Here is a 72,089-nt window from a genome sequence, read left to right as displayed (position 1 = left end):
TTGCACCATTAGCTCGTTGGAGCTTCTGTTCTAAGCCGTCTTCCTGCAGTCAATGTCCATGTTTGTGAATGGTGCCAGGTTGATAGCTGTGTAGCCTGACACCCTCAATCCGCAGAGGAGGTAGAGCAGGGGCAGAGGTCGTGCAAGTTGACCCTACTCTTGCCTGCTAATAGACCTCGCCCTTGAACTGTAGTGATCTCGTCTAGGGGGTGAGAGAGTAATTCAGTCTTATGCCTAGTCAGCCCTTGGCTTTTCTGCTGAGCCTCCCAGTAAGAACGTCAACCAGGGATGGTGGTGTTTGAGCGACGGACATCTGCCCACTGGGGACAAGCCCAGGCCCAAAACTCATTTCACATAGGAGAACAAGCTGCCATCAGATGGCAGCAGCTTTCAAGCACTGCCGTGCCGGGTCACATTCAAACCAGTGACCTACGGAGGAAAGATTCCGTATCTCATTCTAAAGCCCATAAGTCAGCCAGTGCCTCATGACACCCTATTTTCAGAAGCTGTCTCAACCATAAAAATGTGGCCTGGATGGTGTTTTGTTTTCAGACTGCTCAGGGGATATTTGTGCTTTTCACGCGAGCCGATGGAAATGCAGGAATTTCAGCTATTTGCTGCATGCCATTACTTTAAAAAAAATTATTTCAGACCCAGTTTTGAGCTCACACCACTAGAAATACAGACTAACTTCACTGAAGTCAGTGAGATTTCTCTGCATTTACACTGGCATACATGGAAGACAGCATGTCTGGAGGGTATTATCTACACTGAGGGTTTCTGACGCACAGATCCCCACCCCACCCAGGCATCTCTGGAAACATTCCCTTGCTACCACAGACCGCACAGCGTTCCAGCTGTGGAACTAGAGTGCCAAAGCTGAGGAGAAGGCAGCCAGGAGCAGGAAGGGAGAGGCTAGAGGTGCGGGGGTGGGGAGCGTGCATTGACCCCCTCCAAGCCACTTGGAAAATCTGGCAGGGAATAACACAGACTGGAACTGCATTAACTCTTCTGCCGGCCCTCCGCACTTAGGAAAGCCCTGCTTTAAAGGAGGTTACGGGGGTAGTGACCACTGCGAGAAGCCCTAGCAGCATGGCCCCAACAGAACTAAAATATCAGGGAGCAGTAGGGGAGATGTCAGAGCAACTCTGAGGGACAGGGCCCTCGCCTCTTGCAGGGTCTGAAAGATCTATGCTGCTTGGAGGCAGAACTTAGGGAGCAATGCTACCCCCTCTTCTCCCCCCCGCAAGGACCAAGCCTAAGGAAGCCCTTGCTGAGGTTTCTATGCCCCCACCCCCCAGCAGGGTGCACTCTGGGGCTGAGGACAGAATTTGAGCAACAGTTTTCAAACTTCAGAGTAACAGCCGTGTTAGTCTGTATTCGAAAAAAGAAAAGGAGTACTTGTGGCACCTTAGAGACTAACCAATTTATTTGAGCATGAGCTTTCGTGAGCTACAGCTCACTTAGTCTCTAAGGTGCCACAAGTACTCCTTTTCAGTTTTCAAACTGACTTCTGTAGGTCCTTATTCCATGGTGTGCCTTCATCTGATACAGTATCTGGGCTAGGGTGGGGACAGCAACAAAATATAGACAGCGTGACTTCATATGGAAGAAGAAATCCTCCAGACAGGGCTGGATTAACGCTCCTGTGGGCCCGGGGCTTTTAGATTTTATGGGGCCCCTGTATATAAGTCTTTTTCCTGGGAGGGAGTTTGGGTGCAGGAGGGGATTCTGACCTGGGGCAGGGGGTTGGGGTCTGGGAGGGAGTTTGGGTGCAGGAGGGGATTCTGATCTGGAGCAGGGGTGAGGTGCAGGCTCTGGCCAGGCGGTGCTTACCACAGGCAGCTCCCAACCAGCAGCGCAGCAGGGCTCTGGCTGCCTGCCTGCAATAGCCCCATGCCGCTCCCAGAAGCAGCTGGCTGCTAGCACATCTCTTGGCCCCTGGGGGAAGGGAGCCAGCGGGTCTCTGTGCACTGCCTGCACCTGCGAGCACCGCCCCTGTAGCTCCTATTGGCCAGGAGCTGCAGGGATGCTGCTGGGGGTGGGTGCAGTGCATGAAGCCACCGAGTGCCCCCCAGGGGCCGCAGAGACGTGCCAGCAGCAAGCTGCTTCCGGGAGCAACGTGGGGGTATGGCAGGCAGACAGCCTGCCTGAGCGCCCCTTTCAGCAGCCCAGAGATTGCTGCCTGTGATTTACTTTTGTGGGGGCCCCCATGAGCCAGAGCCCTGGGCTGCAGCCCCTAAAGCCGCTCCCTTAATCTGGCCCTGCCTCAAGTTCTGTGGTAACATTTGTAGAACAAGGTGGTTTTCGCATACAGGCTTCATGGATATGGGCAGCAGCCACAGCACTGACAGTTACATGGTAAGAGCTCCAAGGGACCTGTTACTGGCTGCCAGATCAATAATTGAGGGTTTTAAAGAAAGGTCTTAAGTATGTATTTAGGCTAGAGACTGTAATGGCTCCAAAAGAGCTGTTAGTGTCTATTGGCTCAATAATCGAGTCACAACTGGGCGGTTTAAGGGCTGCTCATCAGCCTAAACTTTGAATTTCCTGCAGTTTGTTCTTGGGTTTCATGTCAATGAAGTGCGGGGCCTTCGGTTTTGCAGCTGTGTCAATGTGATTGGGTTTGACAAAGAAAAGCAACAGCTTTTTGGTTTGTCTTTTTGAATTCAAGGTTCTAGTAGCTCTGAAGTTGACTGAAAAGGTTCTCTGCATTAGCCCTTCGTGCACCCTAGTTAGACCTTACGACAAAAGGGAAACAGAATATAGACTAAAAAAATCCCCGTTACAATAGCAACCTATTTTGGCCAGCTGAGTGGTGCTTTCTCTTGTCCCATGAGTGAATCCCCCCACCCCACCCCACCCCTCAAGAGGAAGAGATAAGGGATGAGTGTCCTTGATGGACAGCATCCATTTATACAACAAGCAGAATCAGGGGACGCACAGGAGAAAGACACATGATGCTGATGATTAGAAAAAAGAGCCACCTTGCTTTACCGTGCAATATTTAAATGTGTAGGCCAGTGGTGGATCCAGAAATATTATATCTTCTTTAATTCTCTATGACAGATTACACACAGATTTGGCAAGCTGGAAATAACTGTGCAGGCAATTCCCTCTATAAGAAAGGTGTTTTGTTTTTTCTTAGAGATTTGTTTGTTTCATCAAGACCCCACCGTGTGATATGAGTAATATCTCACATCCAGACTTGCTACTTCACCTTCAAAACTGAGAAGGCCTGGACTTGATTATCTATATTCCCCACTATGTGCTGCAGGAAAACGTTGGTTGCCCACAATAGAAAAATAGATATATGAATATTATACTCTAATCAGCTCAGTGACTCACAGTAAGAGAAATCCAGGATTAGAGAGAATATTTGGCTTTCTACTACAGGGCCCTGTTCTCACCCACACATGAGGTGATTTAAGTCAATGGCAGTTAATCCTATCCTGCAGGATGCGAGTTGGGCCCCTACTTTGGCTTTTGTACATGAAGGAATAACACAACCAGCTTCCCAATTCATTTGTGACTGCATTTGTTATAGTCCTGGGCCAAATTCTCCTAGCTGTTCCACAATGAATCTAAGGTCACTCCACTGAGGCCTTCTTTCTTCTCAGGGAGCACGGTACCTGACGATTGTTACCAGCTAATTGAAGGAAATGGTGTGGGGGCCTTTTTTTAGAATTCTGGCAGCTTATCTCTGATTTGTGCCACTGAGGAGGAGCTAGATTGTCCACTGCCTGGGAAATGTTGCGATTTCAAAAATATTCCCATTTAAAACAGAACAAAACCAAAACATTTCACATTGTCCCACCAAATGAAATTCGGGGGTGGGGGGGTGAATTGTTTTGGGTAAACTGAAATGTTTCCTTTCAATTTTGACTTTTTAAAATGTTTATATTATAAAAAATTTTAAATGGAAACAAACAGTTGTTTTGCAACAGAAAAATCTTAGTTGAATGCTTTGTTCTGGGGTCTGTTTTCTTTCTGAAACGTTTCACTGAAATAGAAATGCTTCTACTAAATGGTTTGTGTCTGATGAAGCTAAATTTTCCAATGGATAAACATTCTGTTAGCAAACTTCCAGCTAGCTCTCCTGTCTTGTCCTGAAGGAAGAGAATGAAACCATTGCTATACTGCAGTGCAGCTGCTTTGAGCTCACTAATGGTGCAAAGTGGCCTCCATGTCACAACGTAGCTAACCCCAGGAGGCTCACTCTAGTACAGGGGGATCCTCTAGTGTCCCTGAGCCAGCATTGTGGCTTCTATACTGCTGTCCCTTCTGTAAGGTCAGAGCTAAGGACAAGGGTCATGGCTGGTGCATCCTTATGCCCTACTAATGCCCATTTGTCATACTGGCCCATGGTGGACTATTGGCAGCCATTGCATATTAAAGCAGTCTTCAGGCAACTGTGCGTTATGCGTGATGCCCAGTTGCCCAGGTTCAAGGGAGTGTGCTGCTGTAAAGTGGCTGAAGCGCTGTAGTTTATGCATTTGTATAGCACCCACCTGGCATAAAGGGGGCCCCCAAACCTGACTGGGGCCAATGGGTGCTACTGTAATACCATAAATAAATAATAGCCATCCATGAAGCAAACCTGCTTTTTCAATGACTCATTATGATAACCAAAATCCAGCTAGACCATTTAGACAACTAAGAGCAGGCAGCAAATTAACAAATTCACCAGCTCATTATTTTTATGCCCAGAGCTGGATATAAAGGACTCTTGCCACCTGCAGAAGCGGTAAACAAGTGTTCCTCTTTCATCCAAAGCCGCTTGAGGAAGCTAACTGTGCTGTTTTGTGTGAGCTCTGAGTCCCTGCTTTATGCCCAGAACTCAGCCAGCCTCACACAAACAAGAATTTACTGGGTTTTAATTCCTTCCTCCCAAATTCTTCCCATTGAGGGATGAGATCAGAAATAAGTGCATGGCACATGGATGGCCCATGTAACATTTGGGCTCTAGCAATAGGCTCTAAACGGAGCTGAGAGGCACCAAGGTGCCGTTCCCAGTCCTCCCAACTGTATAATTAAAGAGAACAGTGATTTTGCTGCAGGATTCACTCACCGCTTATCTAAGCAGTGCCATTCCCTTCTGCACTGGAGCAGTGATTTGCTTTTATTGCTCCCCAAACCCTGAACTATCCCTGAAGCCCTGGCCTGAGTCATGCACCTCATCACCACAAGATTAATTCATTACCGTGCAATTAACTTGCCGTGCAGTAAAGTCACTGGGCAGTCACTGCACAAGACCAGCCTGACTTTACGGGCTGTTCACTGACCGATGGCTCCCACTCCTGTGGAGAGCTTTGCCATTGACTTCAGTGGGAGCAGAAACACAGCCTAAATGATACGTGTGGATCACATTATATTATTTGCACCAAAACAATCACTTTGGCCATTCCTGCTGAAATGATGTCTCTGTGCTGCAATGCTGGGCAACTTCTCTGAGATGCTTTGCTTCAGTTTCGAGCACTTCAGAGATTAAAAAAATATATATATTTTTTTAAAAGATCCCAAGACCAAATGCAAACCTCAGTGCAAAATTGGCAGCACTAGATAAGCTTTGTTGGGATTCTGGAGGTAGGGGTAAATCAGAAATGAAATCTTATTTTTTAAAAATTAATAACATTTTATTAAATATTAAAGAGCAAGGCTGGAGTCCATTTCCTCCAGTATGAACACTAAGCAAAATCAAATATACGATTCTTCTCCCTTCAAGCCAGTTGTGACGAAAATCCCAATTTTTAAACGTCTTGTCATTTGAAATTAGTATTTTAAACTAGTTAGATAGAATAATCACAGCTGGCATCTCACCTTGGAAACAAACTAATCAAATACACTAGCCATAGAATGAGTTCTTTTCCTTCTGATGGGGAGGGAATTATGAACATAATTAGGAAAGAAAGTGCTGCCTATTGGTTATAAGGCGCTTGGAGTTAGGACTCCAGTGTTGTATTTGCAGCTCTGATGTACTGGGTAATCTTAAGCAAATCACTTAATCCTCTATGCATCAGTGTGCCCATCTGTAAAATGGGCCTAATAATACACACCTCACAGGGTGACTCTTCCTCACAAATATGTATGACACATTGGGTGTATGTGGGGGTGCATGGCACATGAGATGTGTCATAAGTTGCCAAAGACAACGATTCATGGATCCAGACTAGGAAGCTTGGGGTGCTAGATGGCAAAAGTGGTGACACTGAGGGCAGGGGCCAGTGAGGCCATACCTCATCTCCCCATCCCACTTCATGGAGGTGCCGCAGAAACAATAAAGCCTGAGGCTATATTATTTTTCCCATGGACCCCCGACTCTGGGAGTGGAGAGCACTGGGGTGACCAAGCAAGGGCAAAAGCACAGGGCCTCAGCAAGGCTGGATTGCCAAGTTTGGTGGGGGAAGGCCCCAGAGCCTAGCTGTCGAGGGGGCAACCTCACCCTGACAGAACCATCAGAGAAGGGCTAGCTTGAACAGATTTCTTCCCCCGGAGGCCCCTCGCACAGTTCGTTCCATTGGAGGGGATGCTCTGGCCTAGGGTACAACCAGGTTCCAGTTGTAAAGCCTGTTGGGCTTCTTGACTAGAAGGCATTGTGGATAGACAATGCATTATTTAATTTTAAAATGGTTTAGAAAGTCAGTGTGTGTACACCACTAATATTGTAATTACTGGTTTGCCTTTATCAGCCTTGGTTCTTTTTGTAGCCCTGCCATTTAAAGTTATTGTTCACTTACTGTAGCCAGGGATGGATTACCCAATAGGGAGACTAAACACATGCTTAGGGCACCAGCAAAGCAGGGGGGCACCAAAAAATGAGGGGTGTTTTTTGAAAAAATTTGGTATTTGATATTTTTTAAAAAAGCATCGAAGTAGTCATCATGGGAAAAATCAGAACTTTGTTAGACTTCCTTACACTCCACGACACATTCTTCCCCCATTTTTCTGTTCTCTTTTTATTACTTATACCCACCTAAACCAGGGGGGCTTCCTACTAAGATAGATCGGAATAATGCGAGGAAATCAGATCCTGTCATTTATAACATTCCTCAATCTGAAAAGCCACACTGGTGAAGAAATGGCAAATCAAGTACTGCATTATCTGTGCCAAGTTTGCAAAGTAGATTTCTCAAAGTGCAGGGGTCAATCTGATGACAACGCTGCCAGCATGTCAGGGTGTTATCAAGGAACGCAGAAGAAGCTTTTCGAACAGAACAAATAAGCCATATTCATACCATGTGCTGCGCACTCTCCCAGTCATCTTGGCTGCAGGGCTGTTGATTGTTGTCCGGTGGCAGTAAGTTTTTTCTCAACAGTCCAGTTACTTCATACATTTTTCTCTGCCTCAACACACCGTTGGGCAGTTCTTAAAACATATTTGAGCAATGATCGTGTGTTGAAATCTCTTTCTAATACTCACTGGGAGGCACATGCAGTGGCTACAAGTGCAATTCTGGAGTCCTACTCAAAGATTGTGGATGCATTAGAAAGTACAGCCGAAGACCAATCAGAAAAGGGAGAAACTATACGAGAGGCAGAAAACATTGCAAACAAGATGCAAGAACTAGGGTTTGTGTTCATGTTGACCATGTGGATTGAAATTTTACAACACTTCTACCACACAAGTCAAGCTCTCCAAGAAAAAGAACTGGATTTGAAAACATGTGCAGACCTCTGTCAATCATTAGCAGACCACTTACACACTTTGAGGAATGATTTTGAAAGATTTGAAGACGTATCAAAAGATATCTTGCCTGATACTAACTACAAAGAAGCCCAGTCCCACAAGCGAATCAGGAAAAAACCAGCAAATGATAGCAGTGCAACAGAAACAGCATTGAATCCTGGAGACAAATTTTGCGTATCGACTTACTACGCTATAATTGATACACTTCAAGCTCATATGAAGAGGAGAGGTGAAGTGTACAAAGAAGTATCAAGTAGATTTTCTTTTCTAAACAATATGGACTTATCTGACGAACAATATTCACAAGGTTCCCAAAAGCAAGTTGACTCATACCCTGTTGACTTGAACATGAATCTCTGTGGAGAAGTACGGCAGTTCCACTGTTATATGCATGCAAAATTTAATGAAACAGGAAAAATGAAATTCAGTCACATTGATCTTCATGACACAATATTGAAAGATGGAGTACAATGTGTATTTCCAAATGTAGAGATTGCACTACGTATTTTTCTAACATTGATGATTACTAACTACTCTGCAGGACGCTGTTTTTCTCAGCTGAAAAGCATAAAAAACCCTCAGAGAACAACAATGTGTCAGGACAGACTAGATTCACTTTCCCTACTGTGTATGGAAGCGGACATGCTTCGTCAAGTCAGCTTCGATGAACTTATCCGGAATTTTGCAATCAGAAAATCTAGAAAGAAGCTATTTTAATTTCACCATACATGTAAGATTTTTGTCATTTCGAAAAATAAAATTTTGTTTTATGGTATAGTATTGTTTTTATTTTGAATTACATATGGTGGGGCACCATAATCTTTTCAGTGCTTAGGGCCTCTAAAGGTCTTAATCTGGCCCTGACTGTAGCTAATTCCCTTTGATAAGTTTCATAGCAAATACTGCGTCCTGAATACTTGTTATTCCAACCCTATGGATGTTGGCTTCTTGCACAAAGGACAAGCTGGGCACATCCATCTACAGGTCAGTGAAACAGGAGAGTAATCCAATGGCTGCCACGGATACTGATGGGCATGGATACTGATGGGCATTCTTGAGCTGTGTTCATTTGGCTGGCAAAATGGAAAAACACTGGCAGCCGAAAGGTTAAAAAAAAACCCAAAACATATGGATGGTGCATGACAGCGACAGCTTTGGCTTGACCTGATCCTGCAATTAAGCAAAAATGAAATATAATTTGGAGAACAAGAAAAGAATCATTAAAATATTCAGGGCCTGGGAGGGAGAAATCTGTTTGTATTTTCCCTGGCATTTTGCCTGTCAAATTATGATCTTATTTGTGGCTCTAAATGAGTTGCTTATCTCTCAGAAAATGTAGAAAGTGCTGGCTTCTTCTCCATTAAATAGACCATAGGAGGGAGAAGTTGTTAACAAACCTGAAGGTTAAGGGATTGACAGCTCAGAGAAATTAAACACCTTTATTTATTCACAGAGCAAAAGCTGGGTAAGCCAGAGAAATTCCAGTGTCCTTACATTACTGCTTACCGTCTCCAAGGGTGCTAGGTCAGGAGGAAATGTGGAGGGGGACTCAGATTGTGGATTGTATTTCAGTTAAGGTCTGAGATCAATCCAGACCAAAACTTCAGATTTTACCACTCATGAACTGTGGGGCAGATTGGCTCCAAAACCAAACTTCGTAGATGTGCCCTATTTTTTTAATAGGCCAGAACAAACCCCCAAATCTGAACATGCAATGCTAAGCTTTGAGGAAACTCAGATCTTGCACCTCAGGTCAGGGTCCAGTGAAGCATATGGGTGGGGTATCCCAAGTCGCTGAGTGTCTCTAATCTAGATGCTAGATTGTGGTGGGCGGGGCGGTGGGGGTGGGATGCAGCTGCACTGCTCTAGGAGCAGCGAAGAGACTGTGTCTCAGCCAAGCACAGACTCTCCTGGAACTGCTCAGTGCACACAGTGGGTGTACAATCTGCTCCAGCCATTGGGCTCGGAATTGGGAACAGCTTGCTCTGCCTGGTGCATCTGAGCTCTGTTGTGAGCAGGTGCAGAGGGTGGGTGGGGTCAGGGCCCTGCCCACTCCATTTCCAGCATTTTGCTCCCTGTGGGGCTCAGGGCTTGTTTATAGGAAGCCGATGCACACACCGAGTGGTTCATTCAAGCACATGGCAATGAGAACTGCTGAGCAGAAGAACGGGTGTCGCTGTTGCTGTTTTAGCTCTGTGGTGGGGCTCACAGGAGCCAGTGTCCCATGGCAATAGCTGCTGAGAAAAAATGGCTTGGTTAATGAGACCAATGAAGAGATGCACTGTAATCAAGTCACCATCAGTGTCTCCCCCTAGCTGAGGGCCAGGTTGCTCCCTCCGGTACGGGAAAGAGGGGAAGAAAATGGCACAAAATGAACCTCGCAGAATTTTCACCCAGTCTTTTCATCGACAGGGGAGGTGAAAGCATTTGCCTCTCCATGGAACAAACACTGGATTCCATAGCCCTTCCTCCCTGGCTTTGGCGGTCCATTGTAGCACCTTGAAGAACCATCCCCCAGCATGGAGAAGCTCCTCTTAAACACCTGCAGAGGTCCTTCTGAGGAGCGGAGTACATGGGAATGATATTGTGGAGGTGACAGACCTTGCCCCTTCCACATGGAAAGAGGAAAATCCACGCCTTGGCCCAGAATGGCTCAGTTCCCTTATCCCTACAGTTCTTCAGGGTGAGAGGTGTGTGCATTAGAGTAGAAAAGCCCATCCCCTGATAGCAGCAAGTGTTGTCTGTGCTGGATTGCATGTGGTGTATTTTCCTCTGGAGCAGCGGCTACAAGGAACCAAAGCGACACTAAACTGTAGGACACACGGAACATGACCTGAGATTGCACCTGAAAGCACCTTATGCAGCAAGCCAGCTAGCCCGCCCAATCTGAAATTGCTCTGTCTCGCACACACACACACACACTACCCATCTCTACATTTCCTCTTTTGCCTTGAGTTTACTTCCTCTCAAGCTCACCTCCAAGAAAGCAGCTGATGCTGCAAAAAATATTAAGAAAAACAAGAATAAAAATGGGATTAAGCATATAAAACCTCCATCTGATCCCTGAAACCATACCTGACCTTTTAGCAGTTTAGTCTAAAATACTCATCCTCAAATGAAAGAAAAGCACAGCTTATTTCTTTAAAAAGAAAGAGCAAACATTAAAGAGAAAAGAATAAAACTGAGTGAAAGTTCACTCTTTGTCCCTATGTTTATTTAGGACCCAATCAGTGAAATTGATGGGAGAGGTGACAGAGTAACGAATGCATGTATTTCTTTAATCACGAATATTGTGGCAGCACAGAGAGGCCCCAAACAAGATCAGGCCCCATTGTGCTAAGCACTGTCCAAATACATGATAAGAGTTGGTTCCTGCCCTTAGACCTTAGATCTAAACAGAAGAGCCAGGCAAGGGAAACACTGTGATCCCCATTTTATTGGTGCTGAAGCTACAGCACAGCGAGATTAAGACTGGGATGCTCAAACGCTCTGCCGTTTTGCAAGCCCATCTGGCGGGATTTTCCCCAAGTCACACGGATAGTTTGTGGCAGAGATGAGTGTTGAACGCTGATCTCCTGCATCACAAGCCAGTGCCTTACTTAGAAGACCACCCTCTCTCTCAAATATATCACTGGGGAGATTGAACTTTTGACTCTAATGCCACTGGGGCAGAGACCTTGTCTTCAGGTATAGCTGCACAGCACTTAGCATGCTGCTGGTCCTGCATAAATAATAATAATAATAGGAATTGGGCTGAAAAAATCAACATAAACCACCGCATTGCAAAAACAATTTCTGTCTCACTCAAGTTAATGGCCTCTCCGTTACATGAAGGGAGAATGTTTGAAAAGGAGCAAGGGCAGAGCTGTAAAAGAGGTATATGCATACTATTAAGCTGCAGCATCTTTGCCAGTTTGGCAATTCTTCTGACAAAAATCTGTTAATAAAAATCATAAAAAGCAGTGGCAAAGACAGTACCAGCATAAGCGAGGCGGGGGGCATGAAACTAATGAGAACCCTTCACTCTGTAAAACCTCTATCCTATCTCAGCATTTATCAGCTCCTGCGCCTTATTGTCTAGTTAAAACGGAAATAGCTAGGCTTTTACTCGTAATCATCTGGCCATGTGGATGACAATGTCAACTGACACTGGTTTTCATAAGCCAAACAAGCTGCCCTGGGGTAAGCAACAGTAAAACCAATCAGATGTAGTGACTAATATTTCCTACTTCCTAAAGGATGAAGACGGAGATGTGGTTAAAATTAGATCCCATTGCAAAAGACAACTCGAGAGAATGGCTGGGAAGGAACATGATCAACATCAGGTTTTTGAATGCGGAACCAGTGCCTTGATTCTAAGTGACATCTCCCAACACAGAGGTGAAGTTTTCAGGCTGTTTACACAGATAGATGAGCATTTAAAACAAAAAACAAAAAACAGGAGCTGCCTGCTGCCCTGCAGCAAAATCTATTCCCTGGCCTGAACCATTCAAAGACAGGCCTGTTCTTGGCACTTTCACTGTAATTGTTCTGCACTCACTACAGCCACAATTTTTCCTCCCTACCTTTCATTTTGGCTGTGTTCCTTCAACTTCCTGCAGTGTCCGCAGTCTGGTTCTGAGAAATATCACACTCTCTTATTCTGGTTTTCATTCCTTTCACCCACCAGCAGCTTTCACGTCACTTTGCGAGCCTGTCCATCTGAAAGAAACGTTTGCAGTCCCCAGAACTGGCTTTGCATAGTTTGAGTGCAAAGGAGTTACGCTAGTGTAAAACTGGTGCATGATCAGAATCAGGCCAAGGGAATGAACAGGAAAACTTTACAAGCAGGGTTTATGCTACTGACTTCAGTGGAATTATCTGGAAGTAACTGAGGCTTGCATCAGACCCATTACCCGTTGGGGTTTTATTAAGGCCATATTTGCTCCTAGAAGATGAGTCTGATTTAAAAAGACAAAACACTCCCCTCCCCTTCTGTCTCCCCAAATATCATCTTTCATCAGGGCGACTTCTAACATTTTCAAAACTGGAGTGGGGTCAAAATTCCATGTCTCACACATTTCACACCATGTGCCATTCCTCAGCTCTGAGCTCTCACACAGTCAGTCCTGTTTGCTCAGTGTGCCCTGTTGTTTCTGACTGAGCAGAGATTACTCTCAGACCTGAAAGCAAAGCATTGTTCTGCAGTGGGATCCCGCAGGGATCAGTTCTGGGTCCAGTTCTGTTCAATCTCTTCATAAATGATTTAGATAATAGCATAGAGAGTACACTTATAAAGTATGTAGACAGTGCCAAGCTGGGAGGGGTTGTAAGTGTTTTGGGGGATAGGATTAAAATTAAAAATTATATGGATTCTGGACAAACTGGAGAAACGGTCCGAAGTAAATAGGATAAAATTTAATAAGGATAAATGGAAAGTACTCTGCTTAGGAAGGAACAGTCAGTTGCACACATACAAAATAGGGCAGAAAGGGATCTGGGGTGATAGTGGATCACAAGCTAAATATGAGTGAACAGTGTAACTCTGTTGCAAAAAAAGCAAACATCATTCTGGGATGTATTTGCAGGAGTGTTCTAAGCAAGACACAAGAAGTAATTCTTCCGCTCCACTCTGTGGTGATTAGACATCAACTGGAGTAGTGTGTCTAGTTCAGGAAAGATGTGGACAAACTGGAGAAAGTCCAGAGAAAATCATGAGGGAAGATTGAAAAGATCAGGTTTGTGTAGTCTGGAGAAGAGTGAGGGGGTGACATGATAACAATTTTCAATTACATAAAGGTTGTTACAAGAAGGATGGAGAAAAATTGTTCTCCTTAAACTCTGAGGATAGGATAAGAAGCAATGGGCTTAAATTGCAGATATGGCAATTTAGGATAGACATTAGGAAAAAATTCCTAAATGTCAGGGTGCTTAAGCACTGGAATAAATTGCTCAGGGAGGGTGTGCGATCTCCATCATGGAAGATTTTTAAGAGTAGGTTACACAAACACCTGCCAGGGATGGTCTAGATAATACTTAATCCTGCCTTGTGTGAAGGGGCCTGGACTAGATGAGATCCCTCTTGAGATCCCTTCCAGTCTTACAATCCTACTTAGACCCATGAACTTAGAAGCCGCTATCGTGGGTTGCATTCTGGTACCTTTTCACCACTCCTGAGACATAAAAATGATGGAAAGCAGCCAGATCTTCCCACATAAGAATTCCATGGTGTAAAGGGACTCCCCGGTTGGTGTAGGGCCAGCACAGTGACCCTACAGCGTCCCTCACCTTGCAGTCTCCAATATAGGGGCTTGCCAGGAGTCTGTTGGGAAAGGCAGAGGCTATGGCTTGAATGAATTGTGCTTTACCTATTTCAGGCTTCCAGATCATCCCTTGAGGATGGCAAAAGCCTGGTAGTAAGTTAGAATCGCTGCTGAGGCAGATATAGTGTATGCCAGGAGCCAAACTGGCCCCTGACAATCTGAGAATCCTGAGAGGCATGGCTCAGACTTGGGGCAGGAATCTTTTAATAGAGCTAGAGGATTGGATCCAATAGGAAAGGCAGGAAACAGAAAAATGGAGCCTTTGAAGAAAAATGAATGAGAGCAAGAGGCAGAACCCAGGTGGCAGAGCAAGAGGAAAAACAACTAAATAATGGAAACTCAGAGTGAGAGACCAGGCCTGGAAACAGAAAGAAAGATCACTAAAAGCAGAGGGCAAAGCATTAGAAGCAGAGAGCGAAGAGCAGAGCAGAGCACTGAGATCAAAAGGAGTGCTTTGTAGAAGTACTAAGAAAAAGAAAAAGTAAAAAATATGCCATGGAGAGAGCCAGTCTCAAGGTAGTTGCTGAGACTTTTATTTCTCACAAAACAAGATATAATATCTGATCTTAAAAAAAATCTTGATTTCCTCAAAAATTTTCCAGAAAAATCCCAATGTTTTCAAGTGTAGGGTGATTTTTGTTCCACAAAATATTTGTTATTTTCTATGAAAGAGTCACCCTGTTTAAAGGTACATAATTGCTTGAAATGTGTACCATAGTTTGGGAGATAGGAGTTGATTAAAAGGGTATCATGGACACATTTGATATGTAGTAAAAATATACATTAACTGCCACATTTTCAAAAGAGGTCAGGGTCAGATTTTCGTGTTCAGCACCTATAACTGGATCACAGTTTTCAGAAGAGCTCAGCTCCCATTTAGTCACCTAAATAAACAGCCACATTTTCAAAGAATTCAAAATGCTGAGCACTTTTGAAAATCTGGCCTGAAAGATTTTATCCTGGGGTGTACAGCAGCCAGTGAGGCAAATCAGGGGTATTCAGTGTTTCACAGGATCAGGCCCTCACAGAGAAACGCATGGGCTACTGAGTCCGAAACTCTTGAGTTTTAATCCATGCTTGGACACTATCTCTCTCTCTCTGTAGGTTCAGTCAGGTCACTTTAACCTCTCGCCCTCCATTTTCCTTTCTGGAAATAAAGTCTAATGCTCGGTTCCTTCTTCACAGGGGAAGTCATAAGGAACACTTCATTTTTTGCAATGTGCTTTGTAAAATGTGCTATGTACTGGCTAAGTAAAATTATATATGAATATACATTTCCAACAATGATATACTAAACCTGATCTCAAGAGTTAAGTGAAATGATCATTTGAGGACAGTAAAGCCCTGTCATGATTTCTGAAGTCTTTTGCAGTGTAGAGGAATGGATGACTTTTCATTCATCATATGTACATTAGCCATTCTGTTTTTACCACTGAGAATTATTAGCTAGTTAATTCCTTTCATTCAGATGGGACTTAATACAGTCAGCTTCAGTTCACCTGTTTCAGGTCATGTGGAGTGACAGAGCTCTGAGAGCTCCAGGAGCTGCCCTGCTAGAAGATCAGTGTTTTCAATTGCAAGCATTGGAGTAGATTCAAGGCCTTTAAAGTTATTTCATGATTAACATCTTGCATAAAATGACTCTCCCCCAAACCTTCTGTCTGTCTTCTGTGGTTTATATGATTGTGGTGCCTGATGCTTCTCTCACAGGATTTGTCTTGACTAAGATAAAAAGATGGGTTTGGGGTTTTTTTTAAACGTCAGCAAGCACAGTCCAAAAACCAGCTTTTCATCCTAGTCAAGGCAAACTCACAGTGAAGATCAGAAATCACAGCTCTTAGGGAGGAAAAAGATCAGCATAAGTGTTCAGTCCATCCTCCTAGAAAGGCAGGGTATTCTCCCCTGATAGAGGTCACATTGATATTATATTGATATTAATATCCAATGTGATAGAGGTCACATTGGATATTAAAGTTAAGGTTTAAAATCAAATTTACACAAGTTAAGAGGGAAGGTACTGTACATCTGGGATCAGGCTTGGGTTATGGGGGATTGCAAGTATCGGTTACAAGGTTCACCAGGTACATACATATTATAACCACCATAGATCCAGATTGGGGTGTGGGAGTTTTTAAACTGTCAGTGGATAAGTGGGCTCAGGTGCACCACCCATGGAATGTATTAAGAGTCCAAGTCAGTATTGGTGTAGAGAATAAGTACATGGGTTGGGTGCATCCTACTGCACTTAATCTTATCCAAAAGGCCAAGTAACTTATTTACAATGCATTTGCTTATAGTGACCTGATCCACAACACAAACAGCTGCCTCTGGCATCAGCTGGAGTCCTTTGTACAGCTCAAGGACACAGTGTTACCTTAAATAGGAGATGTACTGAGCATGTGTTGTTTTATTTCACAAATATTGCATATGTCCTTCAATCAATTTTTAAAATTAATAATGTATTAAGTGGAGGTTAAAGAATTGTGTTTTTATTTTCATCCAAGCATTCTTATAGCTAGTTCTCAAGGCACAGTGGGGAAGAAGCATTAGCCAAAGGCACAAAAGAGCTGTTTGAATACTGCTGTCTTTTATACGCAACAAGAAAATGTAAAGAGGGGCACTGAAACAAAGTGCAGTCTTGTTGACTATTACTTGAAAGTGGGAAATAAGCAAATAATTTTAAATCACCAAATATTAGAAGCCTAGATAGTTATCTGAGGTTGTTTCCACATTGAATTTGGTTTTATTAATTCTCACGGAGGCAACTATTTTGGAATGTAAAGAAGAAAATTGCTGTTCTCGATCTCCTTTCAAAAACATACCCTGATTATTGGCTTTGCAGGTCTGCTGCATGAATCACAGTTGTGTGTCATCACAGGCATTCAGCTGTGCTGTCATGGTGCAGGATGAAATCCAAATCTGGATGAAAAGGGAAACCCAAACAAATTCATCTCCATTCCTCATGACTCACTCTGCTCCTTATCACCAATCATCCCTCCTGTGCAGGAACAGAGAAAAAAAACAACCACCCCAAATTCTAAAAACTGATACTATTTTAAAAATCTGAAGCAACCGGAAGGTCTTTGACTCAGAAATGTATAATGTAATTGGTTAAAGTTAAGTTCTCCTGCTTCTCCCAAATCAGTTTAGAATTCTAGAATTAAACAGCAAGTCTGTCTGGCTTACATAAAAGCTATTTTCCTGCTTTCCTTTTTTATTTTTTTCCATCAATCGACAGGAGTTGCCTCCGGTGCCTCAACAGTAGCTATGACTGTGTCTTAATGAAAAAAGATGTGTAAAATATTACCATAACCTCAGAGGCATGAGTGAAGCCCTTATTAGAATTCGGGACCTACAGCTGGAACTTTCAGCTTGGGGTGGGAGATAAAGTTAACTATTGTTAGCTCACAAGTGGCTCAGACTTCCTGGCAACTGAAGTGAATTACTCAGCCCTTTATGCAGGGCTTCAGAAACAGTCCACTGTTTCACAACAAAAAAGGCATTCAGGCAGGGAAAGATGGTCTCCCCAGGCTCTAGAAAGCTAGCTTTAAGACAGTGAATCAACACTAGGGCCTCACAAGTGAACGGCCACTGTGGGAAAGGGTGATGATGTCAGGCTGAATGCATTTCCAGTGTTTTTGTCCCACTTTTCATTGCTTTTGCTCGCTCACTCTCTCTCTCTCTCTGTCCCCTTCCTGTTTTTTCGAGGCCATTATTTTAAAAGTTTAGAACGCCCATCAACTCCAATAGCCCACTGCGACACTGTTGCCATGGCAATGCTTTCCTACACTTTTCTTTGCATAAAAAAACCCGGGGGAGGGGGGGAGCTAAAAAAAAGAAGAGACAGTGAGAGTCCCAGAGAGAGGCATAGGAGAGACAGCACCAGTTGGGGGCAGCTTGGAGTTAGAGCTGGGAGTGGGGAGAGGGGCGCTGCCACTGGAGGGAGGGGGGAGAAGAGGTGAGGGGGCTGGTGAACCCAGCAGGTATTTGGGGGTCTTTTGAAAAACAAATTTGTAATCCTTCACACTCTACACTTTTGAAAGGATCCACACTTCTGAAGGCCTACAGAAGAATCAGAGTAATGTTCTTCGCGAAGCCTTCACAAAGAACACAGCCATGCTTTGGCAAATGCACCCAATTACATAGTTTATACAAACTTTTCAAAGGCTTTTCTGTGCTTGCCTGCCTCCCCCCTCCCACCCAAAGAATGTGTGTAAGGGAGTGGGGAGGCCCCTATATGCTTTTGATCCTGATAGCAAGTGACCTTTAAACAAGCTGACATACTTGACAGGATAGCCCACATTCTCAGGTTTACTGTGCTGTCAAAGTGTAGGCTTCAGTAGTAACTGCTAAGAAGCAACCCTGTAAACCTGGCTGGACACAGTCAGTGACAAGGGGGAAGAGGCATTCATTGCTCATGTTGTTCTGCCTGTACATGATACAGTGCCGCTTGCATCCCAATCACCAGCTTGCCCTCCCTCCTGCATTCTGAGAAATAGTGGATATTCCTATGGCCAGTGCAGGAAGCCTTTGCTGAGCCTGTCCCGAGGCAAAACTATAGTATGGCAGAATTGCGTGCACATTGAGCACTGAAATAGTAGAGTGATTTAGTACACATTATCCGTGCTGTACTGCGGGTTTGGATATCAGCATTTTAAAGACTACAAATATACATACTGCTTATACAACATTCAATATTCATCCTTTCTGTCCTCTGCCCTAATTGTGACACCCTTTCTCCGACTGAGCCTATGTCTTCCCTAAGAAAAAAAAAGTGCACATTTTCATAGAATCATAGAAATGAAAGGTTGGAAGGGACCTTGAGAAGCCATGACGTCCATCCCCCTTCACTGTGGCAGGACCATGTGAACCTGGCCCTATCCCTGACATGCGTTTGTCTAACCTGTTTTTAAAAACCTCCAATGATGGGGAGAAGCTAGATATGAATCAGCAGTGTGCCCTTGTTGCCAAGAAGGCTAATGGCATATTGGGCTGCATTAGTAGGAGCATTGCCCGCAGATGGAGGGAAGTGATTATTCCCCTCTATTTGGCACTGGTGAGGCCACGTCTGGAGTACTGCGTCCAGTTTTGGGCCCCCCACTACAGAAAGAATGTGGACAAATTGAAGAGAGTCCAGCGGAGGGCAGTGAAAATGATTAGGAGACTGGGGCACATGACTTATGAGGGGAGGCTGAGGAACTGGGCTTATTTAGTCTGCAGAAGAGAAGTGTGAGGAGGGATTGGATAGCAACCTTCAACTACCTGAAGGGGGGTTCCAAAGAGAATGGAATTAGGCTGTTCTCAGTGGTGGCAGACGACAGAACAAGGAGTAATGGTCTCAAGTTGCAGTGGGGGAGGTTTGGGTTAGATATTAGGAAATACTATTTCACTAGGAGGGTGGTGAAGCACTAGAATGGGTTACCTAGCGAGGTGGTGGAATCTCCATCCTTAGAGATTTTTAAGGCCCGGCTTGATAAAGCCCTGGCTGGGATGATTTAGTTGGTGTTGGTCCTGCTTTGAGCAGGGGATTGGACTAGATGACCTCCTGAGGTCTCTTCCATCCCTAATCTTCTATGATTCCACAACCTCTTTTGGAGGCTTATTCCAGAGACTAACCTGACAGTTAGAAACTTTTTCCTCATACCTAACCTATAGCTTCCTTGCTGCAGATTGAGCCTATTAGTTTACTATGCTATCCTTCTGTAAGTACACAGGGGAGACAAGGCACTGTAGTTTCACTATGAGGTACACTAAGCAAGGTTAACTGCGGGCAGGGAGTATAGTGCTGACCTTGCTTCAATACCTCATGGTAGACACTACAAGTGCCTTGTCACCACTTAGGATTTTACAGCTAGAAAGCTATCCCCCTGTTAGTTACCTTGCTGTTAAAAAAAAAAAAAAGACCCAAACAACTTTGTGTCAGTGACGACAGAGCCTGAGAGGCTGTCTCCTCCAGCATCATTGCCACTCGCTGGACCAGCTGACAGGCAAAATTCACCCCTGAGCAAACTGTACACTCAAGGCCCTTTGACCACGCTGTGACAGGCTAACAATATCCTTTAATACCCTGGACACACCGTATGGAATTAAGATAGCCTTTATTGAATTAAGCTAAACCTTATTGAATTAGGGTTAATACCTTTGGGGTATACTGTATTAAAAATGCAATTGTGTCAGTGTTATTGTGGCATTGTGCGTACCTTCTCTAGTAGGGAGCAGGGGAATGCTAATGAACTTCATCTGTTATCAACCCTTTAAAGTCATATCCTGGAGGGATACACATATGCTAGTTCGAACTGGATTCTCCACAGACTAAGGAAAGGACTTTTGGATAAATGGCTTGAGTTTAAACTGACTCAAGGCCTTCTTCTTGATACATGGAGGGCCCCAATCCTTTGGGTAGGGTTGGAAAGCCTGGACCTGCCAAAGTCCATGGTACGATGAACTCTGGTAAGTATATTAGCATGTGTGTAGGGTCTTTTAATATGTTTTCACCATATTTTTTTTTTTTACTTTTGGAATAAAGGAGGCTAGAAAGACCTGGGAGGTAACTGCAGCAATCCCTCCGTTATCGGTCTCTGAAGAAAAAAGAAAGCAAGTCTGTTCAGGCAGGCTGTCTTTGCTTGGAAATACAAGGCAGGGAACTGTAGAGCCTGGAAATATCCTAGTTAGAGGGAGTGAGATGAGGTCTTCATACAAAAGAGTCAACAACAAGGGAGCCAGAATCCGAAGAGTGGGTGCCCTTGCTAGACCACTGGGGGAAATACAGGTTTAGTTTCCCTGAACTGTGACATACTCAAGGAGAGATTTTCATGTAATGGTACTTGTGCTCCAGGAGCAGCATGGAGCCAGGACAGGCAGGAAGCCTGCCTTAGCCCGACTGCACCGCCGACTGGGAGCTGCATGAGGTAAGTGCTGCCCAGCTGGATTCCCACACCCCGAACCCTCTGCCCCAGGTCGGAACCCCCTCCTGCACCCAAACTCCTTCCCAGAACCTGCACCCCACACCCCCTCCTACACCGCAACGCCCTGCCCCAGCCCTAAGCCCCCTCCTCCACCCCAACCCCCTGCCCCAGCCCATTGAAAGTGAGTGCGGGTGGGTGAGAGTGAGCGACTGATGGAGAAAGGGAGGCTGGAGTGAGTGGGGGTGCGGCCCCAGATAAGGGACTGGGGGGGGCCCTCAGGGCAGGCGTGGTGCAAGGGTGTTCAGTTTTGTGCAATTAGAAAGTTGGCAACCCTAATTAGGCCTCTGACCAGCAAGCCTCATGAGACACCCATGGCAGCTCAAGCAGACCCAGAGACTAATGTTAAAGCTGAAACCAAATGTTTTAACATTTGTGAATTAAATTGTTTCTGAAGTTTCGGTATTTTGTCTTTTTGCCCCTGTCCAGAACAAAGCTAAATGCTAGAACACTGAACTTTCCTGCAGAATGGTCACTCTGATTTTTGGTTAACTCCACTTAAAGGTTGGATCTGAATATCAGTCTTCCTCATGGCGCCGCACGTTTGCAACTGGCATATGCTGCTTCCTCTAGCACTGCATTGTTCTTCCCAGTAAGTGTCCACCATAACCTCTTTTTCCCTCAGCCATGAGCTGCTTTATTATATAAGGGCTCCTATCACTCAGAAGTTCCAATCACTTTAGACATTGTGTTTGGGAAGAAGGGATGCATCAGCTAAATTTGAACCAAATCAATGTCCTAACTCAAAATGTTTCAACTGGATAAAAACCTTAGGAAATAAGCAGTTATGAAGGTAGAATGCCAACACTAGATTTGAAAGGCTGCTGAACTGTGTCCAGAAAAGATCAGAGAAAATGAATATGACTCTCTGAGGCCTTGTGCACACTGGCAAGTCTCTGCGCACTAAAGCCGCTTTCGGCAGTGTAACTCCCGAGGCGTACACTCCGCCAAGCCGCTTAGTGCGCAGAAACTGCGCAGCTGCAGCGCTGTAAAACACCACCCCGATGAGAGGCGTGCGGCGCTCGGCGCCGGGGGCACAGCGCCTCGGTGCCGGTGTAGACACCCTGGTGGATTACAGCGCTGCGACTGGCCTCCGGGAGGCGTCCCACAATGCCTGCTCTCGCCTCTCTGGTCATTGGTTTGAACTCTACTGCCCTGCCCTCAGGTGACCAACCCTCATCCCCACATCCCCCTTTAAATTCCTTGGGAATTTTGAAAGTCCCCTTCCTGTTTGCTCAGTGACGCGTGCAGCGGTCTCAGCACATCTTTCCAGGTGGCCAGGCCTGCTCCACGCACCAGGCGATCCCTCGCTTGGAGCAATGCCGAGCTGCTGGACCTTCTCAGCATTTGGGGAGAGGAGGCTGTCCAGTCCCAGCTGCGCTCCAGCCGTAGGAATTATGATACCTACGGACAGATGTCATGATGCATGACGGAAAGGGACCATGACCGGGACACATTAGAGTACAGGGTCAAAGTGAAGGAGCTGCAGAGCGCCTACCACAAGGCGCGGGAGGCAACCACCACTCCGGTGCTGTGCCCATGAGCTGCCGGTTCTACAAAGAGCTGGACATGATATTCAGTGGCGACTCCACCTCCACTGCGAAGGCCACCGTGGATACTTTGGTGGCTCGCATGCCAGTCGAGAGTGGACCAACCCAGGAGGAGGAAATCTTGGACGAGAATGTGGAGGGGGAGGGAGACCCAGAGGCAGAGGATGACTTGGAGGTCAGAGATGCATGCAGCCCAGAGCTTTTCTCTACCCCAGAGGAGGCTAGACAGTCACAGCTGTCTGATCTTGGCAAAGTGCAAACAAGAGAGCAGGCCCCTGGTAAGTGGCTTTGATTTTGGGAATCGCTGAAGCGAGTTGTTGGGGGCAGGAGGATTGCAGAAAGCAGGCTTGTGTCTCTATGATGCGCGTACCACCACATACCTAGTCTGAGTGGCAGAACAGGGTGTTGATTGACTTCATGGGAATCTGCCTAAGAGATCTCCAGAAAACTCTCGTGGAGATACTGGGCAATATGCTGCTACAGGTTCTTTGGCAGAGCTGCTTTGTTTCTTGCCCCATTAAGAGTAACTTTCCCACGCCACTCTGCTGTCACTGCGGGTGGCGGGGGGCGGAAACAGGACCACTGCTGCACTCGGTGAGCCACATAAGGGCCAGGGCGGAAGCTGCAGTCTTAGAGAAGACTCTCCCTTGATCCCCTGCTCACCCTTAATCTTCCATTATGAACACAGCCTGTAGAAAATGTGGGGACAGGAACGATTATAAAGCCTCCCCTACAGTGCTAGCTCTCCCCAAGAGCCACATGCCCAGCATACAGTATGGTCCTGGAACACTGATTTCCTCTGCCCCTGAGGTTACTCACCATTTTGGGGGTCTTGTGGCTCATGTGTGCTGGCCTGGGGTCAGCCAGTTAGTGACAGGTATGTGAAGAGTAGCTGTGTTTTAAATCAGTGGTCTGTGTGTTGCAAACAATATGCTTCTGTTAAATGTTGCATTTTGGCATCACAGAGGTGACCTTGGGAGCCCAGCCTCCCTCTTTGTTATCACCAGCTGAACGGCTGCGCAGAATTAGAAAGCGGCCAAGAAGAACTAAGGAGGACTTTTTGTGTGAGGTCATGATGCACTCTGCAGCCAAAAAACAAGAACTGAAGGAGTGCCGGGAAAGAGAGAAAAGGGATCGAAAGGAGAACGCGGCGCACCAGAACGAAGCCATGGAGTGGCTCGTAAATGTTATGGAGCGCCAAGCGGACGTGCTCCAGGCACTACTAACACTGCAAACTGAGCAGCTCCACACACGCCCTCCCCGGCAGCCACTGTCACAAAACTCTTTCCCATGCGCCCCCCCAGACACTGCCAACACACTCTTATCAACCTCCTGGCTCCCGTCTGCACCCCCCGTATTCCACTCCTGCCCTGTCACAGTCCAGCCCTGTGGACTCCCAGTACCCACTGCGGTTCCCCAGCCGTTTAGCCCTGCTGAAGTACAGTACCCACTGCACTGTACTCCAAAGGAGAAGGTTGGATATGATACCTGCACATACACAAATCTTTAACCGTCCCGGGACCCCACCTCCTCCTGGGACCCGCCCTTCCCCCATCCCTCAGTGCTGATGTGGGTTTTTTTGTCTGTCTCTCTTCTCTGATTGTTGTTTTTTAATAAAAGAATTGTTTTGGTTTGAAAGCGATCTTTATTCCAGTAATTGAAAGCAAACAGAGCCCTGCAAAGCAACAGGCAGTTTTCTTAAACCTTCACACTGCATCGTCCGCACCAATCACAATCACCTCCTAGCATTACAAGCACTGCACTCCTGAGCATAGCAACAAATATTAGTGGCTTTCAGCTTCAAATTGCTGCCTCAAGGCATCCCCGATCCTTATTGCTCCACGCTGCACCCCTCTAATAGCCCTGGTCTCTGGCTGTTCAAATTCAGCCTCCAGGCACTGAGCCTCAGCGGTCCAGCCCTGAGTGAAGCTTTCACCCTTCCCTTCACAAATATCATGGAGTGTACAGCACGCCGCTATAAGCATAGGAATATTGTCATCGACCAGGTCCAGCCTCCCATATAGGCTGCATCAATGGGCCTTTAAATGGCCAAAAGCACACTCAACAGTCATTCTACACTTGCTCAGCCTGTTGTTGAACTGCTCCTTGTTGCTGTCAAGGTGCCCCGTCTATGGCTTCATAAGCCATGGCATTATGGAGTAGGTGGGGTCTCCCAGGATCACAATGGGCATTTCAACTTCCCCTGCAGTGATCTTCTGCTCTGGGAAGAAAGTCCCGGCTTGCAGCTTCCTGAACAGGCCAGTGTTCCAAAAGATGAATGTGACATGCATCTTTCCGGACCAGCCTGTGTTAATGTCCATGAAACGCCAGTGATGATCCACAAGTGCCTGGAGAACCACTGAGAAATACCCCTTCCGATTAATGTACTCAGTGGCTAGGTGCTCTGGTGCCAGAATTGGAATGTGCATGCCATCTATCACCCCTCTGCAGTTAGAGAAGCCCATTTGTGCAAAGCCATCCACAATGTCATGCACGTTGCCCAGAGTCACAGTCTTTCGGAGCAGGATGCGATTAATGGCCCTGCACACTTCTGGTCAACATGAGTCCAACGGTTGACTTTCCCACTCCGAACTGGTTAGTGACCAATCAGTAGCAGTCTGGAGTAGCCAGCTTCCACAGTGCAATTGCCACACGCGTCTCCAACAACAGGGCTGCGCTCAATCTCGTGTTGTTGCACCGCAGGGTGGGGGTGAGCTCATCACACAGTCCCATGAATGTGGCTTTCCTCATCCAAATGTTCTGCAGCCACTGCTTGTCATCCCAGACGTGCATGACGAGGTGTTCCCACCACTCAGTGCTCATTTCCTGAGCCCAAAAGTAGCGTTCCACTGTTGTCGGCACCTCCATGAATCCCACAAGCAATCTCATGTCGTAGCTATTACACGTGGCGAGATCAATGTCACACTTCTCTTGCCTTTGTAGTGTCAGGAATAACTCCACTGCCACTCGTGACGTGTTGATCAGAGCGAGCAGCATATTGGTCAGCAGTTCGGGATCCATTCCTGCAGCCTGAAGAGGCAGAGCACAGAGTACACAAACTGTTGAAAGATGGTGCCACATGCGGATGGAAGCACAAGGATTGCTGGGATGCGAAGCAATGCATCACGGGGCATTGGGAAAGGACCCAGGCTGCCCCGCAACACCCTCCACCTTCTTTAGCGGCAGAAGAGGAAGAGGTGCTTTGTGGGATAGCTGCCCAGAGTGCACCGCTCTGAATACTGCTGCAAGTGTGAACACGCTACTACGCAGGCAGCTGCCAGTGTGAACACACAACCGCAGTTTCCCTTCAGCGCTCTCTGAGTGGCGCTGTAACAGCCGGCGCTCTCACTCTGCCAGTGCAGACATACCCTAAGAGTGGCTTCTAATAGGTATGTTTTAGAGTAGTCTCTTCTAAAACCTCTGTATCTTCATTTCTATCATACCGTTTGGTTGTGAATATTATTAATTATATTCTGCTAAAATAATCTTTGGGAATAGAGTTATTTATACTGTGACAAGAGGTTTCGATTTACGGACAGGCTTCCTTCTGAATTAAAAGAACTAAAATCAATAATGAATGACAGGCAGCTCACACTTGTGAAAAAGCAGAATTCGATGCATCGGACACAGCAGCACTTACCATGGCTACATCTGTGGCGATGTGGAGATCGTTCTGGCTCCAAGCGTCAGGGTTACCCAGCGAGATCCAAATCACAATCACAGACCTTCCCTTGGAGGGCAGTAAACTTTTTAATTCAAAGATGGATGAGGCCCAGCAGACAATCCTTTGCCTCTTCCACAGCTGTGGCATACTTAGCATATTTCTCCTGGCAGCAAATATGACACTGTTGCAAGCCCAGCAGAAAGTTTTTCCAAAGATCTTTTTCCAGCCATCCCCACCTTTTGACAACCACCTCTCTTGTCAGGAATCCTGAAATGGGGTCACCTCAGACCTATGGGTCTTGGAGATTGTCAGCAAGGAGTATTGCATTCAATTCCAGGCCCTTCTTCCCCCCTCCCGTTTTTCCCCATCCCTTTTCAGTGACCCCTCTCATGAGATACTGTTGAAACAGGAAGTGTCACGCTGCCTAGAGTGGCTCACAACCGTGTGTGCCCTACCTCAAAGCAGACTGTCAGAAATAGGGCCTCCGCCTCTCCCCACCCCCCATTAAGCTGTCCCTCCTAGAACAGCACCTTGGTGGAAGGGGCAGAGGAGGGGTGGGGCCATGGTTTGGGCACCAGCAATCCTCCCACTTCTAAGGAGCTTCCGGCACTCCTGAAGCCCCTGCCAGGGCTTGGGGTACTCGGGGCCAGGGCTTCAGCCCCACACCTTCTGCAGGGGCTTGCGGAATCTGTTTTTCCAGGGGCCCCCAAGTTGGCCAGCGCCTATGTGTTAATCTGCCACTGCTGGTAGTATGTTCTATAATTAGATTTCACCAAACCATGAACAAATATGAACTCCTGGATCACTGTTACAGTTTTATCATGGAGTCACAGGCAGTCCTCTTAGGGCTTGTCTACATTACCCGCCGGATCGACGGGCAGTGATCGATCCAGTGGGGGTCGATTTATTGCGTCTAGTATTGACTAGTATAGACACGATAAACCAACTAGTACAGACACGATAAATCAACTGCCAAGCACTCTCCTGTCGACTCTGGTACTCCAGAGCAAGAGGCGCAGGCAGAGTTGATGGGGGAGCTTCAGCAGTCGACTCACTGCAGTGAAGACACTGCGGTGAGTAGATCTAAGTAACTTAGATTGATCGATCCCCCCCAGTGTAGACCAGACCTTAGACACTCCAGTTTATCCTGCGGCCCAGACAAACTAGATTTAGTGATAACAGTCACTTATTCCAAAAATCATACTACATTTAGGTTGCTTCCAATCCCAAGAGACCAGTCACCTACCCCCAGATCAGTTGGAACCCTAGATCGATCCTACTCCAAGGACAATGCCTGTAGCCAATCCTGAAATAAACAATCCAAAGGTTTAGTAACTAGGAAAAAGGAAACAGAATTATTTACAAGTTTAAGCAAGCAAACATATACAAACATATGAGTTACCATCCAAATCCTATGAGTGACAGTGTTGTAGTGATCTGTCTATTCAAAGTGTCTTTCAGGGCAGACCCAGGAGGCAGCCCCTGGAGACCTTTTGCTTCCAGTTAGAGTCTCTGGCCCTTCAGAGTTCAAACAGCCAAAGATGCAGTTTCTTCTTGTGAGGGATTTTTATCCGGTTCCCCCAGAGTTCAAGATGATGGGCCCAGTATTTCCTCTTCATGGGTGAAGGGGGAGCAATCAACAAAGTATTTTGTCCTCTGATGTTCCACAGTGGTTTGTCTGGTGTCTATGGGCCTTCTTTTGTTGGGCAGGAGATAACACCTCCTGTGGCAAAACAGCATTTCACACTTGGTAATGTTTCTCTCCTGACTGTGAGGGTTTACAGTTTCAGAGCAAACACTGTTACACTTACATTGCAAACACTTAAATATTACCTTATAAAATGGGATATAGATATTATAAGTGAGATTAATACATGCAGCAGTGTACAAGCATTTCATAGAATATAAACACTAAATACATTCTGATAAGATTAATGCAAAACTCACATACAGGTGACCAGGTCTGGTCTCCAGCTCGGAGGCTGTCAGTTCTTAGGTAATGTCTCCAGCCTGGGCAAAAGCTGGCATCTGGGCTGCCAGCATCACACCCCTCTCATGAGATGCTGTTGAAACAAGAAATGGACTCCCTTCTACAACTCAGAGCAGAGGAGGACGTGCCCCCAGAGTTCTAGGGCAGGGGGTTTTATTCCCATTATTTTCTCATTACAAAGAAGAAATGTGGTTGGTGTCCTATTCCGGACCTTTGACATCTCAAAAATCCATCAGCCATTTTTCAAGTTCAGAATGATGACTGGCCTCCATAATCCTGTTGTTAGATGCTCAAGACTAGATCTATCTCAACCTTCAGGATGCTGATTTTCATCTATCCATATTTCTGGATCCCTGGAAGTGCCTGAGATTCCTAGTAGTAACATGTCACTACCAGTACAGGATCTGGCACTTTGGTCTTTCCAGAACATCAAGGGTGTTCATCAGGTGCTTGGCAGTTGTGGTAGCTCATTTAAAGAGACAGGGGAGTCAGGTGCATCCGTATCTCAGCAATTGTCTAATCCCAGGAAGATCACCCAACAGGTTATTGAGTGGATTCAAATAACCTTAACTCTTTGCCACACTGGGCCTCAAAGTAAGTTAACAAAGAAAAATCTATACTCCATACTCTGATTCAAAACACAGCTCATAGGAGTCATGTTAGAGTCCACATGAGAGTGAGCTTATCTTCCACAAGAAAGATTTCAAGGTATAGTGAACTTCATCAATCAATTTCATGCTCACCCAAAGAAACCAATACGAGCACGCCTTTAGACTTCTGGCACATATGCTTTCATGTATCTAAATGACAGTTTGCCAGACTTCACTTGTGCACTATGCAAAGGTGGTTGAAATCAGTCAGTATATCTACCCAGGAAACACTGCATTCTGGCCACAGTCCTCCAAGAGGTCCTCTCCTTGTTAAACTAGTAGAAAGACTCATTTCAGGTGTGCCAAGGAGTACCCTTCTCTGCTTTTCTACCTACCAATATTTTGGTCATGGATGCCTCCATTCAAAGATGGGGACTCATTTGGATAACCTTCAAACTCAGGGCCTGTGGTTCTGTCAGGAAGTACACAGGCACATAAACATCCTAGAACTCAGAGCTATCCATCTCACATACAACATTTCTATGGCTACTACATTCCAGTGCTGACAGACACCGCAGTTATGCATTCTGTCAACAGAGAAGGAGGAGCCATGACATTTTCCCTCTGTCAAAAGACAATTCATCTTTGTACTCGGTACATTTGCCACCAAAACATACTGCTGGCTCTGCATCTTCCAGGCACTCAAAATTAGTTTGCAGATCACTTCAGCAGCCATTTCTCAGACAACCACAAGTGGCTGATCAAGGACTCAGTTTTGCGGAGGATATTTCACAAGTGGGATACCCATCAATAGACCTGCTTGCCACAGACCATAACAACAAATGCCTAGCACTCTTCTCTAGCGGGGGCTCTAATCTGGGTGCCCTGCCAGAGGCCTTGCTCATACCCTGGATAGCAGGACTAATGTATGTCTTACCCCTGATCCCCAAGATACTGTGGGTCCTGATGAAATTGAAGCCAGGTGGTGGACTGACGGCCATGATAGCCCAAGGATGGGCCAGACAATTCTGGAATTTGGATGTGGTGAACCTTTCCAAACAGCCCCGCCACATCTCACCTGCTCTATCTCAGATAGTCTCATAAAATCGGTCAGTCCTGATTTTTGGGTCTTTTTCTTATATTGGCTCCTACCCCACACCCCCGTTCCAATTTTTCACACTTGCTGTCTGGTCACTCTAGTTGACATCCACTGAAAGAAGCTGATCAACTGAAGTTCAAAACATTGTGTTCCAAACCAGGAATACCTCAACTAGGCTACCTTATAAACCTAAGTGGAAGAGGTTTTATATTTGGGGATCTCAACGTCAACTATCTTCCATGACAGCACCCACTCTAGCAATATTGTACTATTTAAGAGCCTTGAAAAAATCTGGACTTTCTTTCAGTTCCATGAGGGTCCTATATCAGTGATATCTGTGCACCATCTTCCTATCTAGGGTCATACAGTATTTTCCTATCCTAAGGTAACAAGATTCCTTAGGAGTCTAATCCATGTTCCCTTCCCCTTTGCCAGTTCAGGAACCCTCTCCCTTTTGGAACCACAATACAGTACTTGGAAGACTGATGGATCGCCACTGTGAGACCATAACAAACCTGCTCCCTATACCATTTATTGATGAAGGCTGCTTTTTCAGTAGCCATTACATCAGATCAAAGGGTAGGGGAGATGCAGGCCCTCAGGACAGGTCCCCTTTATACATAAGGACAAGGTCACCCTCAGACCTCATCCTAAGTTCCTGCCCAAAGTTGTGTCAGAGTTCCATGTGAATGAGTCCACTGACCTGCCAGTGTCGTTCCCCAAGTCTCACTCAACCTCAGAGGATGCTAAACTTCACACACTTGACGTAGTAAAGGGATTATCATAATTTCTTAACAGAATAAAAACCATCCAGGAACACAGCCAGACTGTTCATGGCTTTTGCTGATAGGGTTAAGGGCCAAGCAATATCCTCACAGAGGTGATTATCAAAAAAGGGTCTCTATGGGGCACATTACGAGCTAGCAAAGTTAAATCCCCCTATCCACTTTGGAACTAATTCCACTACTTAGTCTAAGCTGCATGTTTGAAGAATGTCCCTATTTATGAATTTTGTAGGGCAGCTACATGGAGTTCAAGCCATACTTTCACATTAGTCTTTAGTGAAGTCTATTTTGGTAGGCCTGTCCTACAGTCCTTGGTTAAGTTAGCGGGACTAGTAGCACTCACTTCTAAGCAAACAGAAATCTGCAGGCCACACAGACTCTGCTGGCCAGAAGGATCCAATCTTGCACACTTTGGGCATATGCACACCAAGAGCAAAATCCATGTGGCTGACACATCTCAAAAAACCACAGTTACTGTAAGGAAGTAGCTGTTCTTTTCTGTGGTTGGTTTTTGTTTTGTTTGTTTCAGTTTCCATTTACATCTGGAGACATCTTGCAAGAAATTTTCACTAACTATATGTTCCAGATTTCTGGCCTCTTTTATATATAGTTAATTCTAGCAGAATTTCAACAGCTTTACAGGGGTAATAATTTCACATGAAAACAGAGAGTCATCCGGTGTGTATAGTATAATATTTGTGGTGTTTTTTACACTCATATTATCATAACATTTCACCAATTACAATTTTATATGTCTTGTTTTCTCCCCTTTTTTTCCTTACGTTTGTTTTTATTTCTGCTCGTTATGTTATGAAGTTTTTTCCAGTGTTTTATTATATAATATATACATTTTATATGTCAATTTGTACAACCATTCAATATTATTTGTTTGTTACATTTCTTTCTTTCTTTAGAGGGGGAGGTGTTTGTTTTTATGAAAGTAATAAAATATTTGAACATAAAAGAATTTCAATAGAGCTATTATCATTTCAGTGAAGACAGCTGATACGGGAATGGCACAGACTAGCAAGCATATCCCTGTCTCTCTTTCCAGTTTCCAAGTCAATAGAGTTCTCAACCATTTGGGGAAGCTTCACCAGGAACATGGAAACATCAGGGCGAAAATTTCAAACTTGTCAGCTTTAAATTAGGCACTTCAATTCGTGCATAGGCACCTAAACAAAATGGGCTATTTTTCAGAGGTGCTGAGCACCCACAACTCCTACTGAAGTCAATAAGAGTTTTGGTGATCAGCACCTCAAAATAATCAGGCCAATTTCAGGACTGGAGGCCCCAAAAAGAAAAGACAACTTAGAACCAACATTCAGATCTGCTTATTCCTGTGATACCATCAACATCCACCTGCCAGACTGCTTCAGAGACCAAGTCTCCCTTAGATACCCAGAGTAAATATGCCTCTCTTCACACTGGGCAAGAAATGAGGACTGTCCCTTCCCTGAGAAATACCATCTCTGTTCCATTTCTCCAATTTCTCTCAATAAAGTTGGAAAAATAGGCAAGAATGAATGGTAGATGAAGCTGAGATGAGAGTCAGTCGAAGAGGTGCAACTATCTGGATGTTATTTTCCCATTAGAGGAGCAAAGAGATGCAAGAAGAAGAAAACATATAGGAATGACAGCCCCTGAAATAAATTACCATTGGGACATATATAACAGGAAACCCAGAAACATTTTCACTGGCCAAGACCATATCAGAACTGGGGACTTTGTCAGGTGCTCAGATGCTGAGAAGAACCAGATAGATGGATGGATGCATCCTGCACTGAAGAATTAAATATAAATTTGGAAGAAGGATTACTGCTTCCGTAACTGAGAACTAACCTCAGAATTTACAATTTCCAACACAGCCTGCATGAGATGGTGGAATCTTTTCACTCTCTTCTCTTTTTAAATGTTCTGTTTAGTTATTCCTATAGGAATATATATATAAAAAAATCCATTTAGAGAACGCTCAATGCACTGAGCAATGTGTATAACCTGAAGCAATAAAATACATGCACCATCTCAGTTAACGTAATTAGTACTGCCTATTAACTAGGCCAATAATGCAAGCAAGCAAAATATGAGACAGAATATCATATGAAACAAAAACACGGTCATGGGGGGGTGGGGAAGAAAAGAAAAAGAATGACCATAATTTTATACTCCCAAACTCCAATCTTAAAGAGTCAGTATTATCATTTTTGGCTAGTTGTGTAAAAAGCAGCCTGAAGAAGAATACTGACAGCAAGATGGAATGTGGATCTGAAGAGGTCAAGCCTGGGGCTTGCCAATAGATTTCCTGGAGGTCCTGCAGACTAACCCAAGGATGAGGAATGTATGCAGGGGCAGGGAGGGAACAGGTAGGGAAAGGCAGAGAGATGGGGGAGGTGCGGGAGGGTCTATTAACACAGATAGGGAACAAGACAGGGATGCAATAGAGGTTTGGAAGTGGCGGAAGCATAACGCTAAATTCCTCAAAGTCCATGAAGTGAGAAAACACCCTACATGACAGCTGAGCAGAGGCAACGCACAGAAAATAAAATACCCATTCATCATCGTGTCAGGGAAGTAGCTAGTTAATTGAATAAAGAGTTTGAAAACCCCAGTGAAACACCCTGAGCTCAGCTGGTAATTATTTTCAAGCACCTGACCTACTACAGCCACGATTAACATCTAACTGAGCCATAGTCATACAATCAAACATTCAGAATGTTACTCATGTTTAAACAGCTTCCAGTGAAGATGACACAGCCCTATTAAAGGCATTTGCATATTCCCCACAGGATCCACAGGGCTCGTTCAAGTCTTTATCCGCAATCTTGGCTGCCAACTTCCTCTTTACAGTTCTCATGCCTTATTTTCCCTGGGAACCTAATAAATGAAACATTAGCCCAGCAGATTTATTCTTTCCTGTTAGAAGAAACTGATTTTGGCAGAGTTGGTAAATAACTGGTGTATATGCAGCCTCTTTCACAAACAGCTTTTCTTCCAGTTATTTATTTATTTATTTTTAATCCTGACCATGCGTTATTGCCTCAGTTTGGGAGAGAAAGGAAGTCTTTGTTCTCCCATTAGCTGTCCCTTTCCTGGCAGTACAGGCAAATTTTAATACTCTCAACTGCAGAAATCAGCAAAAGGACTTGAAGTTGGACCTCCATCAGCATCTAGGGGAGTTCTCCATGTCTGTAACAGCCCTCTGTTCCCAATGTTTTGGCCTTCCCTTTTCAAAAGGCCGCACATTAGACTCCCTTTTCTTCAGAGTCCACTGATGTTATTCCAGGTGTTATTGGGGATAGGGGATGCTAAGGCAATATTCTGTATTCAACTATTGCACTTCTCTTCTTCCTGCAGCTCAGCTTAGCTCTTTGCTGACACACAGGCCAGAGTTTTGTCTTTTTGGACTTTTCAGACAGCATTACACAGAATTAAACCTCAGGCCTATTGTACGTAAAACCATGATAAATGGATGTTAACATTCCTAGTCAATTTAAAAGAGAGAGAACCATACATTTGCATAGTAAAACAAACATTTTTAGTGCACATAAAAGACATTGCAAATAGTATAAAACTGTAAATAGCACTTGGAATACTATGAATAACTTTTAAACAAAAAGAAAAGGAGTACCTGTGGCACCTTAGAGACTAACAAATTTATTTGAGCATAAGCTTTCGTGAGCTACAGCTCACTTCATCGGATGCATTCAGTGGAAAATACAGTGGGGAGATTTATATACACAGAGAACATGAAACAATGGGTGTTACCATACACACTGTAACAAGAGTGATCAGGTAAGGTGAGCTATTACCAGTAGGAGAGCGGCAGGGTGGGGGTGGGGGGGACCTTTGTAGTGATAATCAAGATGGGCCATTTCCAGCAGTTGACAAGAACGTGTGAGGAATAGTGGGGGGGGCACACAAGTGATGCTGCTTTTCCACAATTTCAGCCTCTGCATGTCAGTGGCCCAGAAGTTACCTACTACAGGACAGGCCTACCAAATAAAATAACAGAACGCCACTAGTCATCACCTTCAGCCCCCAACTAAAACCTCTCCAACGCATCATCAAGGATCTACAACCTATCCTGAAGGACGACCCATCACTCTCAGAGATCTTGGAAGACAGGCCAGTCCTTGCTTACAGACAGCCCCCCAACCTGTAGCAAATACTTACCAGCAACCACACACCACACAACAAAAACACTAACCCAGGAACCTATCCTTGCAACAAAGCCTGTTGTCCACTGTGTCCACATATCTATTCAGGGGACACCATCATAGGGCCTAATCGCATCAGCCACACTATCAGAGGCTCGTTCACATGCACATCTACCAATGTGATATATGCCATCATGTGTCAGCAATGCCCCTCTGCCGTATACATTGGCCAAACTGGACAGTTTCTACATAAAAGAATAAATGGACACAAATCAGACGTCAAGAATTATAACATTCAAAAACCAGTCCGAAAACACTTCAATCTCTTTGGTCACTCGATTACAGACCTAAAACTGGCAATTCTTCAACAAAAAACCTTCAGAAACAGACTCCAATGAGAGACTGATAAATTGGAATTAATTTGCAAACTGGATACAATTAACTTAGGCTTGAATAAAGACTGGGAGTGGATGTGTCATTATACAAAGTAAAACTATTTCCCCATGTTTATTTCCTCCCCCCCCCCCCCCCCCCACCAATGTTCCTCACACGTTCTTGTCAACTGCTGGAAACGGCCCACCTTGATTATCACGACAAAGTTCCCATCGACCCACCCCCCCCGCTGCTCTCCTGCTGGTAATAGCTCACCTTACTTGATCACTCTTGTTACAGTGTGTATGGTAACACCCATTGTTTCATGTTCTCTGTGTATATAAAATCTCCTCACTGTATTTTCCACTACGTGCATCCGATGAAATGAGCTGTAGCTCACGAAAGCTTATGCTCAAATAAATTGGTTAGTCTCTAAGGTGCCACAAGTCCTCCTTTTCTTTTTGCAGATACAGACTAACATGAGTGCTACTCTGAAACCTTTTAAACAAAAGCTATTCGACAGTAAATATACTGGTGTTTCTTATTCAGACTTCCCCACTTTTGTTTCTATTACCTATAGTAAAATGTAAGGTTTCAACATTAGAGCACAAGGTGTGTGAGGTACTATCTTTTTATTGGACCAACGTCTGCTCATGAGAGAGACAAAATTCGAGTGACACAGAGCTCTTCTTCAGGTCTGGGAATGGTATTCCAAGCGTCACAACTAAATGTATGGTGGTACAGATTATGTGCTAACTATTTATGCTAAACATTCTAAAGGACCATTTAAGATAGAGTGGTCCATTAACACCACTGTAGTCATAGGACAAATACAAGCCTATCTCCTGTGGGTGAACACTTTCACAAAACGATCACTCTATATTTGACCTCTCAATCTTCATCCTCAAGGGAAACCTGCACGCAACACTTTAAAAAGATGAGCCCAGGAGCTCAAATTCATAACTCTGCTGGACATCAAAAATCATGGACTGATCAAAGACACTGGATTTATGGCTTATTACAACAATCTGTAACCCACTAATTCCCCCCTTATTTGTCCTATGACTATAGAGTTTTTAATGGACCACTCTACCTGGAACGGTTCCCTAGAATACGTGCTAACTATTTTTGCTAAGCAATCTGTTCCACCTTGCATTTAGCTGTGATGCTTGGAGTACATTTCCCAGCCCTGAAGAAGAGCTTTGTGTGGCCCAAAAGCTTGTCTCTCTCATCAATAGAAGTTGGTTCAATAAACGATATTACCTCATCCACCTTGTCTATCTAATATCCTGCGACTGACATGGCTACAACTACACTGCATACAGATTTCAACAGAACATTTTCAGCACACACACCAAGACACATCCCCCCCTGATCTCCACTCAGAGTTGATGTCTCAGTCTTTAAAGTGTGATGACCACAGTATACACTGTGTGTGTGAGGCAATGTCACAGACCTTTGAAACACATCAGAATCCTGTCAGCAAAGAAACAGGCTGGGGACCTCCCTAGCTAGCAACAGACCAAGCCTTAGGTTAACAGCTGGCTGGTCCTCTCATTTGCTGGTAAAACAGAAGTCTGCAGCCTGTATCCAAAATGGTACAGGGTTTGGGATCACCATACACAATAGCCATTTCTGGATCTCTGTAGGGCACCATCTTCGCCTCATAAGCTCAGCTAAGTCAAGCAAGAATTCATAAACCCTCACTTCATTATGTGCTGCCCCATTCTCTCTCTTTAACAGAGACACGTGTATGCTGCCATATAAAGCATGTAGGCTACACATTCATCTGCCAAAGCAGCGTTGCCAACTGTCACGATTTTGTCGTGAGTCTCATGATAATTACTGTTTTCCTTAAAACCCCAGCTCCTGGAGTCAAGCTGATCTGTGATGATTTCAGCCTTCATTCTTAAAGAAAAAGTAAATTTCTAGCCCTCATGACTATGGAGAAAGCTTCAAAAATGTGACCCCAGTGTATCCTACAGGCTCAAAATGCAGAAGGCAAATAAAAAGAACACCGAAGTGATTATTTTCAAATAATCTCATGATTTTAAACCAGCCTTACGATTTTTGAACTTTTGAGGTTGGCAATACTGAAAGTGGGTCACTGGGCAGGCTCCCTTCCTGTACAGGAACAAAGAACTCTAGGCCATTGCCTCTCACGCCAGTTTCATACCTGTGTAACACTATTGACTTTAATAGAGTTAATCCCCATTTGCACAAGTGTGAAGCAGAATCCACAGCACTCCCAGCCCCTGCCATGCCAGCGGCTCCAACTCAAGGCCAGAATATTAATTTGAAGGCTCCCCATAGTAATGTAATGCACTGCCACTAGACTACCAGGCACCGAGGCTAGAAATCCACTACATTTAGACACGTACCTGGAACCCAATATAGCACCCCAAACGCTAATATTGCATCAGGGAATTGGATCTAGCGTTAGAGCAGGAATATCCAGCACTATATTTTATCATGCTATTCTCTGATTGACATCTTTAGATGCTGCAGTGTTAGAGAGCACAGAGCTATGTTGGGGCTGAGTGATGGAAAGTCATTAATAAATATTTGCAGTGAGTTTTGTTACACTTTACCGATTTAGAGCATGTCCAGCCAGGCACTGTAAGACAATTAGAAGGTGCTTTTCTAAGAATGTTTTATGAGACACATAGGTGCTACTATTATATGCAGGGCCACACCACAATGTAATGTCTGGTGAAGGCTGACAAGGACCAGTTGATGTTTTTCAATAGGGACAAACTGACTATCCATCTTATTTATAAGAAGATTTTTAACAACTGAAATGCACCATCAATAAACTGAACCAGGAAAATTTTCATTGGCTAACAAGAGAAAATAGGCCTGCCTCAAAATCTTAGGGCTGATTCACCACGTGTCATGCCAGAGTAATACTGATGTAATTTAACTGAAATCAGTGGAATTACACTGGCATAAAATTGGAGTAACACAGTAGTAAATCAGGTCTTTCATAAAATGCAAGAATAGATGGATAGGAGATTCTTAACACCTAATCTAATAGGAATATCACAATGTAAAGGGCAAGAATAAACTAATTTCTGTCCTCTCCTGGGAGAAGTCACAGCAAAGATCATCATGTGGAAAACTGATTGCCCTGCTCCAGTTAATGCTTATGTATTCTGTAATAAAGCAGAGTTTCCTAAATGAATTCCTCACTGCATGCTTAGAATTCCTGGGAGTATTTTAAACAGCTCTGCTCACAAAAGGTTTTCTGAAATCAGAATCCTTGTGTGTGCTTCAAACAAGTTGGAATCCCTCAAGATTATTTTGCTTCTCCTTCCCGTATGCCATGGCTTTGCCTGCATTTGCACTCTGTAATTCTTTATGCAGCATCAGGCTTTCCTGCTGGGAAAAGGAGTAATTCAAACAACCCAGGTCACAAAGGCTACTGAAATTGGAACCTTTATATATGTTTCAAACAAGCCAAGGTTACCATATAATGTCAATGTAAAATTTTACTTATAAAAGTCTTTTAAAATGAGCATTCCAAGGTGAAAACAACTGTGGACCCTCATCTTTTTCTGTGGACGTGCATGACACGCAATAATACACTGATGTCTCCAGGCCACCCCTACCTTCTTTATGACACTATCTTGGCTCTGAACTAGTTCTGATATGTAGGCTGTTTGGCCCCTTATAAGAGTCAAGCCAACACTTGGAATGAACAGTTGTGACTCTGGGCATTCTGGAATCAGCAGCACCCTAATGTGGGGTCTGGTTAGGAAGCCACATATGCCCCAATACAGGAAAAACAACCTTTGAGAAGTTTGCTACATAAGAAGTCCACTTTTAAATTATCAGATTTATACATGAGCCGCATTCTTTGGGATTCTAGAATCCACTGACTTGTCTGTTCCATTGATGGCCAGGCTGTAACCTCAGATTGCCAACCCAATCCCTGATTGCAGGCTGTATAGTCCATTTTCCACATGGGCTCCCCTGACATTTAGATACTTACCCAAAATACCGAAGGCCCCCTTCCCCTCAATGTTGTTCATGTGTGCCTCTCCCTCTTTACAGCCCTTATTTCCTCCAGGTTCCTGTCCCTATCATTCTCCAAAAGACCTCTATTTATTCCTTTCCCCATAATCTTGCAATATTGAAGTGGTATCCACTAGGACTCTCCAGTGGGCTATGCACCCCAGAACGTGTGATATGTGAAGTCAGTAGCAGTCATGCTGGAAGCTGCCAGAGTTTCTGTGTATTGCAGCAGGATCTTCAAAGGCACAGAGGGAAGAGTGGTTCCTGAAGGTTATGGGCTGGGAAGGAGCCCCAGCCTATGGGGAGTTTCTAGGGAAGGAAGCTGGTATAGCCTAGTGGAAGACCACCAGGGAGGCAGGAAGATGCTGAAATATCAAGAGGAAGGAGAGATGAGGTGAGGGTCCATCTCCATATTGAACTTGAAATAAGTTTGGATTCCATCTGATGGCTGGGAGAAGGTTAAGGCCAGTTTTTTCTTTCCTCCTGAACTGGCTTCCCCTTCCCTAGTTACAATTCATTATGAATTCCAACAAAATAATTTCCTGCGGGGTTCAATTTTATCGCTGTAGACAAATGCATCATCCTTATTCCAATTTAGAGAAAGCATTCCAGCTGTGTGTAATAGCCCAGATCCTGTAACAAATGGAACAGTCACTTAATTTAACAGAAAGGTTTTTCTCCATCAATGTATTTTAGGTTATCACCATTATGCTGGTTTTTGTTAACTAGCACATGAGATGGAACGGTTCAATAAATAACCCTGCATCCTGCTGTTGATTGGAAGTTGCCATCCTCTCCCAACAACAGCTACACAAACAGAAAGGTCCCAGTACAGAACCTAAGACAGGAACTGCAGTGCTGGCCTATCTCCAGATCTATTTTGGAATATCCTTGATATATTGGGGATTTAGGCTCCGAGGCACTGAAGTACTTAAGCACAAGTCGATCATTAAGCCCATGAGCAATCCCATTGAAGCCACTAGAATTATTCCCATGCTTAAAGCTGGGCACATGCTTAAGTGCCTTGCTGAACTGAGGCCTTACAAAGGGAACTTCCATTAAAACGAATGTAAGTAACAGACATATTCTCCCCATGCACTGAACGTAGCACACACTAGCAGGGAAAGAGAGAACTTCTACCGCGGCTGATCATTTTCCCCTTGCTCTTTTTCCGTAACTGGGAAATGGGAAAAATCACACACAGGTTAAGCATGCAGGGGAAAAGAGGTATATTTGTCTCCCCCATGCAAAAGCACAGCTTCTGAGTCACAGGGAAATAGATGGCTTAAGGGATCTGAAAAACGCTGTGATGGGTCACTTGTCCAAATATGAGCCAGGTCCACAATGACTGATCCTCATTGTCTTGTTGGGAGGTGTTCTGTGTGGGATCTCTGTGCTTAGGAAATAGGGATCTGTTTTAATTCACAGATGAGGTCAGACTAGATGAGCTAATGTTCCCTTCTGGACTTAAACTCCATGTCACAAAAACTGCCATCAAAAACTTGCCCCTCTTCAGCAGAATCAGCAGACCAAAGCAGTCTGCTTCCTCATACTGTCAGCCATCCACCCTTCCTCAATTCTAGAAATGAGCTCCCATTGGGGTCTTTCTGGCCAGTTTCTTCCAGACATGGACAGCCCTTTGGTCCTGTCCATGCACTATACATGTGCACGAGGAGGACAAGCTTTTTAGTGATCATTGTCCTATAATCAGCATTTTCTTTTTGCCTGTGCTCCTGGACATGGTCCTCAGTTCTTTTGAAGTGTGTAATTTTCAATGTAGATCTTTTGAGCAGTCAGATGAGTGGATTATCTTAGGATCATAGGACTGGACAGGACCTCCTGACTCATCAAATCCAGTCCCCTATTATCACAGACAACTCCATCATATAAACCTGTTCATATCAAGCTCTATCTTAAAATTCATTAAGTTGTCGTCGCCCCCCCACACACACACACACACGCACTATTCCTACTGGGAGGCTGTTCCAGAAGCTAACTACTCTGATGGTTAAAAACCTTCATCTAATTTCCAGCCTAAATTTATTCATGGCCAATTTATATCCATTTGTTCTTGTACCAACATTGTCCTTTTGGTTAAATAACTCTTCTCCCTGTCTGGTGTTTACCCCCTGCTGTATTTATAGAGAGTAGTCATATTCCCTCTCAGCCTTCCTTTTGCTAGGGTAAACAAGCCACGCTCTATTAGTCTCCTCTGCTATGATAGGCCCTCCATTTGTAAGTGATGAGGAATTTTAAAAGGTTTGGCAACAGGATACCTGTCACTGAGGGAAGAAGGAAAGTTAAGCAGCTGGCATGGTAGTTAGCATTGGTGCAGTTTTCATTGTGAGGCTAAGGAAGGTTTAGCAGTTAGAAGAGGGTTTGTAAGGGATGTCTTAGGCCACAGGTATGTGTCTTTTATGGCAGAACTATTCAAAATGGTTGGGAGGAGAGATGAAACTGATGGCCCATATGGCAGTTTCTAAAAATATATATCGTTAAAATTCACACACACAAAAACAACAACAGATTAGGGATGGCCAAGGAACCTCAGTATGGAAAGATGGGAATCTCTCAGTATGGCACTGCTTCTGGAAAGCAAGGAACGTATTGATACTATGGGATCCATCACTGTCAGTGGGAGTTCCTGCATCAAGGAAGGAACCCTTAAATATCTGATCATGAACGAAAACATTCTGATTTTCACGAAAAACAAGTACTGTCTGGCAAGAGTTGCTTATTTATCTTTTTCATATGTAAGCCTACAGTTAAGGATATTTTAAAATGCTTAACATTTCTTTGCATTTTAGTTTCACACAAATCCACTACGAACTACACATAATTGTGCTTGTAAAAAAAAATACAACATTAGAAAGAATTTGGAAATGCAACTTGAAATTAATGCTTAGTACATATCACGTAAAATTTTCAAGAGTCCCAAGTTGGCTTAGGATCCTGTGTCTAACTGAAAGTCAATGGGACTGAATGTGTGTCTACACTTAAAACGCTACAGCTGAGCCACTGCAGCTGAGCCGCTGTAGCGGTTCAGTGTAGACACTACCTACACTGAAGGGAGGGGTTCTTCCATCAGCCTAGGTAATCCACCACCCTGAGACGGTTCATATACATATGAACACCCCCAAAAAAGCTATATTATCAAGCACTCAAAAATTAGGAAATGCCATGGGCTGCATAGGCAATCTTAATTTGCCCCCTCCCCCTGTGTATATGTGTTATGATACAGTCTTTAATTACTGCATTACATACTATTTTTTTCCACAAAACCCCTGCCTCATTCAGTGCACAGAATGTGGGATCGTGGTCACCTTATTATTATTTATTTGTATTAGTCTAGGGCCTACGAACCCTAGTCATGGACCAGGAGCTTATTCTGCTATGCACTGTATAGAGCAAAAAGATGGTCCCTGCCCGCAAAGAGCTTACAATTTAAGTGTGACACAAGACAAGAGATGGACACAGACAGGGGAGCACAAGGAAACAATGCTGGTCAGCATGATAGGTAGTGGGCAGAGATGACCCGTACCTGATGGGGGTGGGGGCAATTTAAAGGTTCGGCCACCCCCAGAACAGTGCGAGTCATGCCCTCTCCCCAAGGTAGGCTCCGCCCTTACCCTCAGTCTCCCCTCCCGGAAAGCAGCGGCCCCTCCCTGCAGTTCCCAGCTGTTGCTCCTGCCTCTCCCTGCAGGGCACAGCTCGCAGCTCACTGGCTCCAGCAGCTGCCATGCAGGGAGGGGGCCCAGCTGCATCATGTGACCGAGCAGGGCCAGCAAACCCTGGAAGAAATCTCTCCCCCCACACACACGCATCTCCTGTGGCTATGATAGCATGATATCAAGCACACCAGCATCCTAACCTTCTTGCGGGGGGAGCGGGGCGGGAAGTATAGGCATGAGGGCACAGGAGAGCTTATGGTTTAACAAGCAGCTATTCAATATTTTGTTCTCTCCTTGTTGTTCAATGTATGGCCCCAGGCCTTCTTTACTGCACACTATTCAACTCCTGCTCTGAAGACAGGATTGTTATTTTTCTTAATCTCATTCTCAGAAACAGCTGAATCCTTCTGGGTGTAATTTTCCATAAATTCAGCCGGAGGCAGACACCCAGCGTGGAAAATTTCAGCCCAAACAGTTAAAATTTGGCAAAGCTGAAGCAACCTTAACAGCAGGCAGTGCTAGCAGCCCAGCCTTGAACAACTTTTCTTCAGTTTTGTGAATGTGAATTTAGTGCTCATAAATAATGATGAACGCTTGCAAGGCTAAATTTTCCCAGGTGTCCTCAGAGAAATAACAGAGCTGGCCAATGAGAACCCCAGCCACCTCAGTGTGCCTCATCCCTGGAGGAACGCCCACACGCCATGAGAGGGAAGATGGTTGTTGGGTCTCCATTCACGTGCAATCCATTAGCTGTGCTAAATCTGGGGCCAGCTGTGGAGCCAGTTTCCTTACCTGTATGGTGCAGGTGCCAGGAGTGATGCAGACACTTGTTCACTAGAAACTGGACTGAAACTTTCAGCCCACATCTGCCATGAATAGCTGTGAGATGTAACAGCTTTCAGTTGTTATGCTGGACTTGAATCCAGACTTAACTGTAGCCTTCACGATGCTGTCGTTTTCACGCTGCTCCTATTCAACATGAAGCTGGTGCACTCAAAGTTGGGTATGAATTGTTCTTTAATAAGATATCATCATAAAACATGCAATTTAGTGCTTCGTTTCGTCCAATTTTCATATAGGAATCAAACTGTGCTCAACTAAAGCCTTAATCCTCTTGGCCCTTCCTGTAACAAGTGCTATAGCGTATGAAGAGTAACCGACCCATAACAAATAAATTAATAAGCTTCAGTAATTATATTTGGGTCATTTTATTTTAAACCATGAAATCAAACGCTCTGTTCACATTAGTGCAGGAATTGCTGTAACTGGCCATCGGGGCTCCCTTGATACACCATCTGTGAATGAAGCATATTGACACATGTTGGAAAGAAAGAGACCATGCACATTTTAAGTGTGCAGGATTTTTCTCATTATCTTGGCTGGGGTAAAGGCATAAGACCCTATCGCTAGCCACACCCCTCTCAAGGCCAAACTATTCCTTCTGCCATGAATTTGCTCCGCTGCAGCCAGAAATCATGGAGAACGCCTCAGATCACAGTTTCTTAATCTATCCTGATGAGTAGATTTTATGGGACCGGCCCTCAATTAGTTAAGGTTGCTAACCTATGTGCTGGCTCTATGAGTTATACAGTTACTAGCCTCATGAAGGCATCTGCTTAGGCTATTTGGAAGAACCAATCCCACTTTTGACATGAGAATGCGTTTTGGTTCTATAATGTTGTTAGCAGTCTCATGCACATTTCTCAAAATGTGCACCACATTTCTGTTACAGCAAGGTGTCTATATTAGGTCTCTCTGCACTGCACCTGGGAGCATGTCTCCCAGCCCACATACACAGACGTGTGCTCGCTCCACTTGAGCTAGCATGCAAAAAATAGCAGTGTGGTCGTTGAGGCACAGGCTAGCCACCTTGGTATGGACCTAGCGCAGTGGTTCTCAACCAGGGGTACACATACCCTTGGGGGGAAGGGGAGGTCTTCCAGGGGATACTTTAACTCATCTTGATATTTGCCTAGTTTTACAAGCAGGCTACATAAAAAGCACTAGCTAAGTCAGTACAAACTAAAATTTCATACAGACAATGACTTGTTTATACTGCTCTGTGTACTATACACTGAAATGTAAGTACAATATTTATAGTCCAATGGATTTATTTTATATTTATATGGTAAAAATGAAAAAGTCAGCAATTTTTCAGTCATAGCGTGCTGTGACACTTTTGTATTTTTGTGTCTGGTTTTGTAAGCAATTAGTTTTTAAGTGAGATGGAACTTGTGGGTATGCAAGACAAATCAGACTCCTGGAAGGAATACGGTAGTCTGGAAAGGTTGAGAGCCACTGACCTAGAGGGTCTGGCAGGCTTGTACTTGGGTGGCCAGTTATTTTTCGGAGTAGACACTCACCTTAGCTCTCAAGTGTCAATTCTGCCCTCAGCTATGTGGGTGGAATTCCCCCTTATTTCAATGCAAGTTGCACTTAACAAAGGAAAGGACTGGGCCCTCATAAGCTTACAGACTTTAAAGCATTTATTTGTATAAAATTAATCTTAATGTATATTTTCTTACCTTCCAAGCATTTTTGTGGTAGTTGTTTTATAACTGCAATGATCTGATAGATTTTTAGGTACAAGTGAGTGTTTTGCCTTTATAAAGGTAACTTAATCAAAGATTTTGGCTGGAAATAATATTAAATGTATGAAGAAAGCCACTCAGAGGAAATCCAAACTAGGAATGCAAGCAGCTACCATCTTCTAATCTTTATCACTGCATGGGGCCCTGACGTTTAACTTTACTCTGATTCTTCTTATCAGCTTAAACAAACCATATAGGTAAGGAAACAAAACAAAACAAACACTTCATGCTGAACAGAGAGACAGAAGGAGGTGAATTATTTGCTGATGAATTATTTGCTGGTACTGGTGAATTATTTGCTGGTAACTCTCCTTGGGCATCTTTTTCCATCTCATTCCTTCCCATACATTATTTAATTCAGTGACTCCAAGTCCACTGAAGACTTGTTAGATCAGCCAGGAGGGGTCAGTCTCAGGATGAGAATTCACATCCTGACTTTGGTGCTCCTTCATTTGACAGACTGGAAAGGCAGCAATCAGTCACCACAGTGGGACAGTACTAGTTGGTCGCTACACAGGTTCATTAGACATATACCCTTCTTCTCTGGCTCATCTTTGACATTGTCAGCCCTTTGTGGGACAAAAGGACATCCTGGGGAATGCAAAGGACTGAAATATCATCCTGTACTCGGGAACTCTTCCAGGGCGTCAAGGATGTGTGGTCACCATAACCTCAAGTCCTTTTTTGGTCCTGCTGCACTTTAAGAGGCCTGTTCTGACTCAGAGGCAATATCAAGTTCCTCTAAAGAAGCCTTAAGCATTTACCTTTGAAAGTCATCCAACCCATGCTCAACCAAACTAGTTCTTCCCTGAATTAAAAAAAAAAAAAAGATGTTCACCTACAATACACTGTCTATGTTGCTTTTCATATTAGCCCTTAGGGTGCTATACTGTCATAAGCAGCCAAGGCAATGCTTTCTGAAGGTACATACCCTTAATTTTGGACAGTATATCTAGTATATGTAACAGACACCACAAAGGATATATGCAGGCTATTGTAGATGACTGTGTTTGTGCTCTGTGACTGTAGTTACACAAGTACGCCTCAGAGTGCTTCACAACACTGTTCTGGGACAGTGCTAGTAATCAGAGAAGACCAAATTAAACAATGTAGCTAGACACTATGAGAGGGTCGATCACTGGACCTGGGGAAGATGAGTGTATCTAAAAATTAGAAGCCTGACAAGTAAAGGACTCCTCATAGGAGTCTAACATTTTGGGGAGACTCCAGAGTTGAGCTGGGGTAGTTCTCACTTTCACCTCAAATGGAGGATAGATGCATTTTATACTTCAGGATATATAAGTAATTGTTTCCCTCAACCCCAGGAAAGGAGGGCAGCAGTGGAGAAGTGAATGCAGCAGTGTGGAAGCACTAGAATCTAATCTATCCAAAACACTGCTGTTAACTCATCTTACTCTCACCTTGTTTCTTCCATCTCATCACCTTCTTCAGAGCTCTTCACTGGCTTCCTGTCATTTACCACAAATTCCACACCTTCATCGCCGAGGTGCTACTAAATTTTATCGGCAGGAACATGTTCTTCGTTCCTTTCCTCTCCCTCTCACTGCCTGTGCTCTCTCACCGTCCTCATGCCTAACCATCCCTCTATCCCCTTCCCTGACTCAGCTTTGCACTCTCTTTGATACCAATTCTCTACACTCAAAATAGGGTTTGGGGAGCCCAAGCCCAAACGTCTACACTGCAATTTTATAGCCCTGCAGCCCAAGCCCCGTGATCCCAAGTCAGCTGCCACGAGCCAGCCACCGGTGTTTTGGTGCACGGTGGACATGCCCACAGAGTATTCCATAAATACTAGCAGTAATAACCTCCAGTAATAACCTTCAGTTACAAAACAGCAGAAAGCACACAGATGGTGGCTTACGTTGTTCACCACTCAGACTGGCCCATGAAGAGATGTTAGTTTCGTAGAAGTCTACCTTATGGGAAAGTCCTGCTGGCTGGCCAAAAATAATTCATTCAGTCAATGAAAGGAAACATTCCTGTGCTCTGTGCTCCCTAAAGGCCATGGTTCACCCTCCCCTGTGACCCTCTGATACATCTCAGATTTTTATGTAATTAGAAAAGAAAGTTATGCTAAACTCTTCTGGCATTTGTTAGCAATGTAAAAATCAATACTCTAGGCCTACCAAACGTGTGAATCCCTGGGACATTTCAAACCCCACAGGAGTGGAATACACAGACCTCAAAGCAAGCAGAAAATGTGTAAGGAGTTAGGGCCCCGTCCAGTGCCCATTTAATTCAATGGGCATCTTTTCCTCTATTTCAGTGGCAAGTTACACAAATTCTTCTTCTGAGAAAAAAGCAAGTATATTTGCAAAGCAGCATGTGAATTAAATGTAAACCTGATCAGCTTTAACTTAGATCCTGAGACTGGGGCCTGCTAAAAGCCTTCTGATCACATAATCTGCCTATCGCCAGGATTTGGCTATTTACAATTAGATAATCCTGGTAATTAAGAGTGTAGATATAAGCATTATTACTTTATTGTCATAAATATTTTGAAAGATACATTTTCCACTTTGGCACAATCTTAAAGGTCAAATTACCAAAAGCCTTTTAAAAACCGTCAGCAAATTATGGACACAAAATATGAATAAAGAACAGGGAAATGGAAAAGAATGAAAATAGCTCAGAAAATACGCCCACAAAGAAAAATACAACAAGAATTTACTGTATATGTGACGTCAGTGCTTACCATGAAACAGAAAAATCACTGATGAACCACCAGACAGTTAGCTCATTTTATGAAGAGCCAAAAATCAGGATAATGTAATGATACATTTACTGAAAGTTTAATCCAAGCTCACATAAGGCATCGTGCAGAAGAAACCTTTTTCACCAGAAGTAGCAAAAGATGTGCAAAAGAATCAGGGGCATATCTGAGACAGAGAGGCTCCTGCTGTACTTGACTGAGCAGAAGCAAGGACAACCCTTTTGCACAGAGGGGAATGACTGAGCAATAACTCTGCAGCCAGAAAAGGGCAGTCCAAGACTAGCATGCTGGTGAGTGATCACAGCAGTTGTTGTACTATTCTGGTGCCACCTTAGAATTATGGTAGCTGCCCGAGCCCTACTTAGCCTGCGTCACCACTAAAGCCAAAAAAAATGTTGACAGCTCACATGCACGATTGAAGAGCACAGTGCTACCTATATAGTTGGCTTGATAAAGCAGAGCGCCTTGTCCCCATATTCTGTATCATAATATCAAAGACACAACAGTTATTGTTATCTTTGTAAGGTATTTCACAAAGAGCAAAAGAAAATATTTGAGTTTTGTTTACAGTATCAGGAGGGCACAGTCACATCACCAGCTGTTCCTGTCACAGAAATTATTCTATTGTGAACAATTTGGCTGCTGCTCGCCACCATTCCGCCACAACAGCTCTTGCCCATTCTTGTGCGGTCAGCATTATTGGGGCTTTTGGGGAGACTATAAAAATCACAGAAACCCCTGCATAACTGTCGGTGCCAAGAGAATCTGACCCTTCATCTTTGGTGACAAGAAGTGGTGATCCACTTCAGAGTCTGAATAAGCTGCTGCAGAAGGAACTGTTTTGAGAACAAGGGGTCATGCTATCACAAAGCCATTCAGGTTCAGGGATAGCAGCTATTGACAGATGTCTGCAGAGTCAGAGCCACAATAATCCTCTAATCAGTCAAGGCTGATTCATAACATCGTCTCCATTTCCATCCCGACAACTCTATCGGTGTTTTATTAATTGGTTGAATTAGTTTGAGGCTCTCATTTAAAGATGATATTTTATGGTTTGTTGCATTCGACTTTTTTGAGAGGAAGCTGTAACTGTACCTACTAGTTAGTAGATAGCGACCTCTGTCATGTCACAAGGTTAATAAACTTTTGTAACCCTACCTCTTGTCAAGTACCTGGGGCCTGTAAATATAATACAGTTTAATCTCTTACCAGGTCTATTGCACCTTTATTACAAATAGAAATGATACTAAAAATATACATAGGAAAGCAAATGAACTTGTAAGGTTGAGTATTCACACTGGAAACTGGTTTCTGAGAGTTCCTTCTATCAGGATACAGAAAAATAACCACCTGATAAAACATGCCATCACAGCTTGAAACTGGAGTTACAGTTTTTGAATACTCACAATGAATTGCTCATGAACAATCTACAGAGCAAGACTTATGCACAAATAATAACAAGTAACAAACGCAGGAAACCCATGAGCTTCTGATGGATAGTTTGTGGGAAAATAAAAAGGTGGGGGGCAGATTCACCAAATACATCATTTGCTACAAATTATTTACTCAGCTTTTATTCCGGGTAGAGTCTACGAAGCTACTCTCATTTTCTTTTTTTTTTCTAGAGAATGGCTCAAGCCACAAAATATGAATCTGGATCCAGATTTCAATCACCACAAAATTTAGAGTTGTTTGAATTGGTTTGGCCCATTGTGAAGACAGGGGCCATCTGCAAAATTGGGATCCAAATTTGCTTCTCAGATTCCCACTGCTCAATAGGGGCTTGACCCTGCACTACTGAAGTTAATAGAAGTTTTGCCATTGACTTCAAAGGGAGCAGGAGCAGGGTGTAATTATCCACTATATTATCTCTGTAGCACATGATTCTGGCCACTGGCAAAAACAGGATACGTGACTAGACAGACCACTGGTCTGATTGTGTATGCAATTCCTATGGCTGCACTTTAGTTTGTGCCCAGCTGTAATTTTTCAAAGAGGATTTATTTCTGGAGTTCCAATGCCAGAAGATATACCTTTTGTCTCCAAAGTATATCCTCGGTCTTGCTGTGATTGAAACTCTGTTCCTTTTTTGACAGAAGTGTATTTCAGGAAGCAAACTCTTTCCTCCATGTCTAGGTCACAGCAGAAAACTCAGATCCAGGGAGAATAATTTTATTGTATTTGTAGGTTACTTCAGCAGCTCATTTTTCCACATCAGGAATTTTTACTCTGTTGCCCATTTGACAGGATCATACTAATGATGCTTCCATCATTCTCTCGCTTCTACAGGGGGTCCTGTAAACCCCTCCCAGATAAATCAGGGTTCCTTTTAATATTTAATTTTAGGAGTTAGGAGATCAAGGTCCTTCCTAAATGTCAGGAGATGCCCTGGATTTTTGTTCTTCAAGACAATGGACCTTTACCTTTCTGGCTCTCACCTACTTTTCCAGGATTATCAAGGTTTCTGTCAGACATTGAACCAAAGCCTTACTCTGCTCCTCTATGCTCTCCACACTGCTATCTAAAGATTTTGGAGCTTCCTCACCTGGAGCCTGCTTGTGATTTCATTTACACAGCTTTTACCCCATTGAGTCTAATGGAGTTACTTCTGACTTACTCTAGGTGAGTCTAAGATGAGATAAGAACCATGTCTATGGCCTCCACAAATGCTAGAGCGGATTACAACTTGTCAGATGTCCACCCTCTTAGGGCATGTCTACACTGACACCTGCGGCTGAGCACGCCAGCTGACTCAGGATTGCAGGGCTTGGGTTAATGCGTTGTTTAATTACAGTGTAGACATTTGGGTTCAGGCTGCAGCCGGGGCTCTAGCACCCTGCAAGGAGGGAGGGTCCCAGAGTTCCGGCTGCAGCCTGAGTCCAAACATCGACACTGCATTTAAACAGCCCTTTAGCCCAAGCCCCATAAGCCCGAGTCAGTTGGTGTGGGCCAGCCACAGGTGCCTGATTGCAGTGTAGACATACCCTAAGAGCCTCTTCAGACCCAAAGTCCGCACTTGCAGTGGGAATCCCAGAGCAAGATGGTGGTGATGTGTTGTGAAGCAGCCAACAGCCGTATGGTGTGAAAAAAAATCACTAGTATCATTTAAAGTGTTTTTATCTGGCATCAGAAAATAGTGTTAAAACTACAAAAGAGTCCTTCTGCACCTACATCAGAGGGAACCAAGTATGGACTGGAACACTAGCTCAAGAATAGAATTTTTAAAAGCAGCTTGATAGACACTAAATTGCTTCATGTCCTTGTCATTTGGGGTCACCCCATACTTTATGATTCTTGCCCACTCAGTCTTAGGGGAATGCAGCATGGGCTGCTATTATTGGTATGGTTTTCGGTTGGCTATGGTTTCCTCAGGCTTTAAGAATAAAAACTAGTAATTCTGGTTTTGGCCCAAACCTCTTCCTACGGTAGGGTAGGTGGATTGGAGATTTCCATCTTGGCCTTCCCAGCATGGCTCCCATTCACCGGTTTTATTGAAAGCAAAACCTTACATAAGCAATGGGTATATGTCGGTTTATGATGAAGAAAATAGTTCTAGAGCCAGAAGCTGAAGAGGTAGAACCAGAGATGGATGAGGTCCTTGGAACAGCTTCTACTGCACGCATCAATCTTATGGATCTAATGACAATGAATCATGCCACAATAAGCCTGATTCTTTTCCTAAACACATTGGCTAAAAGTTCACTTTTGCAGCCTACAGCAGGGTATTTCCAAAAGCCAGAACATTGTGAGAAGCTAGAGAACGTGAAACAAACTATATGGGGAATGGAGTATATGTATATTGTACAAAAATGAGAAAAGTTGCAAATAATTGCATTTTACAGGCACATTGTTGTCTTAAGTTAGAATAAATGCTGTGGTTAAGTAAATTAAAAATTAAACAGGAACATGCAATTATTAAAATCTGTATGCTTAATATTTGAGCCAACCACTGTGGTTTCTTCTCTCTGTTGATTTACAAGATATATGGTTAATTTTAAAAATGCAAGAATGGTCTCTAAAATCATGCAAGACTTTTACCAGAAGCATAAAATGTTCCAAATATTAGTATAATAAAATATTTTACTTGCAAATCAGCTTATAAATGTTTTCCTAAAGCAAGCAGTATAATGTAGCTGCAAATTGTTTTACAAGTTCAAGTAGAATTTCTCCCAAGAATCACTCCTCATTCCATCCACTAACTAAACAACTATTACATTTCATCAGATTATCCGGCAAAATAACAATCATAGTTGTTCCAAAGAGAGAATCTAGCCAATAAAATCCATTTAGATAAAATATATCTAAGTTATACTTAAAGATAAGCTCAAAGCAAGGGACTGATACAAAGCCCATGGAAGTCATTGGGAGTTTTTCCATTGACTTCAGTTTGGCATTGAATCCATCTCAGAGCCCATCCACCATGTACGCTGGGCAAGTTTGAATCCAGACTTTGCAGGTCAGGCCTACCTCTGCTTATCTCATAACAGTGAAATTTATACCTGTGCAAAGGAGAGGGCAGGTACCCATAGTGTACCTATGAAGATGGTTAGTTCTTTTTATTAATTATTTTTTAAATCATAGCATCTATGAGCCCCAGTCCTGTAGAAGGACTCTACTGTGGTAGGTGCTGTACAAATGGAACAAAAAGACAGTCCTTGTCCCAAAGAGCTTACAATCTAAATATAAGACAAGAGACAACAGATGGATACAGACAGACAGGCAAGTGCAAGGAAACAATGAGTACAACATTAGTCAGCAAGCAATAGAAAACAGGGTAAATGTCCCTATATCCCTATATGTTGCTTTATGGAAGACAGAAGGGCATCTGTGTGATATTTCTACCCAGCGCCTGTGTTGATTCATAAAACCCCTCCAAAATCACCCCAACCCAGATAATTACCCTCCGTGGAAGCAGCCAGAATTTTGTTAAGAGAGAGAGAAATTCACTGGTACTTTTACCGCTGCACTAAACACAATATAAACCCTCTCAGGCAGTTCAGTCTAGAAATCACTACCAACCATTATTGACTTTGTAGCAAAATAATGGCTTTGTACATTATTAGCATTAGTTGTATTAACATAGCTAATGGATATTAATACCATATGAAAAAGTGCTCATTAAAACATTGTAAAATGCACTTGGTTAGTGATTTGCAGTTTTAAAAGCATAACTTCTTAACTAATGTGTTTAATGCACATATTGTATTTATAATTGCAGAATTACATGTGCTTATTTTAATAAATTATGCTTTCAAAAGAAATGTGTTCAAGATTTTCAGACCAAACATATCCTTTTCACACCTCTACAGGAAATGTGTTTCCTTTGGCTTTTTTTGGTTTCTTGTATTCCTATTTTTGTAGTGCAGTGAAAATATACTGTGTATAATGATTAGGGTAGTAGATAAGGAGCTAGGACTCTTGGGGGTCTATGCCTTCTTTTGCCACTGTTTTTTTTTGGGGGGGGGGGCGGGGATTGCCTGATTTTGGGGAAGTCATTAAGCCTCTTTCTGCCTCAATGTCCCTCATCTGTAAAATGCCCCTCCCCCAAATCACTTAAGTGTTCATAGATTCACAGATTCCAAGGCCAGAAGGGAGCATTTTGATCATCTAGTCTGATCTCCTGAATAACACAGGCCATAGAACTTCCCCAAAATAATTCCTAGAGTATATCTTTTAGAAAAAGATCCAATCTTGATTTTAAAATTGTCAGTGATGGAGAATCCCACGCGACCCTTTGTAAATTGTTCCAGTGGTTACTTACCCCTAGTGTTAACAGCTTATGCCTTATTGCCAATCTGAAGCTTGACACTTGCAAAGCTTGATCCATGTTTGCAAAGTGCTTTGAGAGTCTCAGATGAAAGGTGCTGCGGAAATGAAAAACATTATTATTCTTCTGTGATGATTTTTGGAAGGGGGAGAAGGTTATGTTTTTCTCTTTATTCTCCTACATTTCTGAATTTTAACAGTCATTTTAACACTCCTTCACCCCCCCCCCCCTTTATTTTCACACCATTCTACAGTATGTGCAAAGAAAAATAAAACACCTTGGACAGAATAATTTGGCCTGGGAAAACTGGCTATTTAGAAACCAGAGATTATGAAATGTTATTCCAAGAATTGGCTCCTTGCAGAAAGTAAGCCTGACAACAGGACCAATATGCACTCCAGTCTCTCAAGTACACACACCCTAGTCCTTGTTTGATGCTGAATTTCCTACCGAACCAGCTAATCTAATCACTGCTGCATTTGGCAGTTCTGATCCCTGTGAGTTGTGGAGCTCAAAAGAGGAGTGTATGCAAATAACTGGTACTACAAATGCACACATCAACAGTGGGACAAGACAGAACCAGCCAAGTAAACAGCTTGGAGAGACATCCTACCGCTCTCTTCTTTCCAGGAATAAACTCACCCAAGTCTCCCTGAATTTAGTTGGCCCACCCTAACTACCTTAATAATAGATTAAGCAGTTTCCAGTGAGCTCTGCTCTGCCATAACCAATGTCTGGACAGTAGATTTCTTCACATACCTAGCACTCAGAAGCAGCCCTTCATAGAAAGCATCAACACAGTTCCCATGGATGAAATTCACCCTTGTGCAAAAAGCTAGCACAAGGCCTATGCGCCACATAAGTCCTACTTTAGCCCTATTTTGAGGGCTTAATTGGAACATATGTAGCGCATAGGCCTTGTACTGGCCTTCTCCACAGTCGTCAATTGCACCCAATCAGCAGAGCAGCAGGGAACCAAGGTGATGGTGTAATAATCAGGGGTGAAGCAGTGGGCTATTGCACTTGCCTCTCCGCTCTGAAGGCCCAGTTTATATCACTGATGCTTTGATTCTGGTGGTCTCCATCTAGATCCCTATCACTATTCACAAAACAATTGCTACCTTATTGTCATGTTTGTCAATTGCTGGTCTAGTGGAACAGTAGAAGAAAGGTGCATTTGGCAGCCACCTGATTAGGCAGTAGAGAAAACAAAGGGAACGGACAACAGTGGGGATCCTTAGCACTTTGTCTGGACTGCCCTTACTCACATCAGGTAGAGGCATGCACATTGAAAAGAAAACCAAAAGGGCTAGATCTTGCATTACCCTTGGCTCCCTTTGTACTGAACAAAAAACACAAAGGAGATGGATTCTGGCTGCAACACACCAATGGAGAACTCCCCTGCTGGAAAGCCAGGAGAGTTAGCTCCTGCAGGAGGAAAGGGTGGGGTTGAGGCAGAGCGCAGCTATTGATCCTCCATGGACAAATGATCTCCAGTGACATAGCTTAGAGCAGCCCTGACGCTGTTTTAACTCACACTGAGGCTATGCTGTCTGAGAATCAATGAGCCATAACCAGCTTCCCGACAGCAGCCCCTCCATCCCTGCACTGAGCTCAGTTCAGATATATATTGATATGATAATAACAAACCTGATTCCAGAATAGAGCTTGGGTAAAGATCCAAGTCTCAGACTAGAAGAATCTACAAGAAACAATGTGACTTTTTATGTGCACTCAGGAGAAACCCATCTGAGATCATCAAGAAAACCCAAAGCAAAGAAGTGTTCAAGGACACTTGAAGAGGCCAGTTTAACAAGGGTTTTGATTTGAAAACCACACGTTTAACCTTGCCTCTTTAACTGCTTTCTTATATTTCTATTTTTTGTTTAACTTTGAACCAAAGTCCAAGCTGTAAATCTGTTTATTGAGTTTTAAACAAACAAGATCACCCAAGACCACTAGTTGTTGCCCAACAACAATCCTTTCGTCTAGTTCCAGCAAAGTCCTTCTGGCTCCATTTCAGATTCCTTCAGAGTTACTGAAACCTTTCTTCAGGAACATCTGTCCAGATAATGTAAAGACTCGTAGCTGTGGCCCTTTGATCAAACATCTCCATGAGTGCAGGACTCAGAAGAAACCCCTGTCTCTTCTTTTAATCCTCCATCTCTTAAAGACTATGAGCTTTTCTTTAAAATGCCTCAAGTTCCAGTTTAGAACCAACCTTGCTGAGAAGGTCATGAATGGAACACACTTCTGAATTGTCTAGAGGCAGACTGGGGAAGTTTGCCACTGTATCTTATTGGCACAGAGACCCCTAAGCAGGACACTTTCCCTCGATTTCACATCCGTCAAGCAACTTTTCAGGTTCCTATGGAAAAAATCTCCATGGTGCTTTATTGAGTTCACTTGACATTCCAAAATTAATGAGGCTTCCGTCTCTCTCTTAACCTCTAAGAACTATTGTGACCTCTAAAAGAAAAGAGATAATCTGATAAAAGTACTGCACTCCGACAGCCTTTTTCGGACTTTTCCAGAGAAGATGGTTAACACGGTTGGAGCCTTAATCTTCACACAGAAAAGCACTGAGACACAGAGTCAATTGAGCTCTCATTCTCCCTCGGCCACCTCACAGCAACTCTTTCACGTGCTGCCTGCCCTTTACACTGTCACTGGGAAAGAACCAACGTCACGTCAGGTGACGGTTTAATGCCAGGAAGGTGCTGAATATCTGCAAAAGTGTGACCATCCTCAGAGGGTGCAGCACACCACCTTTTTAAAGAAGGAACCCTGTACTTCTTCTAACAGGGAGGATGCACACAGTGCTGTGAGACAGGACAATCTAGAAATGAATGCCCAAATGAGCAGACTCATGAGCCTTCCTGAACCCCACAGAGTCCACAAGAGACAACATTCCCCTAAGAATGTGGTTGGACCTGTTCATTTGGTGGGGATGGTGCGAGGGCCTGAATTTAAGACGACTGTAAATAACCAGCATCTAGAAATAGTGAAACTGCAAACCGAGTACCTATTGTGCCTTATATTGGGGTAACACCAAGAGGCTCACCCACCCCCACAATGAAGCCTGAATAGGTCTTTTCAACCACTAAGCAGTGATACAAAACATCATTTTCCTCCAAAGCCTGCTAGTCAAAATGCATAGTAAAAGGCTTTCCTCATCCCAGCTCTAAGCAAAGTAAAAGATCCCCAAGCCTGTCTGTATGTCGACGAAATGACCTTTCTTCAGCTGGAGTCCATGCAGAAGAATAAGGCTGGTTTCAGCCAAAGGAAATACAGGAAAAGGTAGAGGCTGTTTTGCAAAGGTTTCCTACAGACAGCACAAGAGAAATCCCTTGGGTGAAATCCAAATTCCAGCTTTCTCTGACTTCCAACTTCCCTGGGTAATAATACCTCTTGGAGGAGGAGCCTGCTTAATCCATGATGTTCCTGTTCTTCCACTACCTCCTGTTTAGAGAACAGACGGAGAGCAACCAGATTAGCAGGTGGCTGTAATGCACTTCCTGGTAATTTTTTGCAGGCTCATTTGGGTATTTAGGGAGGGATTTTAATAACACCCATTTTACCATAACCCCTGCGGGGTTCATTCACCCTTGTGCCCTAGATTAAAAGCAATCCCCAAACCTCAGATTTTTGCCATTTCAGGTCAAATGGCCTTCTGTGGGAACAGTTAACTTTCCTTTTTTATAGCTATCCTAGATCCAATCACTGCAGGACCTTTTTGTTGTTGGGGTTTTTTTTTCCCCATCAGAGAGGTAACCCCCACCTCTCTTTGGACTACCAGCTACATCCATCTATGTCTAGGCATAGGCAAATCATCTCATTCTTTGGTCCTGGATGTGTTCTCCAAAAATGGCAGGGGAGATTTCATAGAATATCAGGGTTGGAAGGGACCTCAGAAGGTCATCTAGTCCAACCCCCTGCTCAAAGCAGGACCAATCCCCAATTTTTGCCCCACATCCCAAATGGCCCCCTCAAGGATTGAACTCACAACCCTGGCTTTAGCAGGCCAATGCTCAAACCACTGAGCTATCCCTCCCCCCAGATTGCCTCAACTATTTCTGCAAAGAATAGGCTGGAATGGCAGTGCATGAGATTCCCCTCCCCCAGAAAACTGGTTTTCTGGGGGGGGGTTAGGAAATGTGTTTTTCCCCTCTAAAAGATCCCTCCTGAGAGGGCATCTTTCTAAACAGTTAGAATTTTCCACACCTTTCCAAGGTGCAATGGATTAATCTCCAACTAAATCACACTCCCACATTTTTTCCATCCATTTAGGTTATCTGGCTAAGCTTCTAATGTATCATTACAGAGTTCTCTACCGTATTTCAATCCTGCTCTAATCCTAACCCCCTCAAAGAACTTTAACTGTACAGAGCAAATCCATGAGGCCCACAAGAAAGAAATCAAGATCATGATCAGATCCTGAGATAATCTAGCAAAAATTAATCTGAGTAAAAGTTGCACTTCATTGTTCCTGTCTGCTCCCAGCTATAAAAGGCCTCAGATTCACTACAGGCCTCAGATTCACTACAGGGCAAATCTTACTGGCGGAAATCAGATGCTTTACTCTCTGCATTTGCTTTCATTCTAAAGTCAGCGGTCACCTTCATTTAAGTCCTGTTTATGGTTAACTCACAGCCGTTCCATCCTGGGAGATAATCTTGTCACATTTCACAAGCTCAGCAGGATTGGGAATGGCCCGTGTTTCAATAGGAGACCTTCAGAGAAAACCCAAACTGCTGCAAGGTGTGGTGCTGATGCTCCGGTAGGTGGCACTCTTTCCTCTCAGTCAGTTACTGAGCCCCTGCTAAAGCTCTTCTTTTGATGCACTGTAATGGTGGAGGTCTTTCCAAGGAGAGTAAAAATCAGGGTCCTGACTATTTCTGGTCATTGCATGGCACTTTCACAAGAGTAATGTGTTAGCTGCAGTGTCCTGGTCAAATTCCAGTTTCGATGGATACATTCTGTCCACTGACATTTCCCCGCGGTTTCAAATGGACCTCATATTCTTTTTCACTTTCTTTCTTTTACTCTCATGGAGTGTTGCCAAACAACTGCTGTGGGCCACTCCAGAGGTGACTGTATGTCAGCAGCGGTGATGTGCTACCCTGTATATACAATAGACCATCTGTAAAGTGCTTTGCGATCCTTTGGAATGCAGCATCTAAACTCAATATATTATTATTCTAGGACACTTTTCTGTCAGCAGAATTGTAACAGAAACTAAAATTCCTTGCTAGAGCTTCCGCTCACTTTCATTACACCCTGGACTCTGTAATTGAAATAGAAAATGTAATCCTAGCTTCCCTTTGATTGATGAACAGATGATGGTTCTGGAAACTGCTTCCATCCCTTAGACAGAAAACATATTTCAGAAGTGCCCACTAATTCTGTCCCAAATCAAGTGCGCTCATCTTCCAAATCCCTCAATCTCCTTAGTCATTCCTGTGGACTTCTCTACTAGAGAGAGATTAAACAAGTCAGGCAGGGGATCTGCAGCATCCTCAGCTCTTGGTTATCTAAGATGGATTTCTCCTGAGACCCCACTGGAAGGCACATATTCTTAAAGGGCAGATTTGCATTCTTCAACAGTGTGGTTATTATCCTTTGCATAGATTTGTCACGTAATTTGAATGCTGTCCTACATGAAATGACACTATTCCTAGTCTCATCTTTTACAGCACTCCTGGGATTTCTAGAAGTCTCTCTGTTTGCCTTCAGGTCCTCTTTAGACCAATTTGCAGGCTGACATCAGAGGACTGCTGTTCTTTCTCTTGCTGTTTCCAACTAATAATATTTAAAGCCACCTATTTCTCTTTGCATTTGACAGAAAGGCAAGCAAGTACATTTTAAAAATCACCTGTTGGGTAAGTAATAAAAGCTTTGAGCCATTAAGTTCACATACATTTTCCTTGGTCTTCGCCAAGTTATGTCTAGGCTTGGAAGGATTAAATTTGTATTGGTAAATGTCAGTAAACATCGATTTCACAGTACACATACAAACTGACAACAAATATTTCCAGTGATGATAATAGAAATGTATAGATAGGCAAAGTAAGAAAAATGCTGGCTGTGAATTTATTAGAGTTTGATTTAAAGATATTTACTCTGTATATTTTATATCTGTGATCTTGACCCCTCATAATTTCACACAACTGTGAAAATTTAATTTGATAAAAATAAAAAAGTTTACAAATAAACATCGATATTATCCATCCAAATAATTTTAAAAAATTGAATTCTGCCAAGCCTAGTTATGTGCAATAAAACAATTTGACTGTCCTTGACCACACTTAATCGTTGACTATCAGAGTATTCTAAGATATCCCTCAGACACAGTCTGATTACATTACACAGAAAGATTACATTAAATGCTTCCTGCATTTTTGGCTGGAACAGCTGCTAACCGTGACTATATAATCAAAGGTTGCACTAAGGTGTCTGCCTTCCCCATTCTATTTATGAGTAAGATTTTCTGCAAATTCTTTATAAGATCTCCTGGCAGCTCACATTTACTGTTTTCTTTTGCCTGCCATTTGCATGCTATGTAAGCCTGCGAGCCTACACCACAGTGACCCACATTCCAAACCGAAATCTATTTAAACACAAGGCCATTGACTGTATCAGTCATAATGATTTTATATGGGACTTTTAAATGATAGGCTTGTTTAGTGCAGAAAAATTTGTCAGATGTTCACAGCCTGAATTTCTGTGTTTAATTAGTCAGAGTAGTATACTTATATAAAACACTACTGGAAAATGCAAGTGTGCGCACACACACACTTCTTGATTTTTATTTTTAGATGCTTTTATAAAAACAAGCCATCCCAGCCATGAACAAGCCATGAAACAAGCCCTCTCATTTGGTGTTCACTGCTCAAACATTTGCAGTTAATTAGTTTATATTAATATATCACTGATTAGCCAAATAAAATGGCATATCTCCCACTCTCATTCTGGGGCGGGGAGGTATGATTTTTCTTAAAAGGACCTGCTGCACTTGTCTTACATATATTCCTGTTTAATGTAAAGTGACCCAATTCACAAAAAAGACCCATAATTACATACTTAATTCAGACTTTAAAGGACCATATGATTTGTTCGAGAGATAAGGTGAGTGAGGTAATATCTTTTATTGGACCAACTTCTGGTGGTGAGAGAGATGAGCTTTTGAGCTTACAAAGAGTTCTAAAGAAGAGCTCTGTGTAAACTCGAAACTTGTCTCTCTCACCACCACAAGTTGGTCCAATAAAAGATATTACCTCACCCACCTTGTCTCTCTGATATCCTTGGACGAACACGGCTACAACAACACTGCATATATGATTTGTTGTGACTGTTTACAACTGATCAAAATCTCAGTGAACTTTTTTCCTTAAGTAGAACCTTCCATAATTATCATCCACAATCAGCAGGTGACAAATAACAATAGTGCTTAAGACTTCTATAGTGCTTTACAAAGGCTGGGACAAATTCACCCTTGGGTTTTATGAAGGTAAATACTAGTGGAGGACCAAAGAATAAGAAAGTCTGATGAGGGGGAGTTTATAGCTGCAGAAAGGGCCACTGCCTAACTTGCACTGGAGTGGGGGGGAGAGATATAAGGACCAGCACAGTCCAAAAAGTCGTCAGGGCTACCTAAAAAAGGGCTGTGGCCTGAGGAGCAGGAGTGCACTGATTCAATCCATTCCTTCAGCAGACTTCCCTGGTAGGGCACTTATGAAGTTTTGGCCATTAACTAAAGCTGCTGTAGCCAGAGAGAAACCACCTCCATTCCCTCACAGTGAAGCTTCCTTGTAGCAAAAAGGGCTTGGTGGTGCAAGGAAGTGTAATGCACACCTCCCAGCATTACGGGTCTGATTCTACCCCACTGAGAGTTTTTCCATTGATTTCAGTGGGAGCTGGAGCAGGCCCTATTGTCACTGAATCTGTCCCACAAACTGAATCTCACAACGCTCCTGCGAGATACGTATGATTCTTTCTATTTTACAAGCAGAGGAATGGAAGCAGACAAGTTAAATGACTTGCCCAAGGTCACAGAAAGAGTCATGGTCAGAACTGGAATATGGGAGTTCCTGGCTTTCAGTCTAGTGCTGAGACCACTAGTTCTTGCCATTTTCTCATCAGCTGTTCTCATCTAGGCTTGAATTAAAAGCATGCAACAGAGCATCTCTCTTATTTATAATACTGATGGAGTAACAACACGCATCTGAGCAATGGGTACATTACAAATCTAATCATCAAATAAATATTTTAGGGCCCAATCAATTGAGACCCTTCATGCAATCTGGGGCAGAATTTAGCCATTAGCAATGAATGAGTCTATGAAATTAAATGAACTCAGCCTTGTAAATTAAAAAATCTAGCAGATCTTAAAAACAAAGTAGTTAGTTGCCAGGTGGTATGGAGATCACCAATCTGCCGTCCTGTCAAACAGCAAATATAGGGGGAAGTTATCTGCCCAATGAGCTCTGGAACCACCTTGAATTCTTGATTGTCTAACAGGAGTTGCAGTCCAACTGTTCACATGTTCCTCACACCCATAACATATATAGACTGATAGTGCACACAATAGGAGTGGGGTTTAGATAGCTAATGTTAAAAAGAATTGTCAAACACAACACTGAAAGGGCCCACAGCTCATAAACTAAAAATCTGTTGATTAAGTAACAGCCATTTCCTCATGTATGTGCTCTATTTTAACAGGCACATTTTAAATGCGATTGTACCAGTTTGTGCAGATTTTTTCTCTCAAAGACTCGTTATTACCCTAATTTGTTCCACAGTAAAATCAAATATTCTCTAATGTTTTTCATGTCAAAATGACGGGGGGAGAGGGGGGGGTGAAATACTATTTTAGCACCACAGCAAATTCCATTAAATGCCAGAGGAGTTTAAAGTCTTGTTGTGTATCTCAAACTCCCATTTTTAATTAGATCTCTAGTATCCTTATTTTCCAGCCAGGGTGGGAATTCTTTAGAGCCAAACCACTCTGGCATAAGCGCAGAACTTGTTCACAGACCATGGCTGTATTAGATTAATATAAAACTGTCTTATGTAGATTTTAGAGGAGCAGCCGTGTTAGTCTGTATTCGCAAAAAGAAATGGAGGACTTGTGGCACCTTAGAGACTAACAAACTTATTTGAGCACAAGCTTTCGTGAACTACAGCTCACTTCATTGGATGCATGCAGTGGAAAATACAGTGGAGAGATTTATATACATAGAGAACATGAAACAATGGGTGTTACCATACACATTGTAACGAGAGTGTATGGTAACACCCATTGTTTCATGTTCTCTATGTATATAAATCTCCGCACTGTATTTTCCACTGAATGCATCCGATGAAGTGAGCTGTAGCTCATGAAAGCTTATGCTCAAATAAATTTGTTAGTCTCTAAGGTGCCACTAGTCCTCCTTTTCTTTTTGTCGTATGTAGTTGTGGACAAAATAAACCATCTGGAATGCTGTTCTCCCTTCCCAACCATCTTTCAGTCTATTGCAATTTGAAAATGGTGCTTTCCCCATCCTACCCTAAACTGTTGTGTAGGACCAGGGGTACTGCTAAACAGTTGCTCTGTTCCACCCCAGAAGGGGCTGTTTTTAAATTACACCTCAGTGATTCAAATTTGAGTGCTTTGAGATCTGTAAGGATAACATATTTTTTCCACTGAAGACTGGGTTGCACAGTACTGGATTGCCATAAGCACCATTCAGACCTGCTAGGTGAGGAACAATCCACGACCAGTATGAAGAAGATGGTGACAATGAGAAGAATTTACTTACAGGGTTTTATACTTTTTATATTGGACCTGGCTGCAACCTCATTTATGATCTTAGCACAATGAAGTTACACCAGTAAAATCAGATTCAGGGCCTCTATTGCTAAATTATCCTAATCCATTTTTATTTGCAAATCGATAGTCCTCGCAGAGGATTCACAGATTTATGGAGTTTAAGACCAGAAGGGACCATTAGATCATCTAATCTGACCTCCTGTATAACACAGGTCATAGAATTTTACCCAATTACCGCTGTAGTGTGTGTGGCGGGGGGGGAGGGAACCTACTGGCCAAACACCCGGAGTGGGCACAACTGTTGTGGAGGCTACAGCCGTCCTAAAGCTGCGATAGTGACCATGGAGCTGCCTGAGTCTCTGTGACTGTGCATAGCCTATAGTTTGAGGTTAAATCTGAAAACCTATTAGATTTTTTAAAAAATATGATCTATACCCAAAAGCCGGGAGTGCTGTATGGGCTAAAGCCGTGAGCCATGCATATAGCTAACTGTCTGCAGTTGTTTGCACTTAAACCAAAGACCTAATGCCCTCAATCTGCCTTATGTGAACGTCGGTGACTATAAATCAACACTCAGTTCAACTGTTCCAAATGGCAATTTCTTTTACGTTATCGTGGAGCATGCTGAGGATCACCTGGAAAGGATAATAATTACCTCAGAGTAAACAGTGCAAGTGGAGCTCTCCACCTTGTGCTTATTTTGTCTTATTCAATATGTATCATTTTGATTTAAAATCATTTCCAGAAACACAATAATTGCTTTCTGCTTTCATTTTATTTAAACCGTCACATAATGCGGCACCTGGAGAGATTATTTTTATTAAGCCCTGCTCACCCTGGGTGAGAAGGGAAGTGTGAATGGAGTCCCTCCTCCAGAGCAATACTCATATACTGTGTATGAGTCTGTAGGCCCCGGTATGCCATTAAGGAAAATAGATCTGCCCTTTACAAGCTTGGCCGTGCTGGGGGATGAGGTGAGCAAAGACTGATACTTGACTCAGCCTCTCTAAATAAAGAAAAGCTTGCTAAACGCATTACAGTCAACAAAACCATGCAGATAAAGGGAGAGAATTATTGCAGATACAGCAAAGAGGAAACAGACATGTATATCTGTAAAAAGCCATCCTAACAAGGAGAGAGCAAGAATTATAAGATCACTCACCTAAATACCTCCCAGGATGTCTTCTCTGATTAAGGATTTGTGAGAGTTATTGAGTTTTGAATTAGATGCACTTTAATAAAACAGTAGAATGTTCTTATCAGATTGCACCTGTATTGATTGTGTTAAAGAGGTCTATCCTCAGATCAAGGTCAGTGATTTTACATAAACTCACTAGGTACATAGAATCACTATTTATATTTAGGATTCCTATAGTCTATCCTCTTTGTTAGATTTTAATAGTTATTTGTGACACTTAGGAACAAATATACAATTCTCTGTCTCCTCTTCCACCCCCCCTCCTTTATTCCAATTACAAGATATTTCAGATTTCTTTTCTTTTAACAGTACTGCAATAGAATTTTAGGACTCAGTCATCCTGCAAACAATTATTATTAAGTGCATTGCTGCCATAGCTGGTCCTATTAACTTCAACAGGACTACTCATGATAGTAAGCGCTATGTTTGGCAGCAACCATTTGCAAGACAGAGACCTCTCACAAAACTCGGTGACTGGGCAACAAAATGACAGATCAGATTCAATGCTGATAAATGCAAAGTAATGCACATTGGAAAACATAAGGTCAACTATACATATAAAGTGAGGGGGGGGTCTAAATTATCTGTTACCACTCGAGAAAGAGATCTGGAGTCATTGTGGATAGTTCTCTGAAAAGACCCACAAAATGTGCAGCAGCAGTCAAAAAAGCAAACAGAATGTTGGGAATCATTAGGAAAGGGATAGACAATAAGACAGAAAATATCATATTGCCTCTCTATATATCCATGGTATGCCCACATCTTGAATACTGCATGCAGATGTGGTGGTCCCATTTCAGAAAAAATATATTGGAACTGGAAAAGTTAAAGAAAAGGACAACAAAATTATTAGGGGTATGGAACAGCTTCCATATGCAAGAGGTTAATAAGACTTTTCATCTTGGAAAAGAGACGACTAAGGGGGGATATGATAGAAGTCTGTAAAATCATGACTGGTGTGAAGAAAGTAAATAAGAAAGTGTTATTAACTCCTTCTCATAACACAAGAACTAGGGGTCACCCAATGAAATTAATAGGCAGCAGGTTTAAAACAAATGGAAGCAAATATTTCTTCACACAATGCACAGTCAACCTGTGGAACTCTTTGCCAGAGGATGTTGTGAAGTCCACGACAATAACAGTTCAAAAAAGAAATAGATACGTTCATGGAGAATAGGTTGATCAATGACTTTTAGCCAGGATGATCAGCGATGCAACCCTAAGCTCTGGGTGTCTCAAATTCTGATTGCCAGATGCTGAGACTGGACGACAGGGGAGGGATCACTTGATAATTGCCCTGTTCTGTTCATTCCCTCTAAAGCATCTGGCACTGGCCACTGTTGGAAGACAGAACACTTGGGTAGACGGTCTGACCCTATATGGTCGTTCTTATGTTCTTATTTTGCCTAGCACAGATGCATTCTAAAATGATCTACAGACTTAAGGAAACATTGTATACTTCATATAACCAAGTTCCTTTAGTTAAGTAAAATTCAGTACTTAAAATTTTCGTAATATAATCTACAGATTAGACCGTCAGCTGGTGTGAATCAATATTGCTCCACTGACTTCACTAGAGCTATGTCCGTTTATTACTGCAGTCTAAAAATCCAGGAGGCTTCTGAGCAGTAAAATAATTTTCTTGAGAGTGAGTGAACACGTGCGTAAGTGAGAGAGAGAGAGAGAGAGAGAGAGAGAGAGAGAGAGAGAGTATGTGTGTGTGTGCGTGAGTATACAAAGAGAGACAGACAGATACACTTTTTTGTTTGTTTACTTACCGCCCAATTTGGTTCTGCTACCAGGCTGCAGACACGTGACATTGGGGCCAGACCCCATTTAACCAGGAAACAAAGGCTGATAGTTCGTGATCCACAGCAGATGAGGGATCAGCTCAGCCACCTTCTGCCTCATCCAGGAGCGAGATCCAGGTCCTTCACAGCATGGCCAGACCAGAGAGCTACCAAGAAGGTGAGGGGTCCTGGGGCTACTGCTACAGCCAACAGGCTTCTTCATATGGAGTCACCACTCCACAATCAGCAGCACGAAAGGGCTAGTCCAAATGGCCCCAGGGGCCTATTTGGCTAGGGATCTGGGAAGAAATTCTACCCTGCTTCCTGCTGCTCTCTCTCCTCCTATTGGAGGATGGCAGTGCCATTCAAGTAAGGACTGCAGGGACACAGCAAGCTGAAAGGCTGAGCTCGGGGAAGGCCGAGGGAGCAACCTGACTGCATGGCCACTAGGAGCCTGTACTGTAGAGCATGCAGGAATCAGTGAGAGGCCAAAGGGAAGGAGGCACCTGGAGCTTTGACTAAGGGACTGATGTTGCAGAAGCACTGGGACTGTTTGCTGATAAAAGTGCCTGTTTATTAGTGACAGGGTGGTGTTCAAGTGATTTCTGGATGAATGCCTGCCTCCCCAATGGCAAGAGGAGGTTTCTTCACCCCAAGGCAAGGGGTGGGAGTTCAGAACTAACTACCGGGGGGGTGGGGGGCACCATGTTTGTATGGGGAGGAAAGGGGAAGGAGGACTGGGAGGGGTCTCCTAACCTGGGCCACCATAGCAGAAGCTTCTGAGACGAAGCAGGAACTGAGTGGAGCAAGGCAGCTATAGGGCAGTGAGAGCTGGGGAGTGTCAGAACTCCAGTTGTTGAACTGGGTGGTGGAACCAGCAGCTGGGAGAGCCGGAAACCAGAGGGACCAAGATTTCTTGACCTGCAGTTCCAAATGTCATGACAAATGAGGAAGTGAGCGGAGGGTACTCAATCAATCTAAAACACAAATTTTATCCAAGGCAACTCAGACTCCTCCGAACTCCGTCTGCAAAGAAAGAAAGAAGGCATAGCAGCTCAACACAGAGCACATTCATGCGGTTCAAAGATAGAGCTAGAAAGGCGTTTGGTTTGGTTTAAAGAGCTGCCAGTCTTTTTGCCCCAAGCCTGAGCCAAAACCATGGAAACAACAGATGGGGAAATGGAAGGAGAAAGGCCAGCGAAAAACTTGACAAGAACATTTGAAGCTTTCCTCTGGAAATCTTGAAAACCTCAACACATTCCAGGCTTCAAAGATCATCCTTGGTAGATTCCAAGCACATTAACCTGCCATGCTGAGGAGGGAACAAGGCAAGAGAATTCTCGCTTGCCATCACTGGGCCACCAGTGCTAAGTAAAGGCACGCTCTTTGGGGAAGGATGCCAAAAAGAGCCCTGCTCTTTCCTCAGATAGCTACAGTTCAGCATATTGCCACACAGCATAGAGCTTCATATGGATCACTACAGCAGCTTCCACCTGCCTATTTTCCACTCTTGGTGCTTGCAGGTGCAGAACAAAGAGTGTGCAGGCAACAAGGTGCCTGTGTGGGTTTTTCCTACTCTTGATGTTTTGGTGAGGGATAGAGGCTAGAAGGAGATAGAGGGGGAATGGGCCGGTCAGGAAAAATCCCAAGCAGCAGCAAGTTTAAACCTCAGACAAGAATGAACTTTCATGTCTGAGAGATGGTGGTCAGCCAAGTTTCTCTAGCATACATTTGCATTTGCCTCATGTGAATGCCCCTCAGTCCATAATCAGGCAAACACACTATGGCTTTCGCTTCAACTTCACGGAACAGAAAAATTCATTTTTTGACAATTGGCAAGTACATTTTCCTCCTCCACTACCCAGCCATTGAGATGTGTGATCCCCATTTCTGTTCTTTCATCAACTTAGCTTTCTTGTTTCTTTCCCCCCAATTAATCTAATACAACCAAGAAGTCCCAGGGGTCCTGAGCAAGCTCAATTGCCCAGTTTCTCCAGAGTAGCAATTACCATGCCTAATATATGAAAGATTCCTTGTGCAAAACCAGGCAGAAACAGTCTTTTACTGCTGCTCATCAAGGGTTCTGATTGTCTCACATATGGGGACAAGGAACAAAAAAAGAAGCCCCTTGAGATGGTCAATTTAAAGGCCCATGACTTAATGTCAACCCTGAAAACAAGAGGAGGTGAGGCAGAACCTTTACAGAGGCCTGTGCCTTGACAACAGCCCACTGAACAAAAGGTGGTGAGCAAGTGACCTCACAGAAGTTGGTGCTTTGACACCAGCAGCCTTTGCAGGCTGGGGTCTTTCATCCAGTCTCATTTTCTTTTCTAACAAAAAGTAGGAGCTGCAGGAATGATGTATAAAAGTAAATCAACTAAGCCAGAGGGGAAAAAGCCCAATCTTCACTACATCCTCTGGGTAGAATGACTACATCTGTGATGCCTTAAAGAGAACCAAACCACAGCAGCTGCCAAAGTACTTTGGTTGGGAGAGCATTAGCCCTGGGTTAAATGCTCTTCTTTCCCTTAACATCTAAGGGTATATCTGCCCTGCAATCAAAGACTTGTGGCACAGCTGTGGCTGGGCCAGGTCAGTTGACTCAGACTTGCAGGGTGTAGGCTGTGCGGCTATAAAATTGAATGTTTGGGCTTGGGCTGGAGCCTGGGCTCTGAGACCCCACAAAGAGGAAGGGTCTCAGAAACATGACTCTAACCCGTGCCTGTTGGTCTGCACTACTATTTTATAGCTCCGGAGCCCAAGCCCCATAGGCCAAGGTGAACAGCCCCGGACTCTGAGACTCGGTGCTGCATGTTTTTGATCACAGGGTACACGTACCCTAAAGGCCCCTGGATTAAATGCTTGGTTTTAGCAAATCTCTCTGCTTTCCCTCAACTTCTTTTCATTAAGAGTGGATCTTTTTTCAGGGATGACAGTTTCTCCCTTTCATCAGTTATCCCGTAGGTATCAGAACAATTGTGAGAGCCTTCCTGTCCTGGGAGTAGGGTGACCGGATGTCCCAATTTTATAGGGACAGTCCCGATTTTGGGGTCTTTTTCTTATATAGGCTCCTATTACCCCCCACCCCCTGTCCCGATTTTTCACATTTGCTGTCTGGTCACCCTACCTGGGAGCAATGTTCCCTCTAATTTTTGACAGGCCATGTGCGCAAAAAATTTCTTCTGTGCAAATTTTTGTGCGCGCGGTATTTTGCCGTGTGCGTGGGGTTTAGGATCTATGTGCACGCGCACAGCTTAGAGGGAACAGTGCCTGGGAGTGACATCTGGGCCCGTGAAGGGAAAAATCAGGAATCCTTCATGCCACACCATATTGACTGAAACATTGCTTTCAACTGAGTCTTCGTTCTAGCTTGGCATCATCTTCTGCTTGTAAGTATGGTGTGAGCAAATGTTAATACCTTTTTTCCTCCCTAACTTCCAAGGAGGACCAGTCTGAAGTTTTATCAGCGCTTAATTCAAACATGGTTTGCTGTAAAAGGGTGAGAACACCACTATTGAAAAACAAGCAATTGTTCCAAGTTCCCTAGCTGCAAATACTCTTCTCTGGTGAGGTGCAAACCTCACAGAACCCACACAATTCCATTTCCCCTATTGCTAGGGCCCCACAGCAAACCATTCCAAACATGCTAAAACATGCTTAATTGACACTGAGCTGGATGAACAAAAATGAGGTTATTTTTCAAAAAACTGGCAAAGTTCTGAGTTCAACTGTGCTGTCTTCCATGATTGATTTCACTTGGACAATTTCCCACCAGTTAACACAAAACCCAAAGACATCCTCCTTTTCACAACCCTACCAGAAGTTCATAGGTCTCTTGGCTACCAGTTTCCTGGGTCCCAAAGAGCAGCTTTGGGTAATGATGGAGGACGCAGTGTGAATCAACCCTGATTTTTAGAAATCACAATAAGAAGCTTCCAATGTACATTACATATTCAAATTCAAAGCGGTCTTCACAAGGAAGAGGGCTAGAGAAAATCTTTTTTAATGCATGACAAGACGACGTTTACATTTTGTCATCCCCAAAAATCACACTTCAGATGCCTTGTTTTGACTTTGCACGTTAGTGATGCTTACCTAATGGTTATAAACCTCGAAACTTGTATCCTATCTGCACACAGATTATGTATTGATAACTATTTCTGCTAGGGGTGCAATTTTTAAAATAGATACAAACCCTATTGTGCACACAGTTATACTAGTGTAGCTTATTCCCCTATATTTATACCTTTATGCTGGTATAATTGCATCCATACTAAGGGGTTGTAATACCTTAACTATACAAGTTTCAAACTGCTCGTTAAAGCAGTACAAAACTTGTGTGTCTTGGGGAAATGTTTTTGCTCTTCCAACATTCCAATCAAAGCTGTAGCTCACGAAAGCTTATGCTCATATAAACTGGTTAGTCTCTAAGGTGCCACAAGTCCTCCTTTTCTTACTGCCCCATTGAAATCAGTGGGAGTTTTACCCCCACATTGTTTTATAAATTTTTCCCAGCTACAGGAGTAAGCCAACAACCACTTATGGTGTAAACAGCCTCTCAAAGCAAAGAAAATAGAAATGACACCCCTGATTAAAGCCAACTTCTATAATCGCCTCTCCTACAAACACATTAACACCTCATTAACACTACCATGTGCGTACAAAAGAAATGGAGGTTGGAAACAGCTCAGGCACAAAGTAAACAAATGATAAACAGAAAAGGAGGACTTGTGGCACCTTGGAGACTAACAAATTTGTTAGTCTCCAAGGTGCCACAAGTCCTCCTTTTCTTTTTACGGATACAGACTAACACGGCTGCTACTCGGAAATGATAAACAGAATTGCTGCTTATTTTTGTCTGACAGTCTCAGAAATAGTTGCTCCCTAGTTACATGGGTTATGTTCCTCTGACCTAGAAAGGCAGAAACAAATGAGATTTCACATTCCCACAATGCGGTGAAGAAATGTTTCTTACACCATGAGATCATAACTCAGAATAAGGAAAAGTTGATAAAAAACAACAAATGGAAAACGGAGTGGGGTTTTTTTAATATAGTAAATTGATAAGGGTTGTAAAGAAAATGATTTTTAATCCGACAATAGGCAATGATTTTAAGAATACAAAAGACATTAAAATAAAAAATGCACACGTTAGAGCAAAATGAAAACTAGTAAACATACAAGGTTTAAAGGCAAACTAAAATCGGGCTAGATTGTGCCATTAGGCTTAGTCCTGAATATGGAACAACACCAAGAAATATTTGTGCCTCAGAGTTATCTTGGAATCTCAATTCCTCTGGAGCTTCCATTTCCCACTTGCATCAGCTATTTACAAGACACCGTGTATTC

At 43.5% G+C, this 72,089-nt stretch overlaps 2 long non-coding RNA genes across 2 annotated transcripts; both read right to left on the bottom strand.

Annotated features, from left to right (window-relative positions):
• Nucleotides 1-12,269: 12,269 nt before the first annotated feature.
• LOC140908279 (uncharacterized) lies at nt 12,270-17,256 on the bottom strand. The gene is made up of 3 exons (XR_012157823.1): nt 17,176-17,256; nt 16,812-16,908; nt 12,270-12,388 (listed from the first exon to the last, which is right to left on the bottom strand). It is a non-coding gene; the product is annotated as an uncharacterized LOC140908279 (long non-coding RNA).
• An 8,891-nt stretch (nt 17,257-26,147) lies between these two features.
• LOC140908278 (uncharacterized) lies at nt 26,148-53,985 on the bottom strand. The gene is made up of 4 exons (XR_012157822.1): nt 53,933-53,985; nt 27,568-27,888; nt 27,412-27,471; nt 26,148-26,328 (listed from the first exon to the last, which is right to left on the bottom strand). It is a non-coding gene; the product is annotated as an uncharacterized LOC140908278 (long non-coding RNA).
• Between the last annotated feature and the right edge of the window lie 18,104 nt (nt 53,986-72,089).

This window comes from Lepidochelys kempii, chromosome 3 (genome assembly GCF_965140285.1).
Source record: "Lepidochelys kempii isolate rLepKem1 chromosome 3, rLepKem1.hap1, whole genome shotgun sequence".
Lineage (NCBI taxonomy): Eukaryota > Metazoa > Chordata > Testudines > Cheloniidae > Lepidochelys > Lepidochelys kempii.
Note: the sequence above shows the minus strand (reverse complement) of the source record. Positions and strands in the feature narration are given on the sequence as shown.